Raw genomic sequence first — 65,946 nt, forward strand, 5'->3', positions numbered from 1 at the left:
ATAATTCACAATTAAGCATAATCTAGTGGAAAATAACGACATAATTAAATTTCATAGATTGAGCAACAGTTAAAGTAAATCGACATCATTAATAACCCATGACATTCCCATGGTTCACATGTTAACCGAATTTCACCAAATATACAAGTCATCGAGGTTCACCAATTTTAACTATTCACCGAGCACATAAGCAAAACATAACACATTTCACCATTTACCAAATGTATGACATTCCCCTAGACTCGACTCTATATGCATGTGGTACCAATTACCTCAAGGTCTTCACCTTAGATACAAATGAATCATAAACACATTCGTTGAATACAAAGTATTCTAATCACCTTCATTGGATATAAACATCCTAAATCACCTTCATTGGATACAAATATCCTAAGACTTATGATGCATGAACATATGACACACTATTGATACGTTCAACAACAAATTCACCATCATTTTCACCTTCATTTTTGCATACATGCATTCACCATTATTAGCATGTAATAATTCAACAACACAATTCATCATCATCAACAGCAACATTCAACTCAAAAATCAACAAGTAGAAAATCACATTTAACACCAAAGACGGACTATTATCCAAACCTTAATGCTCCATATATCATACACCCAATTGTTTTCAAATCATTCTCATTCTATCATATAAACATGAATTCAAAGTCTCCTGCAAGTTATTCGACCATAAAACATTAGTTTGACAAGGTTCGTCTAAGTTTATGAAAACTAGAATTTTCTGACAAATTCTCCACAGCCGAAGTAAAAAAAATCAAACGCCCCAACCGAGTGTACACACAAATCACATATAAGTGCAGTAGCGTATACATATAAGTTTCATAGGCCAATGCCAACTAATACAAAAATTTCCTAGGTTTGTATCGTTTCTTTCATTTCCTAAGCTATTCAACAAAACAAATCAAACAAGTTCAAATACCTCAACTGAGTATAAACACAAGTCACATATGAGTTCAAAAGCATATACATATACGTTTCATAGTCCAATTCACCTTAATCCCAAAGTTTCAAGAAGTTCGTATCGTTTTATTGTTTTTCAAAGAATTCAAGTTTTTAAAGCAAAACCAAGTTAAAGTTCATGATTCCCATCCAAACATTTTTATAAGTCATAACAACACTAAACCACCCTAGTCCTACCCTTTTTCCTTGAGAAAACGAGTTTTTGGAAATTTCATGTTCTTGAACCATTTTCAAAAAGTTTATGATACGATTCACAAAACCAAGTTCAATCTTACTCAATTATTGTTTCCAGAGGTATAGAAGGTTTAAATACCGTTAATTACATCAAAATAATCAGTTAAGATGGTCCAGATCGATCCCCCAAAGCCTGGAACACCCAAAACGGGGTGTGCTTTTATTAGGCAACTCTCCCTAGCGAGCTCCAACTCGCCAGGCGAGTTACCCCAGAACAGGTCACCAGGTTCTTGGGTTTTCCTCTCGGGAAACCCTACATTTTTATACCTAAACCCCAATTTTGATCCTCTTGATCCCAAATTCGACTCCAAAACTTATACACTTGATTACAAACATAAAAAGGCATTTAAATCAACATCAAACATCGGATTAAAACACCAATTCATCTCAAAATCATAATCTAGTTCATTCTTCACTAAAAACCACCATTTTCTCATTTTTCGTTCAATCTACAAAAATAACCACACCAATTCAAACCCCATCTACACAAAAACATAATCAAACATTGATGAAGTGAATTCAAACATGTTTCAACAACAATCACACACCAACTAATGATTTACTATCAAATAATCAAAATTCATCAAAACAACTCAATAACAACAACAACAACAACAACAACAACAACAACAACAACTATGAAGTTTAAGGTCTTAACACAACAATTTTATGAAGTTTATCATACCCACCATTTCACATGAAATAGCAGCATGAATTTTATCATTCAAAACCAGCAAAAGTCGCAATTATCACAAAAACATTTAAACCCATAAGTGAAATTAAGAGATTATTGTTTAATTAGTGAAAAGAAACTAGCCCATTTACCTCTAATCTTCGAGAATCAAATTCCTAGCTTCAATATAGCTCCTAGCAACCAATCCCAATCTTTCTCTCTCAAGCTCTTCCTTTCTCATCTAGATCCCCTTTCTGTCTCTATATCTATCTCAAAATGTTTTGTAAAAATGAGTGAATGAAGGTAATGACCTAATTTTCTCATAAGACTAGTGCTTATATAATCGCTACACAAATGGGCTTAATATCTAGTTGTCTCAATGGACTTAATATTCTCACCGACTAATTCACCAAGGTTACTACCCACTTAAACCGTCACATTAACGAATAATTACCGTCTCTTAATTAATTACCACAACTCACTGGTGACTTAGTAAAAATAATCATTCTCACTTAAAACACTAAAATAATCCTCGTAACAAAATGACTAATTTGCCCTTGCTCATTAAATGACCAAAATACCTATGAGGCTAAAATGACTAAAATACCCTTATTAAGTCAAAATCCACTAATCCCGAATAAATACACATAGAGACAAATAATCCTCTTTGCTTGGGCTTACTGACTTGCTCTCGGTTTTTCCTTCATTTCAACCAATTGCTTTCTCAAGGATTCAGTTATCAGCTTCTGTTCAAACAATTCTTCCTGAAGTTTCTCAACTTGCTTTACTTCTTTAGGGTCTTTCATCTTGACATCCTCAAGAACTGATTTTTCAGACTTGATCAAAATTTGAGTTATCCAAGAAGTGTCATGATCCTCTTTAACAGATTTAGAGATCATTGAAGAAAGATCTAGAAAGAATGGAGAGTCTGAGATGTACATCTTGTTTCTTCTGACTTCCACAGTCTCAATACTTCTAATAACTTCTCTAAACCAGTTATTCAAGGCTGGATTTTAGTCTTCGTACTCTATCCACTACTTCTCTGAATGCAATCCACTTGTCTTATTAATTATTAGTGTGAATAGGATCATTCCTTGAATTAACAAGCTGCATCAAATCCTTAAAGATGTTTTCACAGACCTCTCTCAGTATGGTAGATTGGAGAGGGTGGTTGTAACAACCCGATTTTCGTTAGATTTATTTTATTTTTATTGATGTGTGTTATATGTGCTTATATGTGATTATTTGCCTTTATGTATATTTTTGGTTGGGATTCGTAGAATTCGGTGTTACAGGGTTATTTTAGTCATTTTGGACTTAGGGGCATTTTGGTCATTTCGAGAGTAGGAGTAATTTTGTAATTTTGTTGAGGATTATTTCTAGTACTTAATGAGAGTTATTATTTTACTAAGTTACTAGAGAGTGTAGTAATTATTTTATTTACCGGTAAGTGACCGTTAGTGATATATTTTACCGTTAAGTGAGTAGTAACATTTTTGAGGTTATAATAGAAATGGGTTAGGCCCATTAAGACATTGTGAGATAAGCCCAATTAAGTGAAGCCTATATAAGCTAATGTTTGTAAAGAAATAGGGTTTTTCATCAACATTTTTCATTTGAGAAGAGAAGAGATAGAGATAGAGATAGAGAAGAGATAAGAAGTTGAAGAGGGAGGCTAGAGCTAGAAGAGGAATTCATCATCTAGGAGCTAAATTCAACCATAATTCATAACCTTTCATTTCTACCCATTTTGTGAAATTGATGAATTTAATCTAATTAATTGTAAATTCGTGGTTATGTTTTGATGCAATGTTTGGATAGGTAAATTGAATGTTAAGTGAGTTGTTGATGATGAAATTACATGCTCAAGCTATGTATATATGTATACTTGTGTTTTCGATCAAAATTGATGATATGAGATGTTGTTGTTGATGAATTGTTGATGAATTCATGATGGTTAGTTGTTGTTGTTGTTGTTAAGAGATGCTGTTGTTGATGATTAAAACCATGGGTAATCATAATTGTGAAGTTTGCTATGACTTTGTGTTGTTCTTGAGGTTTTAATGAAAAAATGGGTCAAATGGTGATTTTTGTTAGGAGAATGTTTTGGGGCAAATTTTATATGAAATTAAGTGTCTTTTCATGTTTGGAAATGTTTAAGCAAACCTTGGGATCAAATTTGGGCATTGGGAAGTCAAAATTGGGGTTTTGGGATGAAAATGAGGTTTTTCCCGAAACTGAACTGTCACAACTCGCCAACGCGCTCGCAAGGCGTGTTGGACGCGAGCAAGGAGGGCTCCCTGTGAGCTATTCCCCTCGCGAGTAAACTTACTCGCAACGGCGAGTAACTGATTACTCGCCTCGCGAGTGGATCTGCTCGCAGTGGCGAGCTGCACAGGTCAGTGCTCCCTGTTTCGCGTTTTTGTGTCTTTATCCCTCGTTTTTACTTTGAACTGGCTTTTTGTATGAACATGAAAATTGTAGATAATATTTTTAAATTTCCAGAGGCTTTGGTTTGACTTGGATATGATTTTTGGTTTTCAAGTTATGGGGAAAATACTCTTGAATAGTTTTATCGAAAAACCCGCATAACTAGTTCTAAGTCGACCCAAACCTTGTGGATTACTTATAACCTTCGGAACCTGAGTTTTATGAGTTCTACTAAGGTATCTAATGATGTTCAAATTATGATGTGGTGAATCTAACTTGTTTAATTTGAAAATAGAAATTTTTTAGAAAAGTGATAAAGTGAGACGAACCTTGGGTTTTTCATGATTTCGTCACACTTGGCCGGTGAAATGCCAAGGCATCCTCTAATGCACTCATATGTGGCCTAGGGGTATGTTTAGTTGAGGCATTGGAACTTGTTTACTTGGCTTTGGTTTAGATGCTCAATTATTTCTAAGTTGTGATTTAAGAGACAAACTTTGTTGAAATTGGTTTTAAGAACCCTTTGTCTTGTGAATTCTTTGTAGATAGTTGATATAAATTATGTGGTGATGATTGATGGTGTATATATGTGACTACTACATGTTAATTGATTTGTGGATGTTGTTGGTGATATATATATATATATATATATATATATATATATATATATATATATATATATATATATATATATGTTGTGTAGTGGTGAATTGTTGTTGATTGCATATATACCAAGAGTTGATGATGTTGAGGTGATTTATATGTGTGAACATATGCATTTGTAGTCGAGTCATATGTTCATGCATTCATGACTGATGGTGGTGGATTTTATATCCAATTGAGGTGATTACGATGTTTTTGTTACATCGGAGGTGACGACCTTGGAGGTGACTCGGTACCGCATGCATCTAGATGAGTCTAGAGCTATTGCATACATTGTTGGTGAAATGAAATGCATTTGAGTTGTGCATGATGATTGAAGTGCTAATTGTTAATTGACATGGTGGAAATTGCGATACGTGTATGATACACTTGTTGTTATGAACTTGGAATGATGATATTGAATGATATGAATGTTATGAATACTTGTGAGTATATGTAGGATTTGTTATTCATCGTTCTTGAATATATCTTTCATTTCCCTATGTTATTATTAATTCTTTTTGGATTATTATGATGTAATACTAACCCTCAATGGTTTACCACCTACCTTTCCGTATGGACGGGTAGATGGAGTGCAGGATGCTTAGATTGTATGCTTGATGTTGCCGAGGAGCGGAGTTCCTCTTTTTATGTGCAAGTGTCTAGATTAAGGCTCTGAACCTGGGTAGTACTTACATGTTGGATTTTGTTTGACTATGTAGTTTTGGAGTTGAGATATTATTTGTATTTGAAATTGTTCATGGATTATATATTTGTTCCGCTGCTATGTTACGTAACATGATAATTATGCATGTATGTTTTGATTCGATGATGTAGCATCTATTTCTAGAATATATTCGTGTGTTCGCGCGTTTTACCGCTTAATAGAAGTAGGGTGTTAGAAGTTGGTATCAGAGCCGTGGTCAGTTTTGTCCGGACTAATAGACTAACATCCGTTGGATTTTCCTGTTAGTATGCGAATGGTAATGAGTTACCTTCGGTACTTGTTCTTGTGTTGTTGTGCTGTTGTTCTTATCTGTTGGTTGGTTTGGTTTGTGTAGTCTTGAGATGGCTGGTGGTAGAGATGATGCGGCGATTGCGCAGGCTTTGGCTTCGATGGCTCAGGTGTTGGCTCAAGCTAATGAGCAGGCAGCGGTTGGTCATCGTGATCCTGGTGAGGCTGAGGAGCGAAGGTTGGATCATTTCTTGCGAAACAGTCCGCCGACGTTCAAGGGTAGGTATGACCCGGATGGAGCTCAGACTTGGATGCAGGCTATGGAGAGGATCTTTCGTGCTATGGTGACTTGTGAGGACCAGAAGGTCAGGTTGGCTACTCATATGCTTGCTGAAGAGGCTGAGTATTGGTGGACTAATGCTAAGGGAAGGCTTGAGGCCGGTGGAGAAGTTGTGACTTGGACTAGGTTCAAGACTGAGTTTTTGGGGAAGTACTTTCCTGAGAATTTGAGGACTAAGAAGGAAGTGGAGTTCTTGAACTTTAAGCAAGAGAACCATTCAATGGCTGAGTATGCTGCAAAGTTTGAAGAGCTTTCGAGGTTTTGTTCGTACATCAATGCGGAGGATGCTATGGTTTCTAAGTGTGTGAAGTTCGAGAACGGTTTGAGGCCCGATATCTATCAGTACATGTGTATTCAGGAGATCCGTGATTTTGATACTTTGGTGCAAAAGTGCCGAATGTTTGATGATGCTGGAAGGGCTAAGGTTAATCACTACAAGGCTCAGAATAAGAAGAAAGGAAAGGGTCATGGATTTGGGAAGCCGTATAGCAAGGACAAAGGAAAGAAGAAAGAATCTGGTGGAGGATCCAAGTTGAATGTTGCTGAGGTGAGGTGCTACAAGTATGGCACGATGGGTCATTTTTCTAATGATTGCAAGAGTGGTGATAAGTGCTACAAGTGTGGGGAGGCAGGTCACAAGGCGTTTGAGTGCAAGAAGGAGATCACTTGCTACAATTGTGGTGAGAAGGGCCATATCTGTACTAAGTGTACCAAACCGAAAAAGGCAGCAGGGAAGGTCTTTACATTGAATGCGGAAGAGGTGGAGCATCTGGATAATCTCATCCGAGGTATGTGTTTTATCAATAGTACTCCTTTAATTGCAATTATTGATACTGGTGCTACTCATTCTTTTATCGCAGCTAGTTGTGTTGAGTGTTTGGGTTTGGTTATAACTCCGTTGTCTCAAGGGATGGTTATCGATACCCCGACTAGTGGTTCGGTGACTACTGCTTTAGTGTGTGATAAGTGTCCCGTTAGTTTTGGTAATGTTGATTTTGAGTTGGATCTTGTGTGTCTTCCGTTGAAGCATATGGATGTGATTTTTTGTGTGGATTGGATGTTGACTTTTGGCGTAAACATTAATTGTTTGACCAAGAGTATAACGTTTTTGAAGTCGGTAGCTGAGGAAGGTGGGAAGTTCTTAACCGCGGAGCAAGTGAAGAAGTCTTTGGATGGTGAAGCTTGTGTGTTCATGATGTTTGCTTCATTGAAGGAAAGTAGTGAGAAAGGAGTTGGTGATTTGCCGGTAGTGCAAGAGTTTCCAAAAGTATTTCCGGACGACGTTACTGAGTTACCGCCGGAGAGGGAAGTTGAGTTTGCAATTGATTTGGTGCCAGGAACGAGTCCTATTTCGATTGCGTCGTATCGGATGTCTGCATCAGAGTTAGGTGAATTGAAGAAGCAGTTGGAAGAGTTGCTTGAGAAGCAGTTTATCAGACCGAGTGTTTCTCCGTGGGGAGCTCCTGTGTTGTTGGTTAAGAAGAAAGATGGAAGCATGAGGTTCTGTGTGGATTATCGGCACTTGAACAAGGTGACGATTAAGAATCGGTATCCGCTTCCGAGGATTGATGATTTGATGGATCAGTTGGTTGGTGCGGAAGTGTTTAGCAAGATTGATTTGAGATCAGGATATCATCATAATAGAGTGAAGGCGGAAGATATATCCAAAATTGCGTTCCGAACGAGGTATGGACACTATGAGTATTCTGTGATGCCATTTGGAGTACCTAATGCACTAAGTGTCTTCATGGAATATATGAATAGAATATTTCATCCTTTTCTGGACCGTTTTGTGGTGGTGTTTATCAATGATATTTTGGTGTATTCGAAGTCTGAGGAAGAGCATGCCAAGCATTTGAGGATTATGTTGGGAGTCTTGAAGGAGAATAACTTGTTTGCTAAGTTGTTGAAGTGTGAGTTTTGGTTGCGGGAAGTAAGTTTCCTTGGTCATGTGATTTCTAAAGGTGGTATTGCCGTGGATCCGTCGAAGGTTGATGCAGTGTTGCTGTGGGAAGCGCCTAAGTCTGTTTTTGAAGTTAGAAGCTTTCTTGGTCTAGCAGGTTATTATCGGAGGTTCATTGAGGGATTCTCTAAGTTGGCGTTGCGATTGATGCAGTTGACTCGGAAAGGACAAGCTTGTGTTTGGGATGCTAAGTGTGAGAAGAGTTTTCAAGAGTTGAAGAAGAGGTTGACTTCAGCTCCAGTGTTGATTTTGCCGAATCCAAAAGAATCGTTTGTTGTGTATTGGGATGCTTCTAAGATGGGTCTTGGTGGTGTGCGTATGCAGAATCGTCAGGTTGTAGCTTATGCTTCAAGGAAGTTGAAAGTGTATGAGAAGAATTATCCGACTCATGACTTGGAATTGGCAGCAGTTGTGTATGGGTTGAAGATTTAGAGGCACTATCTGTATGGTTCTAAGTTTGAGGTGTTCAGTGATCACAAAAGTTTGAAGTATTTGTTTGACCAGAAGGAGTTGAATATGAGGCAAAGAAGATGGTTGGAGTATCTTAAGGATTTTGATTTTCAGTTGAGCTATCACCCTGGAAAGGCTAATGTTGTTGCTGATGCTTTGAGTAGGAAGTGGTTGCATATGTCTGCTTTGATGTGAAAAAGTTGGATTTGATTGAGTAGTTTCGAGATTTGAGTTTGGTTAGTGAGTTGACACCGGATGGTGTGAGGTTGGGTATGTTGAAGCTAACAAGTAATATTTTGGAAGAGATTAAGAATGGTCAGAAGGAAGATTTGGAATTGGTTGATCGAGTAGTGTTGGTTAACCAAGGTAAAGGTGGAGACTTCAGGTTGGATGAGAACGATGCTTTGATGTTTCGTGATCGTGTTTGTGTACCAGATGTTCTTGAGCTTAAGAGACAGATTTTGGAAGAAGGTCACAGAAGTAGTTTGAGTATTCATCCAGGAGCGACTAAGATGTATCAAGATTTGAAGATGTTGTTTTGGTGGCCTGGAATGAAGAAGGAGATCGCAGAGTTTGTGTATGCTTGTTTGGTTTGTCAGAAGTCTAAGATTGAACATCAGAGACCGTCGGGTTTGATGCAACCGTTGTTTATGCCGGAGTGGAAGTGGGATAGTATATCAATGGACTTTGTTAGAGCGTTTCCAAAGACTGTTAAGGGGTTTGATTCAATTTGGGTGATTGTTGATCGGTTGACGAAGTCGGCACATTTTGTTCCTATCAAGACCGGTATGTCTGTAGCTAAGTTGGCTGAGATCTATATTGAGCAGATTGTTAGATTGCATGGTACTCCTTCTAGTATTGTGTCGGATCGGGATCTGAGGTTTACTTCTAAGTTTTGGGAGAGTTTGCAAGTTGCTTTGGTAACTATGTTGAGGTTGAGTTCTGCTTATCATCCCCAGACTGATGGTCAGACGGAGAGGACTATCCAGAATTTGGAAGATTTGTTAAGAGCTTGTGTGTTGGAGCAAGGTGTCAGTTGGGTCGAATGTTTACCGTTGATTGAGTTTACTTACAACAACAGTTTTCATTCTAGTATCGGAATGGCACCGTTTGAGGCTTTGTATGGTCGGAGGTGTAGGACTCCGTTGTGTTGGTATGAGTCAGGTGAAAGTGCTTTGTTAGGGCCGAAAGTGGTGCCAGAAACTACGAAAAAGGTTAAGATGATTCAAGAGAAGATGAAGGCGTCTCAGAGTAGGCAAAAGAGCTACCATGATAAGAGGAGGAAGGACATTGAGTTTCAGGTTGGTGATCATGTGTTTTTAAGAGTGAATCCTGTAACCGGTGTTGGACGTGCTTTGAAGTGTCGGAAGTTGACTCCTCGTTTTGTTGGACCCTTTGAGATTATTGAGAAGGTTGGGGTTGTAGCGTATCAGATTGCGTTACCACCATCTTTATCGAATTTTCATGATGTGTTTCATGTGTCTCAGTTGCGGAAGTATGTGTATGATGCGTCTCATGTGATTCAAGTGGATGATTAGGAGGTAAGGGATAATTTGACCATTGAGACTTAGCCAGTTAGGATTGAAGATCGTGAAGTGAAGTGTTTGCGTGGCAAGCAGATCGTTTTGGTTAAAGTGATTTGGGTTGGACCGACTGGTGAGAGTGCCACTTGGGAATCAGAGAGTAGGCTGAAGGTTTCGTACCCGGAGTTGTTTCCTTCAGGTAATTTTCGAGAGCGAAAATTCTTTTTAGTGGGGGAGAGTTGTAACAACCCGATTTTCGTTAGATTTATTTTATTTTTATTGATGTGTGTTATATGTGCTTATATGTGATTATTTGCCTTTGTGTATATTTTTGGTTGGGATTCGTAGAATTCAGTGTTAGAGGGGTATTTTAGTCATTTTGGACTTAGGGGCATTTTGGTCATTTCGTGAGTAGGAGTAATTTTGTAATTTTGTTGAGGATTATTTCTAGTACTTAATGAGAGTTATTATTTTACTAAGTTACTAGAGAGTGTAGTAATTATTTTATTTACCGGTAAGTGACCGTTAGTGATATATTTTACCGTTAAGTGAATAGTAACATTTTTAAGGTTAGAATAGAAATAGGTTAGGCCCATTAAGGCATTGTGAGATAAGCCCAATTAAGTGGAGCCTATATAAGCTAATGTTAGTAAAGAAATAGGGTTTTTCATCATTTTTCTTTTGAGAAGAGAAGAGACAGAGATAGAGATAGAGAAGAGATAAGAAGTTGAAGAGGGAGGCTAGAGCTATAAGAGGAATTCATCATCTAGGAGCTAAATTGAAGCTTGGGTTAGAGATTATTGGTGCTAGAGGTAAGAGGGTTAGAATTCAAACATAATTCATAACCGTTCATTTCTACCCATTTTGTGAAATTGATGAATTGAATCTAATTAATTGTAAATTCGTGCTTTTGTTTTAATGCAATGTTTGGGTAGGTAAATTGAATGTTAAGTGAGTTGTTGATGATGAAATTACATGCTCAAGCTATGTATATATGTATACTTGTGTTTTTGATCAAAATTGATGATATGAGATGTTGTTGTTGATGAATTGTTGATGAATTCATGATAGTTAGTTGTTGTAGTTGTTAAGAGATGTTGTTGTTGATGATTAAAACCTTGGGTAATCATAATTGTGGAGTTTGCTATGACTTTGTGTTGTTCTTGAGGTTTTAAAGAAAAAATGGGCCAAATGGTGATTTTTGTTAGGAGAATGATTTGGGGCAAATTTTATATGAAATTGAGTGTCTTTTCATGTTTGGAAATGTTTAAGCAAACCTTGGGATCAAATTTGGGCATTGGGAGGTCAAAATTGGGGTTTTGGGATGAAAATGAGGTTTTTCAAGAAACTAAACTGTCACAACTCGCCACCGCGCTCGCGAGGCGAGTTGGACGCGAGCAAGGAGGGCTCCATGTGAGCTACTCCCCTCGCGAGTAAACTTACTCGCAACGGCGAGTAACTGATTACACGCCTCGCGAGTGGATCTGCTTGCAGTGGCGAGCTGCACAGGTCAGTGCTCCCTGTTTCGCGTTTTTGTGTCTTTATCCCTCGTTTTTGCTTTGAACTGGCATTTGTTATGAACATGAAAATTGTAGATAATATTTTTAACTTTCCAGAGGCTTTGGTTTGACTTGGATATGATTTTTGGTTTTCAATTTATGGGGAAAATACTCTTGAAAAGTTTTATCGAAAAACCCGCATAACTAGTTCTAAGTCGACCCAAACCTTGTGGATTACTTATAACCTTCGGAACCTGAGTTTTATGAGTTCTACTAAGGTATCTAATGATGTTCAAATTATGATGTGGTGAATCTAACTTGTTTAATTTGAAAATATAAATTTTTGTGAAAAGTGATAAAGTGAGACGAACCTTGGGTTTTTCACGATTTCGTCACACTTGGCCGGTGAAACGCCAAGGCATCCTCTACTGCACTCATATGTGGCCTAGGGGTATGTTTAGTTGAGGCATTGGAACTTGTTTACTTGGCTTTGGTTTAGATGCTCAATTATTTCTAAGTTGTGATTTAAGAGACAAACTTTGTTGAAAATGGTTTTAAGAACCCTTTGTCTTGTGAATTCTTTGTGGATAGTTGATATAAATTATGTGGAGATGATTGATGGTGTATATATGTTACAACTACATGTTAATTGATTTGTGGATGTTGTTGCTGATTATATATATATATATATATATATATATATATATATGTCGTGTAGTGGTGAATTGTTGTTGATTGCATATATACCAAGAGTTGATGATGTTGAGGTGATTTATATGTGTGAACATATGCATTTGTAGTCGAGTCATATGTTCATGCAATCATGACTGATGGTGGTCGATTTTATATGCATCCAATTGAGGTGATTTTATATGCATCCAATTGAGGTGATTACGATGTTTTTGTTACATCGGAGGTGACGACCTTGGAGGTGACTCGGTACCGCATGCATCTAGATGTGTCTAGATCTATTGCATACATTGTTGGTGAAATGAAATGCATTTGAGTTGTGCATGATGATTGAAGTGCTAATTTTTAATTGACATGGTGGAAATTGTGATACGTAATGACGATATTGAATGATATGAATGTTGTGAATACTTGTGAGTATATGTAAGATTTGTTATTCATCGTTCTTGAATATATATTTCATTTCCCTAAGTTCTTATTAATTCTTTTTGGATTATGATGATGTAATGCTAACCCTCAGTGGTTTACCACCTACCTTTCCGTATGGACGGATAGATGGAGTGCAGGATGCTTAGATTGTATGCTTGATGTTGCCGAGGAGCGGAGTTCCTCTTTATATGTGCAAGTGTCTAGATTAAGGCTCTGATCTAGGGTAGTACTTGCATGTTGGATTTTGTTTGACTATGTAGTTTTAGAGTTGAGATATTATTTGTATTTGAGATCGGAGGATGTATTTTTCTTAGTTTGAGATTTGAAGTTGTTCATGGATTATATATTTGTTCCGCTGCTATGTTACGTAACATGATAATTATGCATGTATGTTTTGATTCGATGACGTAGCATCTATTTCTAGAATATATTCGTATTTTCGCGCGTTTTGCCGCTTAATAGAAGTAGGGTGTTACAGTGGTGGTGGTGAAACGTTGAAAGGTTAGGGGCAGGAGGATTGGGTAAGTCTTGGTTTGATTGTGATGTGGAGGTTGAGGGTGTGTCAGGGTTTCTGTCAACAAAGATGACTCTAACATCTTCATCCTCAGTGTCAGATGTTAGCATGTTGTCAGTTGCAGTACATGACAAAGACTGGTTTGACAACTTGTTCAAAGGCAGGCTCAAGGATAGATTATGTTTGTTTCTTGAGTAAAGTTGTAAAGGTATTTTTGTAAGGTATTCTCAGGGTTGGCAACATTTAAAGGTTAAGGTGCAATGGCTTGGTCTTTTGATACTTAAGAAGATGTATCAGAGACTGTAAGGTTATCAGATTCAATCATGTCAGAAGAGGTTGACTGAAAAAGTGATTCAAGGGGTGAGTCTGGCTTGAAGTTAGGATGGATAATTAGAGTAGTACAAACTTGAGAGGCCATTTATGGTTGAGTTTCTGTTTTTTGTTGATTTTCTGAAACAACAATGTTAGGAGCCGTCTCAGAAGCTATTTCTAGTTCAGATAGATATGAAGGTAGATAAGAACAACAACAACTCAAGTATCGAATGTAACTCAATACCATACAAATTGGAAAAATCATCGGTTTTGGTCCGTACTAGACCGACATGGCTCTGATACTAACTTCTGACACCCTTAAACCCCAAATACAATAAAACATGCAAATAATTGAATTATACCAAAGAGTTTAAGATGTCGCACCATCATTTTATCAAATCATGCTTAAATATGGTTTTCATTAAACTCACAATGGAAAATCATCATTCGTAATTATCCCAAGAGCAAGTAAACAACCTCATAGACATGAATAACAAAATCTAAACACCATGTTATAGGTCTCATATAAATAACCAAAGTCTCAACATAAATCCATCAACAGATAAAAGACATAAGAGAAACAAGGTCCCGACACTCCTAAATCAGAGCCTAATTAGACTCCAAGCAAAAACGATAAAGAGTTAGCTCCAAAGCTAGTCCTCAAGCACTCATAGGCAATAATAACTCAATTCTCCACACCGTCAACACCATTCAAACAAATGTGTTGGCGGTTAACTAAACGACCACTAGGGTTAGATAATATGCAACATAATAAAATATAACCAAGGCTATAACATTCAAGGATTTCAAGTATTACCCATATACATACTCATTGTTGGGTATTTATATTGGCTGCACTATTGCTAAAACAAATATCCATGATTGTAATGTTGGATACTATGTTCCATCATGTTTTAGGTTTTTCTGTAAGATGTTGGATATGATGTTCCAAAATCCTGGCACAGTTCAACGTGCCTTGTTTTATACCTAATTGTACGCGTGCTTTATCTTATTAAGGAATCCATGTCCTCATATCTTGCTGACCAAGATACGCACATATCTGCTTATAATCAGTTGTGGTTTTATCCCCAAAGTAGTAACAATATTTAGGGAATATTTGATTTTGTTTGGAAGTTCCTGAAGATGTTCCTACATATTAGGACTTTCCTTTTTTGTTACTGATTTGTGTTATGTAGATCAGCTGAACGATCTGCATTGTTCTGAAGCCCAACAAGGTTATTGAGCCCATATTGCTTCAGTATATAAGGAAGACTTCAAGACCTAATTAGGTATTAAAGCCGTCATTATAAAAGAAGAAATGGACCACTGTTGAAGATGAACTAGCTCTTGGAAATTCCAAAGCATTGAATACATTATTCAATGGGGTAGACAAGAACATGTTCAGATTAATCAAGCAATGTATTGTGGCTAAGGATGCTTGGGAGATTCTCGAAACTGCACATGAAGGTACTACTGAGGTAAAAAGTGCAAGACTTCAACTTCTTACTACAAAATTTGAGAATCTGAGAATGTTGGAGGATGAGAGCATACAGTATTATCACTTGAATATTCTTGATATTGCCTATGATTTTGACTCTCTTGGAGAGAAAATCTCTGATGAAAAACATGTTAGGAAAATTCTCAGATCTCTACCTAACAGGTTTGACATGAAGGTAACTGTCATTGAGGAAGCTCAAGATATCTCAAGTGTGAAGGTTGATGAACTGATAGGATCTCTGCAAAACTTTGAAATAACCATCAATAGCAAGACTGATAAGAAAGGCAAGGGCATTGCTTTTGTGTCCAATGTTGAAACTGATGAGACACAAGGAAATCATGAAGATGATGAAAAATTTTCAGAGTCTCTAGTGCTACTTGGGATACAGTTCAAAAAGATTTTCAAACAAGTTGACAGAAGATCCAGATTCAATGGTCATAACATCAAGTCCAACATTGACAATCAACTAAATAAAGAGAAGGTGGCAAGAACTGACGAGAAGAGTACTCAATAGAAGGGTGTTCAGTGTGATGAATGTGAAGGTTATGGCCACATCATAACAGAAATGTGTTACTTTTCTTAAAAGACAAAAGAAAAGTTTGGCTGTTTCATGGTCAGATGGAGATGACTCAGAAGATGAAGTGGAAAATGAATCTGTCAAACATAATTGAGTGGTAGAGTTATGTCAGATACAAAGTCATATGATGAAGAGCTAAGTTATGATGAGTAAGTTGTCTCTTACAATGAACTAATTGCCAACAATACAGATATGAGTCAGATGCTTGAGAAACAAGAAGACATCATCAGCAAGCTGCAGGATGAAAGGAGTGAGAATCTTACTAAAATTTCAAAACTCAATGATGAGGTTACACAACTGAATTCACAATAGGAGAATATAAAGAAGCAGATCATAATGATGACTACAAGAACAAATGTGCTAGAAGAAATTATTAAAGTCAAGAACAAAGAGAAGTCTGAAGGTGTTGGCTTTAACTTTAAAGCTCTAATCAAGAAATAACGCAACAGAAACTCTGCCTATGCTCTAGAAGATTATGGAATGGTGAGGAAACAACAGTATGACCATAAATCTGTAGCTGATGCATGATCTGACGAATCAATAGGGAGTAAGACGATGTTGAAACATTTTAAGGAACATCTGAGTTCAAGGACCAAGAAGAAAACTCGCTTTTAGATTTGTCATCATTGTAAGGGAAGGGTTCATAGTATACCATATTGTTTCAAGTTGCATGGGCAATCTAAGCAATCTCAACTGAAACCACCCAAGAAGAAGTGGATTCCCAAAGGTGTTACTACTGGATTAATTGCTCACACCTCTCTAAGAGCATCATCTAAGGAAGACTGGTACTTTGATAGTGGCTGTTTCAGACATATGACTGAGGTAGACAAATACTTTGAAGATGTGAGGCCTTTACTAGCAGCTATGTTACTTTTGGTGATCGAGATAAAGAAAATAATATGGGTATTGGTAACTTGATCAAGCATGGTATGCCAAGACTTGATAATTTGCTTCTAGTAAAAGGATTAACTGCCAACTTGATTAGCATAAGTCAACTGTGTGATCAAGGATTGGAAGTGAACTTCTGCAAGCCTGAATGTTAGATTATTGATAAGAAAGGTGAAATCCATCTGAGATGAACAAGGTCTGAAGACAACTGCTACTTTTGGGTATCTCAAGAAGAAGCACACCTTACCACTTGTCTTATGAGTAAAGAAGAAGAGGACAAGCTATGGCACCAAAAACTGGGACACTTACACCTGAAAGGGATGAAGAAAGCTATTTCCTCAGAAGCTATCAGAGGACTTCCTAATCTCAAAATTGTTGAAGACATCATATGTGGTGAATGCCAGTTTGGTAAACAAACTAGAATGTACCATCCAAGGTTGGAAAATCAGGTAACCTCTAAAGTTTTTGAACTTCTGCACATGGATTTGATGGGACCTATGCAAGTTGAAAGCATTGGTGGTAAAAGGTATGCTTTTGTAGTTGTTAATGATTTCTCAAGATTTACTTGGGAAAATTTTATTAGAGAAAAATCAGACACCTTTGATGTGTTTAAAGATCTGTGCACACAACTGCACAGATAAAAAGATAGTGCATTGTGAGGATCATAAATGATCATGGAACCGAGTTTCAGAATGCCAAGTTTATTGAATACTACTCTGGTGATGGAATCAAACATGAATTCTCATCTCCTATAACACCTCAGCAAAATGGTGTTGTGGAAAGGAAGAACAGAACCCGACAAGAGTCAACAAGAGTTGTGCTTCATGCAAGACATCTATCTTATCATTTATGGGCTGGGACCATGAACACAACATGTCACATACACAACAGGTTTACTCTAAGGATTGGCACCACTAAAACCCCATATGATATATGGAAAAGAAGAAATCCTATTGTCAAATATTTCCAAGCATTTGGAAGCAAGTGCAACATATTGGCAGATAGAGATCACAGAAGGAAAATGGATCCCAAGAGTGATGAAGGAATTTTTCTTGGATACTCTACAAACAAAAGTGCTTACAGAGTTTTCAGTTCCAGAACCAAGGTTGTCATGGAATCCATCAATGTGGTGATAGATGATGTGTTCGAAGAAAGAATTCCTGATGTTGAATTCGATGTTGGAACATTTGTTCAGGAAACAAATGTACCTATTCAAGTGAATGAGTATGAAATTGAGAAAGAAGTAACTGTGGAAGCTGAACAAATTCAAGAATCCATAAGTAAAGGTCTTTCCATAAGAGTTCAGAAGAATCATCCTCAATAACTCATTATTGGGAATCCTGATCAAGGGATCACAACCAGAAGATCAAATGGAGTCATTTAAAATTCTTGTTTTGTGTCCGAGGTTGAACCAAAGAATGTCAAAGAAGCTATCATTGATGAATTTTGGATTGAAGCAATTCAAGAAGAATTAAATCATTTCAAGAGAAAAGAAGTGTGGGATCTGGTTCCAAGACCTGAGGTATGAATGTTATTGGTACCACATGGATTTATAAAAACAAGTCAGATGAAAATGGAACTGTGATTAGAAAAAAGGCAAGGTTAGTTGCTCAACGCTATACTCAAGTAGAAGGCCTGGACTTTGATGAAACTTTGGCTCCTGTTGCTAGGTTGGAATCTATAAGATTACTGTTAGGAGTGTCTTGTATACTTAAATTCAAACTGTTCTAGCTGGATGTCAAGAGTGCCTTTTTAAATGGTTCCTTTAATGAAGAAGTTCATGTCGAGCAACCAAAGTGAATTATTGACCCAAGCTTTCCCAATCATGTCTATAGATAGAATAAATCTTTGTATGATTTAAAGCAGACACCTAGAGCTTGGTATGAGAGACTCACACAGTTTCTTGTAAATCAAGGGTATAGGAAAGGAGGAATAAACAAGACCTTGTTTGTAAAAGATGATAATGGAAGACTGATGATTGCACATATATATGTTGATGACATTGTTTTTGGTGGAATGTCGAACAACATGGTTCAACATTTCATTCAGCAAATGAAGTATGAGTTTGAAATGAGTCTAGTAGGTGAGCTGACTTATTTTCTTGGCCTTCAAGTCAAGAAATGGAGGACATTATCTTCATTTCTCAAAGTAAGTATGCCAAGAATATTGTGATGAAATTTATTATGGATAATGGTGGCCATAAAAAAACTCCAGGCTACCACTCATTTAAAGCTGTCAAAAGATGAAAATGGTGTTGTTGTTGATCAAAACATGTACAGAAGCATGATTGGAAGTTTATTGTATCTTACTTCAAGCAGACCTGATATCACTTTTGCAGTAGGAGTGTGCTAGGTATCAAGCGAAACCAAAAATGAGTCACCTCACTCAAGTAAAGAGGATAATGAAGCACATCAATAGCTCCAATGATTATGGTATTTTGTACTATCATAGTGAAAATTCTATGTTAATTGGTTAATGTGATGCTGATTGGGCAGGAAATGTAGATGATAGGAAAAACACCTTTGGAGGATGTTTTTTTCTGAGAAATAATCTGATCTCATGATTCAGTAAGAAACAAAATTATGTGTCTTTATCTACTACTGAAGGTGAATACATAGCAACTAGTAGTAGTTGTTCACAACTTGTATGGATGAAACAGATGCTGAAGGAGTATGATGTTGAACAAGATGTTCTAACATTGTACTATGACAACTTGAGTGCTATCAATATTTCCAAGAATCCTATTCAGCATAGCAGGACAAAGCACATTGACATACGACCTAATTTTATTATAGATCTTGTTGAGGAGAAGGTTGTGACACTTGAACATGTTGACATAGAGGAGCAACTGACAGACATCTTCACAAAGGCCTTAGATGCTAAGAAGTTTGCAAAACTAAGGGGCAAGTTGGGAATTTGCCTGCATGAGGATGTATAATAATCTGTGTTTGTAAGGCGTGCTCTCTTCTTTATTCGTTGCATGTCTTTGATTTGTGGTGTATACACAGTTATGGTATACTCTTGAAGGTTTTTAATTGGCATATTTTGTGGCTAAAAAGGGGGAGTAAATGAAATGCCTATTATTCTCCTATTTGTGTCCTATTTGTGCTATGACTATTTCTTCTTGTCTGTTATTGCATTCATTTTGCAATTATTGTGACATGATTGTTGATGTTGTCACTGATGTTGCAACATCTTGGTAGTCAAGGAAATAGTCTCTCATTACTTTTAGTTTGTGCATGTTCCATGCCTAATGTTCTGATGAATGTTGGAACTTATCTGTGTGATTGTATTGTCTGTTTTGTTGAATGTTCCCAGAGGTAATGGGTGACCCTGAAGTATTCTTTTAGTTATGCATTAGGAGTTTAGGGTTTCAAATTACCTTATTATGCATTTGTTCACGGGGAGTAGTGGAATGTTGTTGTTTAGTAGTCACTCATAAGTTGTTATATTGAGGGGGAGTGACACTATGTCTGTGTGCTTGTAAATGATCAAGCTGTTTGACAGGATGTGTTTTAGGATGTTTAAACATCTACATATCAGTACTCTGTAGGTATGGGAAATTTATTTTTTCCCTTGTTGATGTGTGATAGGTGTTCCTGTCTGATGTGGTAAAAGATGTTGGAACTTCCAATCTTGTGTGGGAATTTATTTTTCCTTTACTTGTATTGTTCTTGTGTGACATTGCTGCTATCTTATCCGCTGTTGCATGTCTCTAATGTAAGTAATACCCGTTTTTCTCTTAACTAAGATTGTGTTAAGAGTATGTTTCAACTCACTTCATGTATGTTTAGTTCAAGCTGTGACTGAAGACTTTGTGAGGTATTCCTTTGATCTTGTGCACATTTCTAAATCTCTTTAGTGGTACTGCCTTCTTCTTCATGGCTGTGTGTTTATGATGATTTGAAGAAGTGTATCCAAAGTATGTCTTTATACTATATGTGATGTCCATTTCTTCATAAGTGTGTGTTCATGCTATCTGAAGAAATGGAAGATTTATATCCCTCTGCTTTTTATAATTGGCCTCAATATGTTTTAGCCAAAAATTTGCCAAAGAGGAAAATTGTTGGGTATTTGTATTGGCTGCACTATTGCTAAAACAAATATCCATGATTGTAATGTTGGATACTATGTTCCAACATATTTTAGGCATTTCTGTAAGATGTTGGATATGATGTTCCAACATCGTGGCACTGTTTAGTGTGCCTGTTTTATGTCTGATTGTATGCGTGTTTTATCTTGCTAAGGAATCCACGTCCTCATATCTTGCTAACCAAGCAACACGCATATCTGCTCAGAATCAGATGTGGTTTTATTCCAAAAGGAATAACAATATTTTAGGGAATATGTTGTTTTGTTTGTAAGTTCCTAAAGATGTTCCTACATATTAGGACTTTCCTCTTTTGTTACTGATTTGTTTTATGTAGTTCAGCTGAACAATCTGCATTGTTCTGAAGCCCAACAAGGTTATTGAGCCCATATTGCTTCATTATATAAGGAATACTTCAAGACCTAATTAAGTATTCAAGCCGTCATTCTAAAAGAATAGTTTTTTGGGTTTTTAGTTGTGTTCTTTGTTGGAACAAAATGTGTTTAACAATAAACCTTTGAGAGTTTTGATGATAACAAGGTATTTAAAATTGTTAATTGGATAAGCTAACACAATTCAACCCCCCTTCTTGTGTTTTTCTCACCTTCAATTGGTATCTAGAGTTTTGGTCTATTGTCTTAACACTTAAGAGTGTAATAGAAAAAGATATGAGAAAAACATGTCTGGTGAAACCACCAGTTCTGAGACTAGGAACAACAATGTTGTTCCATATGACTATAGTGACAGCAATAAATCTAACTTTGGAAAAATTCCTAAGTTCAATGGAGATCCTGAAGAATTTTCTTGGTTGAAAACCAACTTCTACAACTATGTCATGAGTTTAGATGAAGAACTATGGGACATACTTGAAGATGGTGTTGGTGACTTGGTCCTTGATGAAGAAGGAGCTGTTGTTGACAGGAAGAAACATACTCCTTCTCTGAAGAAACTTTACAAGAAGCGCCATATTATCAGAGGAACACTTTTCACTGCTATACCTAAAGCAGAGTATATAAAGATGAGTGACAAATCCACTGCTAAAGCAATGTTTGCTTCTCTTTGTGCTAACTATGAAGGCAACAAGAAGGTCAGAGAAGCAAAAGCTCTTATGCTTGTTCATCAGTATGAGTTGTTCAAGATGAAGGATGATGAAACTATTGAGGAGATGTACTCAAGGTTTCAAACCCTAGTCTCTGGACTACAAATACTGAAGAAGAGTTATGTTGCTTCTGATCATGTTAGCAAGATACTGAGAAGCTTGCCTGCTAGATGGAGACCAAAGGTTACTGCTATTGTGGAAGCTAAAGATTTAAACAATTTAAGTGTTGAAGATCTTGTCAGCTCTCTCAAGATTCATGAGATAAGTCTTAATGAACATGAACCTGCAAAGAAGAGTAAATCTATTGCTTTACCATCTAAAGGGAAGTTATCAAAAGCTCTTAAAGTTATTGAATCTGAAGAAGAGTCACCTGATGGAGACTCTGATGAAGATCCTACTGAGAAGATGGCTATGCTTTCCAATAAGCTTGAGTATCTGGCAAGGAAGAACATGAAGTTTCTAAGCAAGAGAGGTGGCTACAAGAGATCCAAGAAAGAAGATTAGAAGAGATGTTTCAACTGTAAGAAGCATGGACACTTCATTACTGATTGCCCAGATCTTCAGAAGGAGAAATCAAAGGATAAGTCAAAGAAATCAAGTTTCAGGACAAGGAAATTCAGAACGCAGATTAAGAAGAGTTTAATGGCAAACTGGGAAGATTTGGATAGTGAATATGGGTCTGAAAAGGAAGTAGCTGGAGATGAAGAAAATGTAGCTATGGGGTTAGTGGCTAGTATGACTTCAGAAGCAGAACCTGATTCAGACTCTGAAGATGAAAATGAGGTATATTCTAAAATTCCCAGAGAAGAAATTATTGAGTCTCTTAAAGAACTTCTTACACACTTTGAACTAAGAACCAATGAGTTAAAAGATTTAAAAGAAAAATATGTTGATTTAATGAAACAACAAAAATCAACTCTATTGGATCTAAAAGCTTCTGAAGAAGGACTTAGAGGCTTTGACTTCATTTGTAAAACTTAAGAAGAGAAGCTGACGTATCTTTGTCAGAAGCTACAAGAAAAGTGTAATGGAAAGTCATTAAACAAACATGAAATTGCTCTTGAGGACTTTATTATATTTGGTATTGACAGAAGCAAAGTTGCTTCAATGATTTAAAGCATTTACAGAAACAATGGTAAAGGGATTGGATTTTCAGGAGGGAAACCTAATGATATCAGTCTCAAAGCATGTTGTGAATGAATGAAGGAAGGATTGAAAACCTTTTTGTACCTGAAGGTGCTAAGTTTGAAACCGTGGTTCAATCAGAACCTAAAGCTTCCAGCTCTATGGCTAAATAACTCTAAGACAAAGGTAATGATAAACTCTGATTCTAAGACTTCAAAGATCAAAATTCTGAAGAGATCAGAACCTGTTCCTCAGAGTCTGTTGAAACCTGAATCTAAGGTCCTGAAGTCTAAGTTTCAGAAGAACAAAGCAGTTATTGCTCCTGGGAATCAAAACCAAAGATTGTTAAACCTAAGGTAATGATTAACCAAAAGCTACCAAACTCACATCACAAGGTACAATAAGTGAACCTGAAAGGACCCATAAAATAATGGGTACCTAAATCTGAAATTGTCAATGCTACAAATATGTCTAAGAGCAAAGGAAAAGCAAAAATCATGGTACTTTCACAGCGGTTGCTCAAGGCATATGACAAGAGATAAGTCTATGTTCCTCACTCTCACAATGAAAGAAGGAGGAAGTGTGAAGTTTGGAGGCAACCAATTTGGCAAGATCATTGGTACAGGAACTACTGATAACTCCTCTATCTCAATTAATAATGTGTGGTTGGTAGATGGTCTTAAACATAACCTTTTGAGTATCAGTCAGTTTTGTGACAATGGTTATGATGTGATTGAAAAGAGCAACTGCACAATAATCAACAAAGATAATAAGTCCATAGTATTCAAGGGAAAGAGGATGGAGAATGTCAATAAAATTAACTTCTCTGAACTGGTTGGTCAGAAGGTAATTTGTCTTCTGTTAGTGAATGATAAGAAATGGATATGGCATAGAAGGTTGGGACATGCTAACTGGAGATTAATCTCTAAGCTTAGTAAGTTACAACTTGTCAAAGGCCTACCAGACATTGAATATCATTCAGATGCACTTTGTGGTTCATGCCAGAAGGGGAAGATTGTGAAATCATCTTTTAAAACAAAAGACATTGTTTCAACCTCCAGACCCTTAGAATTACTTCATATTGGCACTGCATCCTTATATGGAAGTAAATATGGATTAGTTATTGTGGATGATTACAGCAGATGGACTTGGGTAAAATTCCTAGAAAACAAGGATAATGCTTATGATGTATTCAGTAACTTCTGCACTCAAATACAGTATGAAAAAGAAATGAAAATTTTAAAAGTAAAAAGTGATCATGGTGGACAATTGGAAAATAAGCCATTTGAAAACTTTTGTGAAAAACTTGGAATTGTCCATAAATTTTCTTCTCCTAGAACTCCACAATAAAATGGGGTTGTAGAGAGAAAGAATAGAACTTTACAAGAAATGGCTAGAACCATGATTCATGAAAACAATTTGGCTAAACATTTCTGGGCAGAAGCAGTGAATACAACATGTTATGTCCAAAATAGAATCTATATCAGACCTATCTTGGAGAAAACAGCATATGAACTCTTTAAGGGAAGAAGAGTCGATATCTCTTACTTTCATCAATTTGGATGTACCTGTTACATTCTAAATAACAAGATGTACCTAAAGAAATGTGATGCCAAGACCCAAAGAGGAATCTTTTTAGGTTACTCTGAAAGGTCAAAGGCATACAAAGTGTATAATTCAGAAACACTTTGTGTTGAAGAATCAATGCACGTTAAATTTGATGACAAAGAGCTTGGAAGTAAAACTCCAGAGCAAGATGAAAGTTTTGCAGATATGCAGTTTTGCAGATATACAAGGAATCTTATGTGTGTTTCTTGGGTTTTAGGCATGATACTTGAAAAATTAGACGTTACTTGCTGAGAAAGAACAAAAGATTCAGTTTTGTTTTGGGAAATTTGGGATTACAAAGTTTTTCCCACTGTTTATCAAAAAAAATTCAACGACTATCCCATGTTTTTCATGTGTTGCAGTCTTGTATCTTTATCAATTAGACGGACCTTGTTGATAAACAACCAAAGAATCTGTTTTCGATTGAATTATTAAGGATTCCTCTGTCTTTTGCATAGTAATTTAATGGAAAAGAAATCAAGAAATCAAGAAAACCATAAAATATTATTTTTTTCAAAAATAAAAAATTAAGGAATCTTATGTGTGTTCCTCTGGTTTTAGGCATGATAATTGAAAAATTAGACGTTACTTGCTGAGAAAAAACAAAAGACTCGGCTTTTTTTTTTGTTTGGAAAATTGGGATTACAAATTTTTTCTCACTGTCCATCAGAAAAAATTCAACGACATATTTTTCATGTGTTGCAGTCTTATATCTTTATCAATTAGACGTACCTTTATGATAAAGAACCAAAGAATCTGTTTTTGAGTGAATTATTAAGGATTGCTCTGTCTTTTGCATAGTAATTTAATGGAAAAGAAATCAAGAAAACCAGAAAAACAGAAAATAATTTTTTTTCAAAAATAAAAAATTAATGAATCTTATGTGTGTTTCTTGGGTTTTAGGCATGATACTTGAAAAATTAGACGTTACTTGCTGAGAAAGAACAAAAGATTCAGTTTTGTTTTGGGAAATTTGGGATTACAAAGTTTTTCCCACTGTTTATCAGAAAAAATTCAACGACTATCCCATGTTTTTCATGTGTTGCAGTCTTGTATCTTTATCAATTAGACGGACCTTGTTGATAAACAACCAAAGAATCTGTTTTCGATTGAATTATTAAGGATTCCTCTGTCTTTTGCATAGTAATTTAATGGAAAAGAAATCAAGAAATCAAGAAAACCATAAAATATTATTTTTTTCAAAAATAAAAAATTAAGGAATCTTATGTGTGTTCCTCTGGTTTTAGGCATGATAATTGAAAAATTAGACGTTACTTGCTGAGAAAGAACAAAAGACTCGGCTTTTTTTTTGTTTGGAAAATTGGGATTACAAATTTTTTCTCACTGTCCATCAGAAAAAATTCAACGACATATTTTTCATGTGTTGCAGTCTTATATCTTTATCAATTAGACGTACCTTTATGATAAAGAACCAAAGAATCTGTTTTTGAGTGAATTATTAAGGATTGCTCTGTCTTTTGCATAGTAATTTAATGGAAAAGAAATCAAGAAAACCAGAAAAACAGAAAATAATTTTTTTTCAAAAATAAAAAATTAATGAATCTTATGTGTGTTTCTTGGGTTTTAGGCATGATACTTGAAAAATTAGACGTTACTTGCTGAGAAAGAACAAAAGATATATATATATATATATATATATATATATATATATATATATATATATATATATATATATGGGTTTGCTAGGATACACCCACTAGTTTTTATTAAGTTGTGTTTTAGCAAAAAAGTTGTTAAATGCACCTTAAGGTGAATGTTGCTAAACCACACCATCTAAAAAAAATAAGTGGGTATATGTTAACAACTCCTATAGGCATTTGCAAGAATACACCCACTTATTTTTTAGAATGTGTGTTTTAGTAGGTTAGAACTGAAAAGTTGTTAAATACACCTTAAGGTGTAGCTTGCTAAAACACTCCCACATAAAAACTTGTGGGTGTGTTCTAGCAAATCCCTGAGGGCTGCTAACTTACACCTACCTAAAAACACTAAGGTGCAAGTTAGCAACCTACACCTACTTGATTATTTACACTCATTTTTTATAAGTTTTATTAAGGTGCAAGTTAGCAACCTTCACTAATTTACACCCACTTTCATCATTCCAAATATTGTTTCCTTAAAAGTTTGTCTTTATTGCATGTTTTGTACCTTAAACATGTCATTTTTTTTTCTTTTTTTAAGGATCTTTTTTAATCTCGTTACAAAATTGCCCTTCTATTCAAAATTAATTAGAATATAAACACAAGGGTGTTTTCGTAAATTATAAGTGGGTGCAGCTTGCTAACTTGCACCTTAGTGTTTTTAGGTGGGTGTAAATTAGCAGTCCATATATATATATATATATAATATGGGTCCGTTTGATAGTCAGGATAGGATATAGGCAGGATATGATATAATGCTGGATAGAGATAGGATATCATAAGGACATGATAAACATTAATCATATCATGTGTTTGATGCACACATGATAACAAACATGATATCATTATAATTAAATGAAAAAATTGCTCTCATAATTAATTAAATATTGTAAAAATGGCATGTTATTAATTATAATAGAAAATACATGTCATCATTATTTTTAAAAATGACAATATTTTAAAAATGGCAGAATATTAATATAATAAATAAGGAATGATCTTCTAATCCCATCAGGATAATTTCTAACCCAGCCTATACTCGGGATAGAAATTGCAAAGGAAAGTCAGGATAGGATAGGAAAATGGTTTATTTTATCCAATCCCTTTGGTGTATCAAACATGAGATTTAAGCATGATATGATTAAATATATCATATCCTGTCTCCCTATCCTGACCATCAAACGGACCCTATATGTCGTGATATAAACTAGTTGATGTTATAAGTGGGTGCAGCTTGCTAACTTGCACCTTAGTGTTTTTAGGTGGATGTAAGTTAGCAGTATATATATATATATATATATGTCGTGATATAAACTAGTTGATGTTAATCTAGTGATATAAACTAATTGTTTTTTGCCTATTGCCCATTTTGAAAGTCTTGCTTTCTAATCGTTAGGCATGTACCTTAGAATTGACGTTACAAAATGGTCGGTCCAGCTATCACATTGAAACAAATATATAGAGGGAGTATATTTGAAATGACAACAATATGGGAATGCATCAAACTATGCTGTCCACCATTCTAGTTGTAAATGATGGGAAACATTGGGACCATATTTAATATTGAACAATAAATTATTGTTGTTGTTGTAGTCGAATTCCAATTTATATTTTGAATCTCCTTTTTCTAGTCAAGAAAATATGCACCGTCAATTTTACTTTCTTCTCTTTTTTTTTAAGGAATTTTACTTTCTTCTCTATTGCGTGTTTGTAGTGTTTTCACTCCTTTTCTGTAAAAAAAATAATAATATTTTCACATCACACACTTGTCAATCTATTTTCATTGCACTGTTGAAGAATCCAATCAATTGAAGATTGATTTCAATAATTTAATAGAGGGTCAATTAAATGATCAAAAGAATAGGAAATATTTAAATTAGAATATACTTATTAATTTGTTTTGCAAGTAATCAAAGTAGAAACCCTCCATTTTATGTAAATACGAAATATTTATAGTCCTTAGACTAGTTAAGCTGCTATTACCAATTTTCCATCAATTTTGTAGTGTTTGATGTTGAATTGCAAAAAAACAAATATTATGAGTTCAAGGCATTTTGATAGTTGAGCAAAGTGAGCTAAGTCATAGAGTTCTAACTGTTTATGGGATATAAGATTCGTTGGGTGAAGCGGAAGCAAGCTGAAAGCGAATCTGAACATAATGTCAAAATTTCCAGGATTGGGTGGTTCACTAGGCAACCCCAAGCCAGGTCAACGCGAGGAGTTCAAGCAAGTTTCCAGGGAGATTTAAGAGAAAGTTCACTATGCGAGAAATAATTTTACTCATCTAGCGAGTCATGATAGTTCAGTGACCTATTTGAATGAGCTCTCATTTTCCTCCATTTGAATAGTTGTAAACAAAATTCAAACAGGATTCTTACACTCTTAGACTCGAAATAGAGAGATAAACACGGAGAGAGAGTTGTTTTCAACATATGAGGTTATTGGAAGCTTGGATGATCTTTTTCTTCTTCATCTTTGTGTTAGTTTTGCTCACTGTAACACCCTAAACCCCACATATCATGTTCTAATAAAAATATAATAATTATTAAAGTACGAAAGGGTGTCACACATCTTGAAAAATTCGAAAGTACTTTATTTAGATTAAAAAAATTGTCGCAGCGGAATAGTTTTCAAAAACTTTAAAGTATACATCTAATCATAGTTTCAACAAAAACCGATTTCAATAGAATTCTAAAATATAGTCTAAAATAAAAAGAATCCCTAATCCCTAGTGTTACTGATCGGAGCTTCGACTCAATAAAGGCTCCCAAAAGCGATAAACAAAAAGGAGAAGGCTCCAACGCCATCCTCTGAGACTCACTGCTATTAAGATCCTCTTCCTGCAAATCTGCACCACAAGGGTGCAGGAGCCCAACCTGCCACTAGAGGGTGAGAATATATTCAACATACGAAATGCATAAACACATGTATAGATTCAGAACAAAGAATACATCATTTACATTTAGGCATGTATACCTCACAGACGGATAATATTCACATTTAAATATAAACCTTCGTTTAATAAAAATCAATAGGCATCAATCAATATCTTATATAACATACAAGTATCGACACCAATTAAGTATATCAAGTACACATTTAGAAAAAAAATACAAACCATTCACACATAATCATATAGAAGCAAATTATTGAATATCACATCTTTAAATAGTTACACATTTTTAATAGCACATCTTTTAATTACACATCTTCAAAATAGACTTGCAGTTATGTATGCAATGTCCCTAACTCGACTCTATATGCATGTGGTACCAAACTTATCACCATCGTCAAATATTTTGGACATCAAATGTATGTTACTGATTTTGTCCACACCATCGTCAAATACAACATCATTAAATAGGACTGACTATGAATGCATGAACATCAAGTAATGACTCGACAATGCACATCTTTAAATGACTCAACAAATACATATCTTTAAATAGCACAATCGTCAAATATCACATCTTTATATAACACATCTTTAAATCACACATCTTTAAATAGCACATCTTCAATATATATCATTTCAAATCAAATTCAAAAGATAAAATAAAACAAGATATCTTGTAAAAATACAAATAAGAAATTAGGATTTTTGGATTTATTAACAAACATTGAATCCTCGAATATTTTAATCGAAAATCTATTTTGTTTTATAATGGAAAGTTATATAGGCCGTAGAAGGCCACTAAACAAAATCAAATTTGTTAATTACGTTAGCCACCGAAAGATATTGATGTTGGGCAAATCATATCTTACCAATTCATCAATTATTTAATAATAAATAAGCATAGATAATTATTTCATGTATCCTAAAATCAAAACATGTACATATAATTGAAATTGGAACCAATTAGTTGATATGACATGCATCACAGTACAATATTCATATTCATATGCATCTCTTGTATGCAAAACCGAAGGGATAATATAAGAAGTTAGAATTGAATTATATTTAAAATTAATGAACCATGCACTTTCGATTTCGTAAACTCAATTAATAATATGAATTTAGCATGTGCAAATAATGAATTTAAGGACAAGGGTATACCAAAAATCACAGCAGCAAATTAGAGCATAAATTTAACACGAATTTATTAAAAGATCATGAAAACAAGGAAGAAAAACACAACCCTTCACTACCCATATGTTCATACAACCCTTGTGATGAATAGATACTCCCCCCTTACCTCTAGTTTGCCAAATTGATGATTTCCTACGGCAAAATCTCTCTCTAGGTTCTTCTCGCTATTCCTCCTTTCCTCTTCTCTCCACAACCCTAGTTTTTTTTTTGCCGCTTTGTTTCTCTCTTTCTTGGTAACCCTTCTTCTCTAATTTTCATCTCTATTTATAAGCTATAATTGAGTTTGTTACCAATCTTTTTAGATTACTATATGCCCTCTAGGTTTGTTACTAATGTTTTCAAATTACTATATGCACCTCTAGGTTTGTTACACCGTCTTACTATTCACACTCCCCTTTACTTAAATCATTAATGCAATACTCATCTCACTAACTACATCTATTTTCTACCCAATATTACTAATCCCCCCATTCGCACTCTATTTTCTTATTCTCTCTAAAAAAAACTCTATTTTCTTTCTAAATATTATTTTCTCTAACTCTTTAATCGAGTAACCAACCCATCTACTTTCTCCTTACCTATTCTTCCAATAAATATGAATAATTAAATTAATAATATCAAACAAAGAAATACTGTTAATAATATTAATATTAATATCGTCTAATAATAATACTAATAAACTAATATTAAAAATCGGGGTGTTACACTCACCATGGATAACCAACTATTTCTTTGGGTTTAGATTAAGATTAGTTAGTAAGGACTTCAATGTAAAACTATATATTGGTCTGATTGATTATATACAAACTGTCTTTCAATAAGTTGATGATTTGTTTTCGTTCTTGACTCTTTTTCTGAAGTGCAATCCAGAAATGATTTATTGATTCAGAAAATGCAAGACATCGACTTTTTATTTAAAAGAAATGAAATATACTCTTCTATGGCTACTAGTTGCTAGACATAGGACTACATTTACAACCACGTACATTGTATAAGTTTAATGTCATTCAATCAATTAACTGTGCGAGACACATGAAGGTAATGTTGGTGTAAGCCCTAGAGGCCAATTAATTATAAGAACATGATACTTGTATCAGATAGTTATTTATTAAAATAACGACATTTCATTGTTATGTTTTTTTTATGATAAAATAATTAAGTCCCCATAATAGTTAGTTCGTTTAAATGGAATATTAAGTGTGACTTAATCGTGAGACACCATTAAACACAAGGACAATATTCTTAAAACATCTGCAATCATGCTGTGAAGTGGGATATCATTAAACCATATAGATTATTATGTGAGTAGACTAATGATCACATCTCACGGATCATTGATAATGAGTTATCAAGTCTTCACAGAGATATAAATATTAAGGGTAATATTCATATTGGATTGACCGACCATGAGAATGTTACATAGAACGTTATGTAAAAGTGACGTGAAACCACTGTGTACCATAGATGTAGGTGTAATGCCCAAATTGAAAGTGTCTAGAATTTTCAACAAGTGAGTTACAACTGATATTGGATACATTAATTTTACAATACTGAAACGACAATAGTCGGGAGTTCAGATACAAAAGCCAATTTGAGTCTTATGTTACATTATTTTTACACAAGATAGTCGAATGAAACTTGATAACAAAGTTCATTACAACACATATTATAATATAACATATGCATCAACTAGACAAACACAAAGTTGGTTGCACGAAAGCAATATCAATCCAAAGCTTTCTCCTTACCCTTGCCACGAGAAACCAGTGAACCTGAACAAAAAGGATTGGCAAGAGACATAATGTCTCAGTGAGTTCTACCTAATCCTAGGATATAGGTAACCTCGGGGAAACCTACGGCTAGCATGTGTCTACAACACAACCTGGCGGTTGATTATACGTGTGTGGACATGCTTACCTAGACGGTAGTGCATGGTAGAACAGTCCTAGGTTCATCATATTTGTCATAGAATTAGCTTACATCTTACGTGTCATGGCGATCAAGGGAACCTAAGAACGCTATAATGAGATACGATAAACGAATCAAGGCCCAAACTTAACATATTCATGACACGATCCTAAACTAGACGATTAAGAAAACCTAAAATCGTCGTCGGTATATCTTCATAGCTTGCTCATGTCTATCGTCATCCTAATCATATTCATATCATATCATACGCAGTCATATTCATTTATTAAGTTAGATGTTAACGTTGACCAACAACATTATCTAAATTCATTTTACGGGGAGCCCCGGGTGGAGTAATCCCGAGCACAATCCCATACATAACCGATGAAGACCTATCTAAGGTAGTATCAGACTTACTCAATATTGTGCGGGCCCCCCTTGCGAAGCTTATCCCGTTTCCCCTAGCAGAAAAACCCGTTGAGATCCCAACCTAACGTGGATCACAAGAGACACGACACCTACGTCTTTCTTATACATTCTTAGTGAATAGATTAAACTAATCGCTTCACATATTAACATACATTTGTTCATGCTTAACATTCTAGTTCTCGGCAAGCTAGGTCGAGGCTCTATGTTCATTCCCTTTCTTAATTCATTTCTACCCCATCATGTTTCGTGTAAATCACTCATAAGCCATTCTTGCCAATTAAGCTAAGATTCCCATGATTTTAATTTCATGAATCATTTGATGTTATGTGCCTTGTCTATATGTTGTTTCGAGGTTATAAAGTTATAAATCGATTAAAGAAAGGCTTCAGACTGCACCACTGGCCCTAAAATGAGCAAACAAGCCAAAAGCATGTTGGCAAGGTCAGAGAGTTTCGCCATTGGAGAAATGTTTCTGGGCAAGGTTCTGTGAATTTCGCTATTAGCGAAATATTTCGCTAATAACGGGTTTCTTCAGGTCTGTGGTGCAGAATTTGCAATTTTTGACCCAAAACTCATCCAAATGGATCCTGCAATGCACCAAAAAATCAAGCAACATATAGAAAAAAATAGTAAACCTATTCCATGGCAATTTTAATAAATAATTGCAAAAATCATATCATACTAACTTAACAAAATTTCATAGTTTTCTATCTAGAACTACTCATTCCAAAGGAAGGTTTAACTATCTAAGAACTCACCTAGCACAACTGAATTGAAACTCAAGTATTCCAAGCCTTACACCAAAACCCTAGCTAAGTCGAATCAAGTGGAGGAAGCTTGATTCAAGTATTCTAAGTTGTTTCAATCAAAAGCTAATCATTCCTTACATAGTTGCTTGCTTGAAGGAGAAAATATTAAGTGATGATGAATTTGGGAGGGATGGTTATCGATTTTCTAGAGAGGGAAGAGAGCAAATGTTTCCACAAAAACCTAGAGATAGAAAGTTTGAAAACCAAATGAATATTTTGGGACTTAAGGTCCTTAAATACTCTTCATGCTCAAATGCCAAAACTGCCCTTAACCCTAAACGCGCTCATTGTATCGTTAACAGGTATTATTTCGCGACATGAAAAAGCGGGTTGTTAAACTCTACTCCCCTTAAAAAAAATTCGTCCTCGAAATTTTAGAACGTACCTGAAAACAAATGCGGGTATTGGTTCATCATTTCCGATTCAAGTTCCCACATAGCTTCACCATTTTGCGAACCTTTCCATACTACCTTCACTGTGGGAATCTCTTTGATCCTGAGGGATTTGACGTCATGGTCCACTATCCTTTCAGGTTCCGACTGAAATGTCAAGTCCAAATTCAACTCTATAGAGTCTAGCTCAATTGGCTGGAAAGGATCCGAAATATACTTCTTCAATTGAGATACATGGAACACATCGTGTAACCCTGACATGGCTGGAGGTAAAGCTAAATGATAAGCCACTGGTCTGATACATTTGAGTATTAAAAATGGTCCCACATACCTGGGACATAATTTCTTGGTTCTGAAGACACCTTTCAAACACAATTAAGGCGTAACCTTTAGGAATACATCATCACCTTCGCTAATCTCTAAAGGTCTCTGACTCTTGTCTGTGCAACTCTTCTGATGACTCTGAGCTATTCTCATCTTTTCTTGAATTGATTTAATTTTCAGAGTTGTTTCTTGAATGATTTCTGGTCCAATAATGCTCTTATCTCCAACTTCGGCCCAACATGAGGGAGTTCTTCACTTCCTACCATACAATGCTTCATAAGGTGCCATACCTATACTTGAGTGATAACTATTGTTGTAGGAAAATTCTATCAAAGGCAAATGATTTTTCCAACTCCCACCATCTTCTAGAATACAGGCACACAACGTATCTTCTAAGCATTTGAATAGTTCTCTCTGACTGACCGTCAGTCTGTGGATGATGAGACGTGCTCAACTTCAAGCGGGTCCCTAAAGCTCTTTGAAAAGCTTTCCAAAAGTGTGAAGTGAAAATTGGATCTCTCCGACACTATAATCACTGGAACACCGTGTAGCTTGACTATCTCTGAGATGAACAATTCTACGTACTGCGATGTTCTGTAGGTAGATTTAACCGGTAAGAAATGAGCTGACTTGGTTAATCTATCCACGATCACTGAAATTGAGTCATGTCATTTCTGAGTACGGGGTAAGCCTCCCACAAAGTCCATAGATATATGCTTTCACTTCCACAGTGGAATCTCTAATGGTTGAAGCAATCCCGATGGTCTTTGATGTTGAATCTTGATTTGTTGACAAACAATGCAACTTGCTACAAACTCTGCAATATTGTATTTCATACCAGGCCACCAATACTCTCTCTTTAGGTCTTGATACATCTCGGTAGCACCAGGGTGAATTGAGAAACTACTCTTGTGAACATATATCCTTCCTTCGAACAAAATTGCTCCATCCAATGCCATAGAAAATTCTGGATGACCAATTCTTTTCCATAATTCATCATCTGCATCCTGTGCTTGTACAATTTTTGACCGCAAATCACAGGAGACTTCTAGTTTGTGAAACCAAATACCGTCATCATTTTTCGAGGCTTCGAGGTTAAGGTCTCGGACCTTCTCATACAACTTACAAGTATGCATCATGACCTCAACTTGAGCTAAGGTATTGCGACTCAAAGCATCCGCTACAACATTGGCCTTTCCTGGATGATATTTCAAATCAAAGTCAAAATCCTTTAGATACTCCATCCAAAGTCTTTGCCTCAAATTCAGATCCCTTTGATCGAACAAGTATTTTAAACTCTTGTGATCACTAAATAGTTCAAATTGCGCTCTATATAAGTGATGTCTCCATATCTTCAAAGCAAAAACTATAGCCGCCAATTCCAAATCATGGGTGGGATAGTTCTCTTCATGCTTCTAGAGCTGTCTGGATGCCTAAGCTATTACACTGTTTTCTTGCATAAGTACACAACCGAGTCCTTTAGACGATGCATCACAAAACACAATGTATTTCTTCTCAGGGTCTCGAATAGTTAAAACTGGTGCTTGCGTTAACTTCTTCTTAAGAGTCCTGAAGCTCTTTTCACATTCTTCATCCCATTCAAACGACACGTCCTTCCTCGTAAGCCGCGTTAATGGTAAAGAGATCTGGGAAAAATTCATAATGAATCGTCGGTAGTAACCAGCTAATCCCTAAAAGCTTCGAACCTCTAAAACGTTCTTTGGTCTAGTCCAATTCTGAAAAGCCTCTAGTTTCGACTGATCGACTGCCACACCTCCCTGAGAAATAACATGACCCAAAAACTTGACTTCTGACAGCCAAAACTCACACTTACTGAATTCTGCATACAGTTGCTTCTCCCGAAGAATATCCAACACTATCCTCAAATGTTGAGCATGTTCTTGTGGGTTCTTCGAATAAACCAAAATGTCATCAATGAAGATAATGACAAATTGATCTTGATACGGCTGAAAAATCCGGTTCATATAGTCCATGAAAACTGCTGGGGCATTAGTCACACCAAATGGCATAACTAAAAATTCATAGTGTCTGTAATGTGTTCTGAAAGCCGTCTTGGACACATCAGAATATTTGATACGAATCTGATGATAACCCGATCTGAGATCAATTTTTGAAAACACTGTCGATCCCTTAAGTTGATCTAGTAGGTCATCAATTCTCGGCAGAGGATACTTGTTCTTAATAGTCACCTTATTCAGCTGGCGATTGTAAAGCCCTATTTCTATCAAAGCGATAAAACACGCGAATATAACGAATATTCAAGAAATAGACGCTACGTCTCATCTAAACAACAACCAGCATGCATATATAATAATGTCTCAACAGTAGCAGCGGATACAAACATATATCTCCATCAATACATATGCCATGGTCAAATAATATCAACATAAAATTCTCCAAAACTCAACAATGAGTACATCTCAAAATAAAATAATCCAAATAGACTAGGACACCGACTCAACCTAATCAGAGCCCTAGACTACGATGCCAAAATGAAAGCGGAGATAGCTCCCGATATCCAAACATCCACAAGCAACTCACCAAGTGACTAATCCTACACAGCGTCTACCAATCCATACAGACAGGTAGGCGGTCAAAACCACTGGAGGTTAACATTACATTAATCATAATTAACATAGACAACTAGGCATGATATAAATCAATTCAATTCAAATTAATTAACATAAGCAGTTAACCTCCACATAATCAATCACATCACAATCACAAACAAATATTGCAAGTATATGAATTCATCATATAATTATCACCAACATACTTCATACAACGGAAATGGGCAAGATTCATGATAACATGGCATGCACCTAGACTCAACACATATATGCATGTGGTACCAAACTCCTCCAAGGTCGTCACCTTATGATGCCAACAAAACATCATTATCAACGGCTATAATCAATGGGAATATGCAACATCCAACACAACGTATGATGCATGAACATATGACTTAATCCATTATGCATATGTTCACAACAATTCAACGGCTATATTCAACGGCTATAAACAACGGCTATTTCAACATTTAACTTTATCATAAAGTTAATCAACTTCATTCAGTACAACATATGATAACAAACATCATATTCATCACATAGCAATCATCCATACATCTTCTTACAATCATATCAAACTATCCATAAAGGATTTATAAGGAAATCGGCTCTTAAAATCATTTTCATCAAAGTTCGTCTCTGAAACTCACAACTTAGAAATAATTGAGCATTTATGTCAATAACAAGTAAATAAACTCAATTGCCTATGCCATGTATTCTCACAAGTCACATATGCGTGCAGTAGAGGTTACATACGCATTTCACCTGCCAAATACGACTAATTCACAAAAATCACGAAGTTCGTCTCCTTTTTTCACTTTTCACAAAAGTTCACATTTTTAAAGCAAAATAAGCTCAAACTTGATGAAACCAATCACAACCATTTTTGGAAATCATATAAACAATATACAACTTTAATCCCACTTCAATTTCCAGAGAAAAACGAGTTTTCGGAAAAATCGACGTTTGGACCGTTTTTCCAAAGTTAAGAGAAAAATACACAAATCAAGTCCAAATCAATTCAAACCATGTTCCAGTAGGATTAAATGCATAAACAGAAGTTTAACAAGTTAAAAGAAACATTTTAGAAAGCTCGGATTGGTCCCCACGTGCACAAAACGAAGATTTAAAAATGGTAGAACTGGAAGATGCACGCTTAAGTGTCCTCTGCACGCTTAAGCGTCCAACTTCCAGTAGCCTCTGGAAGTTGCTCGCTTGGAGCACGCTTTCTGCACGCTGGTGAGCACGCTTAAGCGTCCTCTGCACGTTTAAGCGTCCTACCCAGAATTTCAAAAATTCAGTTTCGGGTTCCAACACATTTTCATCCAAAACCCCCATTTTGATCCTCTCAAACCCCAAAACTTATCCCAAAACGTGTTTACAGGTCATATACACTATAAAACACTTAAACATCAACAAGTTTTGAGATTACAACATAAATTCATCAATAATTCACCAATTTATCAAACATTCTCATTTTTCACCAACAACAACAAGTTCATCACCAATTCACCATTTCAATGATACCCAATGTATCTATTCAACAACAACACATATCAAAACAACAACAACATTTGAACATGATTTCATCAACAATTCAACAACCACAACATCATTCATCATCAAAATTTACCCAAAACCCATCATGTTCATACGTACCCATTTTGACATACAAATTCAACAATAACAACACAATTATCATCCAATTCATATACATAATCATGTCAACAACATTAAGCACGAATTTCTACAATCAAAATCAAATTAAGCACTTAACCACAATTATGTAAAGAATTAGGGTAGAAATTAAACTAAAGGATTATGATTAAAGCCTAACCCCCTTACCTCAATTCTTCAAAATCAACACTAGGGCTTCACTTTAGCTCCAATCATAGCTCCAATCCTTGAAGCTTGACCTCCCTCTAGCTCTCTCTCTCTCTAGCTCTCCTCTTGAAACCCTTGTCTTCTCTCTACTCTTTCTCTCTCTACCTCTTCTTTCTAATGAAAATGAAATGTTGGTAAAACCTTATTTTCTCTACCAATTAGAGTTTATATAGGTTCTATTCAATTGGGCTCAACTCACAATGCCTTAATGGGCTTAACCCATTTCTATTCTAACCCAAAATGTTACTACTCACTTAACGGTAAAATGTAATAACAATGGTCAACTAACGGTAATAAAATAATTACTACACTCTCTCTAGCAACTTAGTAAAATAACCACTCTCACTAAGCACTAAAGATAATCCCCATTAAAATTACAAAATTACCCTTGTTCACAAAATGACCAAAATACCCCTAAGGCCAAAATGACTAAAATACCCTTCTAACACCGAATTCTACAATTCCCGACCAAAAATACACACAGAAGCAAATAATCACATAAGGGCACATACAACACACATAAAAACAATTAAATAAATAATAAAATAAATCTAACGAAAAATCGGGCTGTTACAACTCTCCCCCACTAAAAAGAATTTTCGCCCTCGAAAATTACCTGAAGGAAACAACTCCGGGTACGAAACCCTCATCTTACTCTCCGACTCCCAAGTGGCATTCTCACCAGTTGGTCCAACCCAAATCACTTTAACCAAAACGATCTCATTGCCACACAACCGCTTCACTTCACGATCCTCAATCCTAATTGGCCAAGTCTCAACCGTCAAATTATCTCTTACTTCCAAATCATCCACTTGAATCACATGAGACGCATCATACACATACTTCCGCAACTGAGACACATGAAACACATCATGAAGATTCGACAATGATGGTGGTAACGCAATCCGATATGCTACAACCCCAACCTTCTCAACAATCTCAAATGGTCCAACAAAATGAGGAGTCAACTTCCGACACTTCAAAGCACGACCAACACCGGTTACAGGATTCACTCTCAAAAACACATGATCTCCAACCCGAAACTCAATGTCCTTTCTCCTCTTATCATGATAACTCTTCTGCCTACACTGAGACGCTCTCATCTTCTCATGAATCATCTTAACCGTTTTTGTAGTCTCTTGCACAACTTCCGGTCCTAACAAAGCACTTTCACCTGACTCATACCAACACAATGGAGTCCTACACCTCCGACCATACAAAGCCACAAACGGTGCCATTCCGATACTAGAATGAAAAATGTTGTTGTAGGTAAACTCAATCAACGGTCAACATTCAACCTAACTGACACCTTGCTCTAAAACACAAGCTCTTAACAAATCTTCCAAACTCTGAATAGTCCTCTCCGTCTGACCATCAGTCTGGGGATGATAAGCAGAACTCAACCTCAACTTAGTTCCCAAAGCAACTTGCAAGCTCTCCCAAAACTTAGAAGTAAACCTCGGATCCCGATCTGACACAATACTAGAAGGAATACCATGCAATCTAACAATCTGCTTAATGTAGATCTCAGCCAACTTCGCCACCAACATACCGGTCTTGATAGGAACAAAATGTGTGGACTTCATCAACCGATCAACAATCACCCAAATCGAATCAAAACCCTTCACAGTCTTCGGCAACGCTCCAAAAAAGTCCATAGAGATACTATCGCACTTCCACTCTGGCACAAACAATGGTTGCATCAAACCCGATGGTTTCTGATGTTCAATCTTAGACTTCTGACAAACCAAACAAGCATATACAAACTCTGCAATCTCCTTCTTCATTCCAGGCCACCAAAACAACCTCTTCAAATCCTAATACATCTTAGTCGCTCCTGGATGAATACTCAAACTACTCCTATTACCTTCATCTAAAATTCGTCTCTTAAGCTCAAGAACACTTGGTACACAAACACGATCACGAAACATCAAAACACCGTTCTCATCCAATCTGAAATCTCCACCCTTGCCTTGGTTAACCAGCACCACTCGATCTACAAGTTCCAAATCTTCCTTCTGACCATTCTTAATCTCTTCTAAAATATTACTCGTCCACTTCAACATTCCCAACCTCACAGCATTCGGCGTCAACTCACTAACCAAACTCAAATCTCGAAACTGCTCAATCAACTCCAACTCTTTAACCATCAAAGTAGACATATGCAACGACTTCCTACTCAAAGCATCAGCAACAACATTCGCCTTTCCAGGATGATAACTCAACTGAAAATCGAAATCCTTAAGATATTCCAACCATCTTCTTTGCCTCATATTCAACTCCTTCTAGTCAAACAAATACTTCAAACTCTTGTGGTCACTGAATACTTCAAACTTAGAACCATACAGATAGTGCCTCCAAATCTTCAACACATACACAACGGCCGCTAATTCCAAGTCATGAGTCGGGTAATTCTTCTCATGCACTTTCAACTGCCTCGAAACATAAGCCACAACCTAACGATTCTGCATAAGCACACCACCAAGACCCATCTTAGAAGCATCACAATACACAACAAACGATTCCTTCGGATTCGGCAAAATCAACACTGGGGCTGAAGTCAACCTCTTCTTCAACTCTTGGAAACTCTTCTCACACTTAGCATCCCAAACATAAGCTTGCCCTTTCCGAGTCAACTGCGTCAATGACAATGCCAACTTAGAGAATCCATCAATGAACCTCCGATAATATCCTACTAAACCAAGAAAGCTTCTTACTTCAAAAACAGACTTAGGTGATTCCCACTGCAACACTGCATCAACCTTCGACGGATCCACCACAATACCACCTTAGAAATTACATGACCAAGGAAACTCACTTCCCGCAAACAAAACTCACACTTCGACAACTTAGCAAACAACTTCTTCTCCTTCACCCAACACAATCCTCAGATGTTCATCATGATCTTCCTCCGACCTCGAATACTCCAAAATATCAGCGATAAACACCACCACAAAATGGTCCAGAAAAGGATGAAATATTCTATTCATATAATCCATGAAAACACCTGGCGCATTAGATACTCCAAATGGCATCACAGAATACTCATAGTGTCCATACCTCGTTCAGAACGCAGTTTTGGATATATCTGCTGCCTTTTCTCTAATCATATGATATCCTGATATCAAATCAATCTTGCTAAACACTTCCGCACCAACCAACTGATCCATCAAATCATCAATCCTCGGAAGCGGATACCGATTCTTAATCGTCACCTTGTTCAACTGCCGATAATCCACACACAACCTCATGGAGCACAGGAGCACCCCACGGAGAAACACTCGGCCTGATAAAATGCTTCTCGAGCAACTCTTCCAACTGCTTCTTCAACTCACCCAACTCTAATGCAGACATCCGATCAGGTGCAATCGAAATAGGACTCGTTCCTGGTACCAAATCAATTGCAAACTCAACTTCCCTCTCCAGTGGTAACTCGGTAATGTCATCTGGAAAAAACTTCTGGGAACTCTTGCACTACCGGCAAATCACCAACTCCTTTCTCGCTACTCTCCTTCAAGGAAGCAAACATCATGAACACACAAGCTTCACCATCCAAAAACTTCTTCACTTGCTCCGCGGTCAAGAACTTTCCACCTTCCTCAGCTACCAGCATAGAAAACGTTACATTCTTGGTTAAACAATTAATGTTAACACCAAAATTCAACATCCAATCCATACCGATAATTACGTCCATATGCTTCAACGGAAGACACACAAGATCCAGCTCAAAATCAATGTTACCAAAACTAACAGGACACTTAGCACACACTAAGGAAGTAGTCACCGAACCACTAGCCGGGGTGTCGATTGATGACAGTCAATTATGCGCTATTTTTAGTGTCATTTTCATCACATTTTGGAGTTCACAAGGCAACTTAAGCAGCAAGAAAAGCAAGAAAAGCATGAAAAGATGATAAAGTGCTAAAAAGAGGAAAAATTGAAGATGCTGGAAAAACGCCAAAAACGTGTCACGATTTGCCAAAACGTGACACGATTTTACCAGACCAGAAAAACATGCTTTCGACATTGGGACAAAACGTGTCACGATTGCAAAAACGTGACACGATTTCTTCAGCTGTTTTTAAAAACGTGTCACGATTTACTTAAAACGTGACACGATTTTAGGCGAATTTCTGTGCCTATTTAAGCTGAAGTCTATTCCAAAAACAGGGGTTACGAATTCTGGAGAGAGAAAGTGCGATTTGCAGACCTGGAGACTGAAGAACGGGGCGATTTCCTCCATTCTTTACCAGTTTATGTATGTTTTAATTCTTCCATTGATTATGCTATTTGTAAACTCAATTATGAGTAGCTAAATCTCTTAGAGATTAGGTCTGAGATGATTCTTTGTAACCCTAATTGATACATGATGCTGTGAAACTCTATTTATTGTGAATGACAATCTAGTTTTTATTCAATTCAATTGTTCTTAATGCTTTTTATATATTGACACCATATAAACATGATTTAGTGAGAACGAATGACTACTGACCATAGCTTTCGACTTAGACTTAATTGAATTGTTCTAATAAACATGGTTAGTCTAGGAATGGATAATCGTTTGTTAGTGATGTTAGGTTAACGTGCTTAAACCTTCAAATATTATTAGACCACCTAAGGAATTAAGGGCTGTAGTTTGAGAAGAGGGTCCTAACTCAAGGGATTGATTAGGACTATTTTGTTAACTATCGTGGAACTAGAAAATCATTCATAAGAATAAGTGCAGTATACCAATTAGGGGAACATAGATGATTCGAAAGACCTGATCTCATCTCTCTATTATTTTCTAACCAAATCTTTATTTTATGTTATTTAATTTTATGCAATCAAATCTACTGCCTAGTGGCAAACCAAAAATAACTTTTACGCATCCTAAATATTTTACCTAATTGCTGAATTGAGATTAACACAGTCCTCGTGGGATCGATATTTTACTACTTCGATAGTATTTGGTGCACTTGCCAAACGTCTATCAAGTTTTTGGCGCCGTTGCCGGGGACTGTTAAGTCATTTTAGTTTGGCAATTTTGTTTTTATTTAGGATTTCTGTCATTTATATTTTTGTATATATATATAAAAAAAAAAAAAATTTACTCTTGTTGCTTTTAATTTATCTTGTGCGGTGCTATGATGGTATGTTTTTCTTTTTGTTGTTTCTGCAAGGTCAAGCAAAATACTATTTGATTTAAGATGGGAGATAATCCATCTAGACGCACCTTAGGGGACTATGGTATAGGAACACACCGATGTCTTATCACTCATGGGTTTCAACCGGCGAACCCAGTTGCCTTCAACATAAAAAATTCAGTTCTTGCGGGTCTTCGAGAAAATCAGTATGATGGAGGATCACTTCAAGACCCATACGAACACTTGAGTTTATTTTATGAATCTTGTTTGTTCTGCTGCCCTGATGGAGTGACTGAAGATCAAAAGAAGTTGCAATTGTTCGCTTTAACATTAACTGGAAGAGCAAAAGATTGGTTGCATGCCCTGCCTAATGGTACAATTCAAAAATGGGATGAGTTAGAGGAGAAGTTTTTGAAGCGATTCTTTCCATTATCGAAGTTGTTGAAGAAGAGGGCAGAAATTAGTGGTTTCAAACAAGGTGATACAGAATCTCTCTATGATGCTTGGGAGAGGTTCAGACTGTTATTGAAGAGGTGTCCACCACATGGTTTTGATTTACTGGAACAGATGCAAATATTTACAAATGGGATGAATGTTCAAACTAGGATGCTCCTTGATGCTTCAGCTGGGGGTAGTATAAGAGAAAAAACAGACCTGGAGGTTCAAACTCTAATTGAGATCATGGCTCAGAATGAGTGTTGTGTTGAGATTGAGCAAAGTGAGATAGGAGTGCTTGGAGTGAATGAGAATAGTATTATCTTAGCTAGTCAGGCCTTGATGAGTAAACAAATAGAAGCACTTTCCAAACAGGTACAAGACATAAGTATAAGACAAGTTCAACAGACTCAACAAGCGCAAGTTTTGAGGTGCGAATTTTGTGGTGAAGGACATGCTAATGGTGAGTGTGTACCCGAGGGAGTGAGTGAGGAAGCCATCGATATGAGAATTTATCAAGAAGAGAACCCTTACTCAAACACATATAATATGGGGTGGACACAAAATATTGACCTCAAATATTCAAACAACAACACCTTAAACCCAATTACCTACCCATCCCAACAACAACCACAAACAAAACCAACCGCACTTGAAGAAGCCTTGACTAGTTTCATCAAATTAACCCAAACCAACTTCCAAGAGATAAAGTCATATCAAGAAAGAATGAAAAAAGGGACAAAACATTGAAAATTCGAGTAACTTTAACCTCGATTGTCCCAATAGTTACAAGTGTTCTCTAGTACCTTTGCAAGAATTGTTGTTCCATAAGGTGAATGAATGATGGATTGAATTTTGTGCTTAACTTCCGTAGGAATGCCTAACTCAAATTTTGTGTAGCCTACTTATCCAAATATTATCCCACCTTCACCTAAGCCCCGTTATAACCCTTAAAGACCTCAAAGTGTGCATTGACATGGATTTTGATTGACGTTTAGAAACTTTTCAAGCGTATGGTAATATGTAGATTGCATGTCGACTGTGTGTGAACCCTTTCATATTTTTGCGTGGAGTTGTGAATTGGTGGATGCGTACAAGTCAAACTAGCTCATCTTTAGCTAGTAAGGTGTTGAACTTTTAGGTACTATCGCTTGATCAGGTAATTGTTATTTTACTGTCGATTGTCAATATTGCAAGTAGATTCCTTGAGGACAAGGAATGGTTCAAGTTTGGGGCTGTGATGACAGTCAATTATGCGCTATTTTTAGTGTCATTTTCATCACATTTTGGAGTTCACAAGGCAACTTAAGCAGCAAGAAAAGCAAGAAAAGCATGAAAAGATGATAAAGTGCTAAAAAGAGGAAAAATTGAAGATGCTGGAAAAACGCCAAAAACGTGTCACGATTTGCCAAAACGTGACACGATTTTACCAGACCAGAAAAACATGCTTTCGACATTGGGACAAAACGTGTCACGATTGCAAAAACGTGACACGATTTCTTCAGCTGTTTTTAAAAACGTGTCACGATTTACTTAAAACGTGACACGATTTTAGGCGAATTTCTGTGCCTATTTAAGCTGAAGTCTATTCCAAAAACAGGGGTTACGAATTCTGGAGAGAGAAAGTGCGATTTGCAGACCTGGAGACTGAAGAACGGGGCGATTTCCTCCATTCTTTACCAGTTTATGTATGTTTTAATTCTTCCATTGATTATGCTATTTGTAAACTCAATTATGAGTAGCTAAATCTCTTAGAGATTAGGTCTGAGATGATTCTTTGTAACCCTAATTGATACATGATGCTGTGAAACTCTATTTATTGTGAATGACAATCTAGTTTTTATTCAATTCAATTGTTCTTAATGCTTTTTATATATTGACACCATATAAACATGATTTAGTGAGAACGAATGACTACTGACCATAGCTTTCGACTTAGACTTAATTGAATTGTTCTAATAAACATGGTTAGTCTAGGAATGGATAATCGTTTGATAGTGATGTTAGGTTAACGTGCTTAAACCTTCAAATATTATTAGACCACCTAAGGAATTAAGGGCTGTAGTTTGAGAAGAGGGTCCTAACTCAAGGGATTGATTAGGACTATTTTGTTAACTATCGTGGAACTAGAAAATCATTCATAAGAATAAGTGCAGTATACCAATTAGGGGAACATAGATGATTCGAAAGACCTGATCTCATCTCTCTATTATTTTCTAACCAAATCTTTATTTTATGTTATTTAATTTTATGCAATCAAATCTACTGCCTAGTGGCAAACCAAAAATAACTTTTACGCATCCTAAATATTTTACCTAATTGCTGAATTGAGATTAACACAGTCCTCGTGGGATCGATATTTTACTACTTCGATAGTATTTGGTGCACTTGCCAAACGTCTATCATCGATAACCATCCCTCGAGACAACGAAGTCAAAACCGAACCCAAACGCTCAACACAACTAGCCGCAATAAAAGAATGAGTAGCACCAATATCAATAATTGCAATCAAAGGAGTACTATTGATAAAACACATACCTCAGATGATATTATCCGGATGCTCCACCTCTTCCGTATTCAGTGCAAACACCTTCACCGCCGCCTTCTTCGGCTTGGTACACTTAGTACTAAGATGACCCTCTTCACCACAGTTGAAACAAGTAATATCCTTCTTGTACTCAAACGGATTGTGACCCTTCTGCCCACACTTGTAGCAACTATCACCCTTCTTGCAATCATTAGCAAAATGACCCAAGATTCCACACTTGTAACACCTCACTTCAGCAACATTCACCTTAGAGCCTCCACCACTTTCTTTCTTCTTTCCCTTGTCCTTGTTATACGGTTTCCCAAATCCATGACTCTTCCCTTTCTTATCATGCTGAGCCTTGTAATGATTAGCCCTAACCTTTTCGGCATCATCAAACATACGACACTTATGCACCAAGGTATCAAAGTCTCGGATCTCCTGAATACATATATACTGGTAGATATCAGGCCTCAAACCGCTCTAACTTCATACACTTGGAAACCATAGTATCCTCCGCATTGATGTACGGACAAAACCTCGAAAGCTCTTCAAACTTTGCCGCATACTCAGCCACTGAACGATTCTCTTGCTTCAAGTTCAAGAACTCCACTTCCTTCTTAGTCCTCAAATCCTCAGGAAAGTACTTGCTCAAAAACTCAGTCTTGAACCTAGCCCAAGTCACAGCTCCACTAGCCTCAAGCCTTCCCTTAGCATTGGTCCACCAATACTCAGCCTCCTCCCCAAGCATATGAGTAGCCAACCTGACCTTTAGATCCTCACTAGTCACCATATCCTAAAAGATCCTCTCCATGGCCTGCACCCATGTCTGAGCTCCATCCGGGTCATACCTACCCTTGAACGTCGGCGGACTGTTTCTTAAGAAACGATCAAGCCTCCGCTCCTCAGCCTCTCCAGGATCACGATGACCAACTGCCGCTTGCTCATTAGCCTGATACCAACTTGTAATGCCCTATTTCTATCAAAGCGATAAAACACGCGAATATAACGAATATTCAAGAAATAGACGCTACGTCTCATCTAAACAACAACCAGCATGCATATATAATAATGTCTCAACAGTAGCAGCGGATACAAACATATATCTCCATCAATACATATGTCATGGTCAAATAACATCAACATAAAATTCTCCAAAACTCAACAATGAGTAAATCTCAAAATAAAATAATCCAAATAGACTTTGACACCGACTCAACCTAATCAGAACCATAGACTACGACGCCAAAATGATAGCGGAGATAGCTCCCACTATCCAAACATCCACAAGCAACTCACCAAGCGACTAATCCTGCACAACGTTTACCCATCCATATAGACAGGTAGGCGGTCAAAAGCATTGGAGGTTAACATTACATTAATCATAATCAACATAGACAACTAGGCATGATGTAAATCAATTCAATTCCAATTAATTAACATAAGCAGTTAACCTCCACATAATCAATCACATCACAATCACAAATATTGCAAATATATGAATTCATCATATAATTATCACCAACATACTTCATACAACGGCAATGGGCAAGATTCATGATAACATGTCATGCACCTAGACTCGAAACATATATGCATGTGGTACCAAACTCCTCCAAGGTCGTCACCTTATGATGCCAACAAAACATCATTATCAACGGCTATAATCATCGGCAATATGGATATAATATCCGACACGACGTATGATGCATGAACATATGACTCAATCCACTATGCATATGTTCACAACAATTCAACGGCTATATTCAACGGCTATAAACAACGGCTATATCAACATTTAACTTTATCATAAAGTTCATCAACTTCATTCAATACAACATATGATAACAAACATCATATTCATCACTTAGCAATCATCCATACATCTTCTTACAATCATATCAAACTATCCATAAAGGATTTATAAGGCAATCGACTCTTTAAATCATTTTCATCGAAGTTTGTCTCTCAAAATCACAACTTAGAAATAATTGAGCATTTAAGTCAATACCAAGTAAACAAACTCAATTTCCTATGCCATGTATTCTCACAAGTCACATATGCGTGCAGTAGAGGTTACATAAGCTTTTCATCGGTTAAATACGACAAATTCACAAAAATCACGAAGTTCGTCTCCTTTTTTCACTTTTCACAAAAGTTCTAATTTTTAAAGCAAAATAAGCTCAAACTTGATGAAACCAATCACAACCATTTTTGGAAATCATATAAACAATATACAACTTTAATCCCACTTCAATTTCCGGAGAAAAACGAGTTTTCGAAAAAATCGACGTTTGGACCGTTTTTCCAAAGTTAAGAGAAAAATTCACAAATCAAGTCCAAATCAATTCAAACCATGTTCTAGTAGGATTAAATGCATAAACAGAGGTTTAACAAGTTAAAAGAAACATTTTAGAAAGCTCGGATTGGTCCCCACGTGCACAAAACGGAGATTTAAAAATGGCACAACTGGAAGCTGCACGCTTAAGTGTCCTCTGCACGCATAAGATTCCAACTTCCAGTAGCCTCTGGAAGTTGCTCGCTTGGAGCACGCTTTCTGCACGCTGGTGAGCACGCTTAAGCGTCCTCTGCACGCTTAAGCGTCCTACCCAGAATTTCAAAAATTCAGTTTCAGGTTCCAACCCATTTTCATCCAAAACCCCCATTTTGATCCTCCCAAACCCCAAAACTTATCCCAAAATGTGTTTACAGGTCATATACACTATAAAACACTTAAACATCAACAAGTTTTGAGATTCCAACATCAATTCATCAATAATTCACCAATTTATCAAACATTCTCATTTTGCAACAACAACAACAAGTTCATCACCAATTCACCATTTCAATGATACCCAATGTATCTTTTCAACAACAACACATATCAAAGCAACAACAACAACATTTGAACATGATTTCATCAACAATTCAACAACCACAACATCATTCATCATCGAAATTTACCCAAAACCCATCATGTTCATACATACCCATTTTGACATACAAATTCAACAATAACAACACAATTATCATTCAATTCATATACATAATCATGTCAACAACATGAAGCACAAATTTCTACAATCAAAGTCAAATTAAGCACTTAACCACAATTATGTAAAGAATTAGGGTAGAAATTAAACTAAAGGATTATAATTAAAGTCTAACCCCCTTACCTCAATTCTTCAAAATCAACACCAGGTCTTCACTTTAGCTCCAATCATAGCTTCAATCCTTGAACCTTGACCTCCCTCTAGCTCTCTCTCTCTAGCCTCCTCTTGAAACCCTTGTCTTCTCTCTACTCTTTCTCTCTACCTCTTCTTTCTAATGAAAATGAAATGTTGGTAAAACCCTATTTTCTCTACCAACTAGAGTTTATATAGGTTCTATTCAATTGGGCTCAACTCACAATGCCTTAATGGGCTTAACCCATTTCTATTCTAACCCAAAATGTTACTACTCACTTAACGGTAAAATGTAATAACAATGGTCAATTAACGGTAATAAAATAATTACTACACTCTCTCTAGCAACTTAGTAAAATAACAACTCTCACTAAGCACTAAGGATAATCCCCATCAAAATGACTAAAATACCCTTCTAACACCGAATTCTACAATTCCCGACCAAAAATACACACAAAAGCAAATAATCACATAAGGGCACATACAACACACATAAAAACAATTAAATAAATAATAAAATAAATCAAACGAAAAATCGGGTTGTTACAGCGATAATCAATACACAACCTCATACTACCATCTTTCTTCTTAACGAACAACACCGGTGCGCCCCAAGGAGACACGCTGGGCCTGATAAAATGCTTCTGAATAAGTTCTTCCAGTTAATATTTCAATTCTTTGAGTTCTAAGGGTGACATCATATAAGGTGCTACAGACACTGGCTCCGCTCCCGGAACAAATCAATTGAAAACTCAATTTCTCTTTATGGGGGGTAAACTCGTGATATCGGTCGGAAAAACATCCAGATACTCACTAAAAATTGGAATATCACTGGGACTTACATCTGACTCTGAAGTCACAGTGAGCATGACGTAGAAACCCTTATCCTGAGCACAAATAAATTGAACCATCTGATAGGTATGCTTAAGCAGTTCTGACAAGGCCACTCCTTCAACCGTGTTACTAGTAGGCATGTAAATACTCTTCTCCACACACCCTATATACACAAGATTTGCTGAAATCCAGTCCATGGCTAATATAACATCAAGTTGTTTCATAGGTAGACATATTAAGTCTATATAATATGTCTTGCTAAATACGGTGATAGGATAATTCTCACAAACATAGTCCGCTACAATTCCTCCATCGGTTGTCGTAGTCACCATCATAGGGGGATTTAGTAATGAGATAGATAACTGAAGAGCTTCAGCACATTGGAAAGAAATGAAAGAACATGTTGCACCACAATCCAATAAAACTCTAATAGCATTCTGACCGAGAAAACACATACCGCCAATCAAATCCTCATTAGCTTGAGCTTTCTTCCCATCCAGTGAATACACCTTTCCTTCTATATGGACAATTTGCTACATAGTGTCCTGCCTGACCACACGCAAAACAAGAGTCGGTACCTATCTTGCATTCCCCCGTATGAGCCTTTCCACATTTCTTGCTAGTTGGGAAAGGTTTGAATGAACATGTCTGCTTCCCTTTCTGAGGAGAACCATTTGGCTTTAGTTTCTCGTGTTGCTTGTCAACAAAGTTGCCTTTCTTCCTATCAAAAGTTGTGGAACCCTCTCTAACCGCTTTGTCAAAACCCCTTTCTGGTTCTAGACTGTTGTGCACCATTTCATCAAAGCTTGTCGACCTCTGCTGACTAGCCACCACATAAATTTCACCCCTTAGAGAATACTTATACTAATTAACCTTCCACATTTCATTACCTGCATACTCGTTGTGAGTAGAGTAATGGGACAACTCTTCAAACTTTCTGGTGAATTCTGACACTGACATATTGCCCTGCTTCAACTGAAGAAATTCTTGCTCCTTTTTGACTTTGTATGTCACGGAGAGGTACTTCTCTATCATCATTTGTTTGAAATTATTCCAGTTCATCTCCATGCCACTTGTTATCATACGACGTTAAGCAGTCTCCAAAGTCTTCCGCTGCACCACAGAATTGATTGGATGCATAGACCACCTTTTCTTCCTCAGTACAATCAGCCAAACAAAAAATCTTCTCCATGTGTTTAATCCACCTCTTAGCTTCTTGTGCTTCACCACGACCATTTAATTCTAAGGGATGATTCTGATTGTACTCTCGGAAAGCTGGATTCCCAACGACTGGAGGTGGTGGATGCTGTTGATGAACTCCTTGACCTTGTTGTATAGTTGCAGCCCACTGTTGTTGAGACTAAGCATTTTGCTGAATCAGTTGTTGCATCAACTGCATAATTTGTTGATTTTGCTGCATCATATGTGCGCACATGTTAGCTTCAGGATTGACATTCTCCTCAACGTTCCGATTACCTCTTAGCCGGCCACGTCATCTTCATTCTCCGGACATTTTGCTCTAACACTCATATTCAAATCAAAGTGATCAATTTCAACCAAATATAACAATGAGAATAAACATCTTAGACTCAAAGAGAACAACTACTTGGATTGTAATATTAATGACCCAAGGCACGATCTGAAACTACCTGCCCTGGTACCAAATTGTAACGCCCAAATTGAAAGTGTCTAGAATTTTCAACAAGTGCATTATAACTGATATTGGATACATTAATTTTACAATACTAAAACGACAACAGTCGGGAGTTCAGATACAAAAGCCAACTTGAGTCTTATGTTACATTATTTTTACACAAGATAGTTGAACGAAACTTGATTACAAAGTTCATTACAACACATCTTATAATATAACATATACATCAACTAGACAAACACAAAGTTGGTTCCACGAAAGCACGATCAATCCAAAGCTTTCTCCTTACCCTTGCCACGAGAAACCTGTGAACCTGAACAAAAAAGGAAAGGGATGAGACATAATGTCTCAGTGAGTTCTACATAATCATAGGCTATAGGTAACCTCGGGGAAACCTATGGTAGCCATGTGTCTACAACACAACCTGGCGGTTGATTATACGTGTGTGGACATGCTTACCTACACGGTAGTGCATGCTAGAACCGTCGTAGGTTAATCATATTTGTCAGAGGTTTAGCTTAAATCTTACGTTTCATGGCGATCAAGGGAACCTAAGACCGCTATAACGAGATACGCTAAACGCATCAAGGCCTAAACTTAACATATTCATGACACAATCCTAAACCAGACGATTAGGAAAACCTAAAATCATCGTCGGTATATATTCATAGCTTGCTCATGTCTATCGTCATCCTAATCATATTCATATCGTATCATACGCAATCACATTCATTTATTAAGTTAGAAGTTAGCTTTGAAAAACAACGTTATCTAAATTCATTTTAGGAGAGACCCGGGTGTAGTAATCCCGAACACAATCAATATCCCGTTCCCCTAGCGAAAACCCCCTTGAGATCCGAACCTAACGTGGATCACAAGAGACACAACACCTACATCTTTCTTATACATTCTTAGTGAATAGATTTAACTAATCGCTTCACGTCTTAACATACATAAGTTAATGCTTAAAATTCTAGTTCTCGGCAAGCTAGGTTGAGGCTCTATGTTTATTCCCTTTCTTAATTCATTTCTACCCCATCATATTTAGTGTAAATCTCTCATAAGCCATTTTTGCCAATTAAGCTAAGATTGCCATGATTTTCCTTTCATGAATCATTTGATGTTATGTGCATTGTCTAGATGTTGTTTTGGGGTTATAAAGTTATAAATTGATGAAAGAAAGGCTTCAGAGTGCACCACCGGCCCTAAAATGAGCCAACAAGCCAAAAGCATGTTGGCAGGGTCAGAGAGTTTCGCCATTGGCAAAATGTTTCTGGACAAGGTTCTGTAAATTTCGCTATTAGCGAAATATTTCGCTAATAGCGAGTTTCTTCAGGCCTGTGGTGCAGAATTTGCAATTTTTGACCCAAAACTCATCCAAATTGATCCTGCAATGCACCAAAACATCCAACAACATATAAAAACAATAATAAACCTATTCCATGACAATTTTAGCAAATAATCATCAAGAATTGCTTTAGGGTACTAAAATCATATCATACCAACTTAACAAAATATCATAGTTTTCTCTCTAGAACTACTCATTCCAAAGGAAGGTTTAACTATCAAAGACCTCACCTTTCGCAACTGAAGTGAAACTCAAGTATTCTAAGCCTTACACCAAAACCCTAGCTAAGTAGAATCAAGTGGAGGAAGCTTGGTTCAAGTATTCTAAGTTGTTTCTATCAAAAGCTACTCATTCCTTACCTAGTTGCTTGCTTGAAGGAGAAAACATTAAGTGATGATGAATTTGGGAGGATGGTGATCGATTTTCTAGAGAGGGAAAAGAGCAAATGTTTCCACAAAAACCTAGAGATAGAAAGTTTGAAACCAAATGAATATTTTGGGACTTAAGGTCCTTAAATACTCCTCATGCTCAAATGCCAAAATTGCCCTTAACCCTAAACGCGCGCATTGCATCGTTAACAGGTATTATGTCGCGACATGAAAAAGCGGGATGTTACAAGAAAAGTTGAACTTACTTTAGACTTTCTACACACAGAAAAAAGTCTAACTTACTTTAGAGTTTCTACACACAAAACTGATTTCTCTTCGAAAAATATAAGTTTTTTAGGCTCTCATTAAAAAATAATTATTCGCAACCAATATACCTCTATGAAATGCACTTAATTAATTCCGTTTTATCGCATAAATTTTAACATCCATAATTAAACTATTAATTTAATTCATGTACTCATATTTTATTTTAGGGTTAATTGTTCAAATTGAACCGGTAATTTACACTTTGTTTGAAAAATGACCTTGTAAAATAAAAAGCATATATTATTGTAACACCCATACTAGACGTATCTAGAAAGTCTAGCATGTGCGTTAGCTTTGTAATGGATACATTAAATATTTACAACAATAAAACTTTCAAATGAATGTCTTTACAACAATATGCGTTCGTACAGTAAAATCACGACTCAACTTTTCTAAAGTATAGTAAATGCATCCTTGAATATCAACATCTTCTTGCAGCAGGTACGAACGAACTCTTGCTGAATCATCCATTTGGCTACTAGCTTGCTAATCCATCCTGATATCTGAAATAAATAAGGATTGGGATGAGACATAATGTCTCAGTGAGTTCCACCTACTCTTAGGCTAAAGGTAACCTCGGGGGAAACCTACGGTCACCACGTGTCTACAATACAACCTGCCGGTTGATTATACGTGTGTGGGGACTTGCTTTCTTAGACGGTAGTGCATACTAGGCAGTCATAATATTCTTAATTTGTTATAGGCTTCTCTTCTTATACGTGTCATGGCGGTCAAGGGGAAACTAAAACCGCAATGCCAAGATACTCTCTACGTATCGAGGCCTAAGCATAATCTAATCATGACACGGTTTTAACCGAACGATTAGGGGAGACCTAAGATCGTCATCGGCATATCTTTCTTTACTTGCTTCTACTTGTTTGAATATGTTGTATCTAATCAACATATCATAACTTATCACTAAAATTGATTCTTGCTAACTTACTAACTTTTGACGATCTACGTCAATGCTCTTCTAATTCTTGACGATCTACGTCAAGGCTCTATGACATAACATAAACATGTATAATAATTATGCATGGTCAAATTCATTGATTATGTTAGCGTTGAACAAACAATCATTATCTGAGTTCAATTTTACGGACTAGTCTCGGATGGAGTAAACCCGGAAGTTAATCCCTTACTACCGGTGAATGGCCTAGCTAGGGCGCACCGAACTCCCTTAGTGACGTGTGGGTCCCTTACGGCTTACCCCATTCCCCTTGGAGAACCTTTTATATCCAACCTTGGAAGGAATACAAAAGACACGACACCTTAACTTATTGACATACGGCTCCCTTTCGGATTAACCATTCCCCTTTTGGGGAACCCCTTGAATCCAACCTTGGAAGGATTACAAGAGACATGACACTCTTATTAAAATCTTGGTCTTATGCATGTATGAAGGTTAAACCTAAACATACTATCTCTTTTACCTCGGATCCTTAAACGATCTCACTAGAGGTAAACTATATGCTTGCTTATCTTACTTCGTGAATAGATATATAATCGACTCATGTCTTGCCATACTAGTATGGCACTTTAGCTTCTATGCGAAGATAGTGCTCTATATCACTTCGCGTCTTACCAAGCTTATTACTAATGTATAGCATTCTATTCTTTACTAACTATTCTAGTTCTCAACAAACTATGTCGAGGCTCTATGTTCTTTCCCTTTCTTAAGGATCAACTTGCTACCCGATTCATAACATAATTCTCTCGTTTACCATGCTTTACCATACTTTCCAAACACTTGATTCATTTTTAAGGAAGTTTCCTTTCAAAAATTAACAATTAGGAACTTGGTTTGAGGGGTTTAATTTTCTTAAAAAGACTGCACAAGAAAAACCGCTCGCGAATCGCCGGAACGAGAAAAGGCGAACAAAACAATGGGTTTCCCCACTGTGTTTCTCGCCTAGGAGAGTACACTTACTCACCGTGGCGAGTGGTTGCTTGCTTAGGCGAGTTAGGAGGCGAGCAGACCTCCAGAACTGCCATTTGCTCGCCTAGTGAGCTATTTGCTCGCCTAGGCGAGTTGTGACAGTCCAGCAACATATATTTGACTTAAAAACCTCAAACCAAGAATCTCCAAGTGCTATATGACCCATAGGATCATTAGAAACCTGTAAAACATGTACTTTACAAGTATTCACAAGTATAGCAAGCATGGTAAGAAAAGGGCAACTAATCTTATACTTTAAAACCCTAGAATGCATATTATTCTTACAAGATAATATCATAATCCCAAGGGGTGGGAAACTATCTAAGGAACTCACCTAATCAAGTTCTTGAAGCATCATCAAGTCCCAAGCTCAAACAAGTCCAAATCCTAGCTTTTGTCCCACTTGCTTCCTTTGCTCCATCCATTTCTATTTTCATAATTCTCCTTTGATCAAGATGAAACCATGACCTATGCAAACTCTAGCTCCCACTTTACCAAATAACAAACCCTAGTTCTTGATCTTGCCTTCAAGTTAACATCAAAGCTTCAAAACAAACCCAAGGCCATAACTTCTTGATTCACAACTCATAAAGGCTAGAACAACTTTATGTTTCAAGTTCCAACTTTTGCCAAACCAAAACCCTAGCCTCTTGATTCTTTACTTGAGATGATATGGTTGGAAAAGAAGCTCAATAGAAGCTTCTTCTTGTTCCAAATTCTTGAAAGCACCAAAACTTAAGCTTATTCCATGATTGAGATAAGTTTTGGAAGATTGGTGGAGAGAAGAAGGAAGAGGGCGATGGAGAGTAGAGAGAAGGAGGGGATAATCTTTTCCAACCAAGAGAGAGAAAGGATGAGATAAAATGAGATATTTTGGGACAATTATCAAATAAATATCCTTTTGTGTGAAATTACCAAAATACCGTTGCCTTAAGCGTGCTATATCCGACTCTGATACTTATTACGTAATAAGCTGACATCACATAATAAATATTTTCTATTACACTTATTGAGCATAAGCTTTAATCCTCTGACACGATCGACTGGTAATATACCGATACTGACAGGCGGGATATTACAATTATAGCCTTATAATTTGATATTCTTTTTATTTTTGACCCTATAATATATGCTTAGTCCAAAAAAGTGACCAAGAGATTGAATTTTTTCATGATTCTTTCCAGGCATGTTTAGGATAATAAAATATGGCTTGACACAAAAAATTATATTTTTTCGACAAAGGACAAATTAATTATGAGTTTTTATCCTCCATAATTATGAATTTCTTAAACAATTTATAATTAATTTGTCTCTCGTTTAAAAATTGAAAAATTTCATTGTGAAAGTTCTTATTAAGTTATAACCATGCCTACAAAATTTTAGAACAAAATTTGACCTGGGAGTATATGCTTACTAGGAACAAAATTTTAATTTTGCACGTTTTGGTTGAAAAATAAAAATAAATTGAAATGCCTTCGAAATGCTTTGAAACATTGCTGATAAAGGTTGGTCAAATTTTGGTCAACAAAGGTTCCTCCTTTGGAGATGTTACTTGCTGAGAAAGAACAAAAGACTCAGTTTTTTTTTTTGGGAAATTTGGGATTACAAAATTTTTCCCACTGTCCACTAGAAAAATAACGACTATCCCATGTTTTTCATGTGTTGCAGTCTTGAATCTTTAACAATTAGACGTACCTTGTTGATAAAGAACCAAAGAATCTGTTTTTTATTGAATTATTAAGGATTGCTCTGTCTTTTGCATAGTAATTTAATGGAAAAGAAATCAAGAAAACGAAAAAATATTTTTTTTTCAAAAATAAAAAATTAAGGAATCTTATGTGTGTTTCTCTGGTTTTAGGACTGATACTTTAAAAATGAGACGTTACTTGGTAAGAAAGAACAAAAGACTCGGTTTTTTTTTTTTGGGAAAATTGGGATTTCCAAATTTTTCCCACTTTTCATCAGAAAAAATTCAACGACATATTTTTCATGTGTTGCAGTCTTGTATCTTTATCAATTTGACGTACCTTTTTGATAAAGAACCAATGAATCTGTTTTTGAGTGAATTATTAAGGATTGCTCTGTCTTTTGCATAGTAATTTAATGGAAAAGAAATCAAGAAAACCAGAAAAATAGAAAATATTTTTTTTCAAAAATAAAAAATTATGGAATCTTATGTGTGTTTCTTGGGTTTTAGGCATGATACTTGAAAAATTAGACGTTATTTGCTGATAAAGAACAAAAGAGATATATATATATATATATATATATATATATATATATATATATATATATATATATATATATATATATATATATATATAATATAAGGGTTTGTTAGGATACACCCACTAGTTTTTATTAAAGTGTGTTTTAGCAAAGATATAACTAAAGAGTTGTTAAATGAACGTTAAGGTGAATGTTGCTAAAACACACCTTCTAAAAAAATAAGTGGGTGTAGGTTAGCAACTCCTATAGGCATTTGCTAGAAAACACCCACTTATTTTTTAGAAGGTGTGTTTTAGCAGGTTAGAACTGAAAAGTAGTTAAATACACCTTAAGGTGTAGCTTGCTAAAACACTCCCACATAAAAAATGGTGGGTGTGTTCTAGAAAATCCCATATATATATATATATATATATATATATATATATATATATATATATATATATATAGGGTGTTTCAAATGAGAGCACTCTTATAATGAGAGGATGAGAGGAATTAATATTAACCATTGGATAAAATCGTACGGTGCAGATTCAAAAGCTCATGGAAAAAGTAATTGCACATGATTCTATTTTCTACCCTTTCTCCTTCCCCTATCTCGCCGAAACACTGTCTTGAACGAAACCCTTTAATGGAGATTGGAGCTACACTTAATTTGGTGGACATACCTTCATATCTTAGTTGCGTCTATATAGGTACAAGAGATGAAAGGAAAATGATATTCTTATTTTTCTACATTATTTGATGTTCATGAAATCATTAAAATTTCACAGAAGTTATGGTTCAGATTGTTCGATGTTTAGCATAATAATAATAATAATAATAATAACCCCTTTTTTTTAATTTTCAGGTTAATTGATTTTTTAGGACAATTACATGATTTTGTTTTGCAAAATTGAATTGAACATGAAAAGCATACTCCTGCTATTGATCTAGATTCAGAAGGTAGAAAAATGTAAAACGAAAAATGTCATATGAACAAAGAGATGAAGAGATGGGGAAGTGTAGAGATACACATCAGTAAAGAGATGAAGATGCTGTACTGTAAGCGAGATAGGGGAAGGAGAAAGGGTAGGAAATAGAATCATGTGCAATTACTTTTTCCATGAGCTTTTGAATCTGCACCGTACGATTTTATCCAATGGTTAATATTAATTCCTCTCATCCTCTCATTATAAGAGTGCTCTCATTTGAAACACCCTCTATATATATATATATATATATATATATATATATATATATATATATATATATATATATATATATAGGGGCTGCTAACTTACACCTACCGAAAAACACTAAGGTAAAAGTTAGCAAGCTACACCCACCTAAAATTATTAAGGTAGAAATTAGCAACCTACACCCACTTGATTATTTACACTCATTTTTATAAGTATTATTAAGGTGCAAGTTAGCAACCTTCACTAATTTACACTCACTTTCATCATTCCAAATATTGTTTCAAGTTTGTCTTTATTACATGTTTTGTACATTAAGCATGTTATTTTTTTTATTTTTTTAAGGATCTTTTTTAAACTAGTTACAAAATTGCCCTTCTATTCAAAATTAATTATAATATAAACACAAGGGTGTTTTCGTAAATTATAAGTGGGTGCAGCTTGCTAACTTGCACCTTAGTGTTTTTAGGTGGGTGTAAGTTAGCAGTCATATATGGTGTTTGCTAGAACACACCCACTAGTTTTTATGTGGGAGAGTTTTAGCAAGCTACACCTTAAGGTGTATTTGACTACTTTTCAGTTATAACTTGCTAAAACACACCTTCTAAAAAATAAGTGGGTGTATTCTAGCAAATGTCTATATATATATATATATATATATATATATATATATATATATAGGGTTTTGATAGAAGACACCTTTTATGAAGGTGTCTTTTATCAAGTTATTCTATGAGCATTTGTTAAAAGACACCAGCTACTTTTTATGAAGGTGTCTTTTAGCAAAGTTATAACTAAAAAGTGGAAATCACACCTGGAGGTGTGACTTGATAAAAGACACCTTCAAAGGGTGGCTTATAACAAAACCCATTTATATATATATATATATATATATATACATATATACATATAGGGGTTTGCTAGGATACACCCACTACTTTTTATCAAGGTGTGTTTTAGCAAATATATAACTAAAAAGTTGTTAAATACACCTTAAGGTGAATGTTGCTAAAACACACCTTTTTAAAAAATAAGTGGGTGTATGTTAGCAACTCCTATAGGCATTTGCTAGAATGCACCCACTTATTTTTTAGAAGGTGTGTTTTAGCAAGTTGTAACTAAAAAGTAGTCAAATACACCTTAAGGTGTAGCTTGCTAAAACACTCCCACATAAAAACTAGTGGGTGTGTTCTAGCAAATCCCATATATATATATATATATATATATATATATATATATATATATATATATATATATATATGGACTGCTAACTTACACCCACATAAAAACATTAAGGTGCAAGTTAGCAAGCTGCACCCACTTTTAATTTACGAAAACACCCTTGTGTTTATATTCTAATTAATTTTGAATAGAAGGGTAATTTTGTAACTAGTTTGAAAAAGATCCTTAAAAAAAGAAAAAAAAAATGGCATGCTTAAGGTACAAAACATGTAATAAAGACAAACTTTTAAGCAGTGACGGATCCAGAAATTTTAATAAGTGGGGTCAAATTATATCATAAAAAATTTATAAACACGTAAGCATGCGAAAATTATACAAGTTATATTTATAATTGCCCTAAAATGTTGATTTTTTTAAAATATTTGTCCATTTCAAGCAGGGTATAAATAATATAATCATAATTAATTATTTTTTCACCTCCAACGTACAGTCAGTCGCAACCTTTTTCAACAAATATAAGAATAGTTTATATTATAATAATAGTTGTATGATCTTGCTAACGATATGTTCTGAGATAATTGGTTAAAGATTTCATAAAAGAAAATGTTATCTTAAAAATAAGCATTATTTGTATTGATATCATAATTATAACAACTTTTTATCAAAAAAACTACTTATTCTGATTTATTAACTAGTGCTCTTAGAACACTCGTTAGGATCCTTCTTAGTTTTGTAATATTTTATATGTAATAAATAGAGTATATAAAGACAATAATATTATATAAAGAGGGGTCAAACTAGGTATATATTTAAATTTGGGTTAAAAATACAATACACGTGTGGAGGCAAGTGGGGTCGCTTGACCCCGTTGCCCCCATACTAGATTTGTGCCTGCTTTTAAGGAAACAATATTTGGAATGATGAAAGTGGGTGTAAATTAGTGAAGGTTGCTAACTTGCACCTAAATACTACTTATAAAAATGATGGTAGATAATCAAGTGGGTGTAGGTTGCTAACTTCCACCTTAATAATTTTAGGTGGGTGTAGCTTGCTAACTTTCGCCTTAGTGTTTTTCGGTAGGTGTAAGTTAGCAACCCCTATATATATATATATATATATATATATATATATATATATATATATATATATATATATATATATATATATATATATATATATGGGATTTGCTAGAACACACCCACCATTTTTTATGTGGGAGTGTTTTAGCAAGCTACACCTTAAGGTGTATTTAACTACTTTTCAGTTCTAACCTGCTAAAACACACCTTCAAAAAATAAGTGGGTGTATTCTAGCAAATGCCTATAGGAGTTGCTAACCTACACCCACTTATTTTTTAGAAGGTGTGTTTTAGCAACATTCACCTTAAGGTGCATTTAACAACTTTTTAGTTATATCTGTGCTAAAACACACCTTAATAAAAACTAGTGGGTGTATCCTAGCAAACCCTTATATTATATATATATATATATATATATATATATATATATATATATATATATATATATATATCTTTTGTTCTTTATCATCAAATAACGTCTAATTTTTCAAGTATCATGCCTAAAACCCAAGAAACACACATAAGATTCCTTAATTTTTTATTTTTGAAAAAAAATATTTTCTGTTTTTCTGGTTTTCTTGATTTCTTTTCCATTAATTTACTATGCAAAAGACAGAGCAATCCTTAATAATTCACTCAAAAACAGATTCTTTGGTTCTTTATCAAAAAGGTATGTCTAATTGATAAAGATATAAGACTGCAACACATGAAAAACATGTCGTTGAAATTTTTCTGATGAAAAGTGGGAAAATTTTGGTAATCCCAATTTTCCCAAAAAAAAAAATCGAGCAACGTCTAATTTTTCAAGTATCAGTCCTAAAACCAGAGAAACACACATAAGATTCCTTAATTTTTTATTTTTGAAAAAAATATTTTTTCGTTTTCTTGATTTCTATTCCATTAAGTTACTATGCAAAAGACTGAACAATCCTTAATAATTCAATCGAAAACTGATTCTTTGGTTGTTTATCAACAAGGTACGTCTAATTGATAAAGATAGAAGACTGCAACACATGAAAAACATGGGATAGTCGTTGATTTTTTTTTCTGATGGACAATGGGAAAAACTTTGTAATCCCAAATTTCCCAAAAAAAAAAAAACTGATTCTTTTGTTCTTTCTCAGCAAGTAACATGTAATATTTCAAGTATCATGCCTAAAACCAAATAAACACACTTAAGATACCTTAATTTTTTATTTTTGAAAAAAAATATTTTCTGGTTTTGTTGATTTCTTTTCAATTAGATTACTATGCAAAAGACAGAGCAATCCTTAATAATTCAATCGAAAACAGATTCTTTGGTTCTTTATCGACAAGGTACGTCTAATTGTTAAAGATACAAGACTGCAACACATGAAAAACATGGGATAGTCGTTATTTTTCTAGTGGACAGTGGGAAAAAATTTGTAATCCCAAATTTCCCAAAAAAAAAAACAGAGTCTTTTGTTCTTTCTCAGCAAGTAACATCTCCAAAGGAGGAACCTTTGTTGACCAAAATTTGACCAACCTTTATCAGCAATGTTTCAAAGCATTTCGAAGGCATTTCAATTTATTTTTATTTTTCAACCAAAACGTGCAAAATTAAAATTTTGTTCCTAGTAAGCGTATACTCCCAGGTCAAATTTCGTTCTGAAATTTTGTAGGCATGGTTATAACATAATAAGAACTTTCATAATGAAATTTTTCAATTTTTAAACGAGAGACAAATTAATTATAAATTGTTTAAGAAATTCATAATTATGGAGGATAAAAACTCATAATTAATTTGTCCTTTGTCGAAAAAATATAATTTTTTGTGTCAAGCCATATTTTATTATCCTAAACATGCCTGGAAAGAATAATGAAAAAATTCAATCTCTTGGTCACTTTTTTGGACTAAGCATATATTATAGGGTCAAAAATAAAAAGAATATCAAATTATAAGGCTATAATATATGCTTTTTATTTTACAAGGTCATTTTTCAAACAAAGTGTATATTACAGGTTCAATTTGAACAATTAACCCTAAAATAAAATATGAGTACATGAATTAAATTAATAGTTTAATTATGAATGTTAAAATTTATGCGATTCAACGGAATTAATTAAGTGCATTTCAGAGAGGTATATTGGTTGCGAATAATTATTTTTTAATGAGAGCCTAAAAAACTTATATTTTTCGAAGAGAAATCAGTTTTGTGTGTAGAAACTCTAAAGTAAGTTAGACTTTTTTCTGTGTGTAGAAAGTCTAAAGTAAGTTCGACTTTTCTTGTAACATCCCGCTTTTTCATGTCGCGACATAATACCTGTTAACGATGCAATGCGCGAGTTTAGGGTTAAGGGCAGTTTTGGCATTTTAGCATGAGGAGTATTTAAGGACCTTAAGTCCCAAAATATTCATTTGGTTTCAAACTTTCTCTCTCTAGGTTTTTGTGGAAACATTTGCTCTCTTCCCTCTCTAGAAAATTGATCACCATCCCTCCCAAATTCATCATCACTTAATGTTTTCTCCTTCAAGCAAGCAACTAGGTAAGGAATGAGTAGCTTTTGATAGAAACAACTTAGAATACTTGAACCAAGCTTCCTCCACTTGATTCTACTTAGCTAGGGTTTTGGTGTAAGGCTTAGAATACTTGAGTTTCACTTCAGTTGTGCAAGGTGAGTTCTTTGATAGTTAAACCTTCCTTTGGAATGAGTAGTTCTAGAGAGAAAACTATGAAATTTTGTTAAGTTGGTATGATATGATTTTAGTACCCTAAAGCAATTCTTGATGATTATTTGCTAAAATTGCCATGGAATAGGTTTGTTATTGTTTCTATATGTTGCTGAATGTTTTGGTCCATTGCAGGATCAATTTGGATGAGTTTTGGGTCAAAAATTGCAAATTCTACACCACAGACCTGAATAAACTCGCTATTAGCGAAATATTTCGCTAATAGCGAAATTCGCGGAACCTTGCCCAGAAACATTTTGCCAATGGCAAAACCCTCTGACCCTGCCAACATGCTTTTGGCTTGTTGGCTCATTTTAGGGCCGGTGGTGCACTCTGAAGCCTTTCTTTCATCGATTTATAACTTTATAACCCCAAAACAACATCTAGACAATGCACATAACATCAAATGATTCATGAAAGGAAAATCATGGCAATCTTAGCTTAATTGGCAAAAATGGCTTATGAGAGATTTACACTAAACATGATGGGGTAGAAATGAATTAAGAAAGGGAATAAACATAGAGCCTCATCCTAGCTTGCCGAGAACTAGAATTTTAAGCATGAACTTATGTATGTTAAGACGTGAAGCGATTAGTTTAATCTATTCACTAAGAATGTACAAGAAAGATGTAGGTGTCGTGTCTCTTGTGATCCACGTTAGGTTCGGATCTCAAGGGGTTTTCCGCTAGGGGAACGGGATATTGATTGTGCTCGAGATTACTCCACCCAGGTCTCTCCGTAAAATGAATTTAGATAATGTTATTGTTCAACGCTAAGTTTTAACTTAATAAATGAATATGATTGCGTATGATACGATATGAATATGATTAGGATGACGATAGACATGAGCAAGCTATGAATATATACCGACGACGATTTTAGGTTTTCCTAATCGTCCGGTTTAGGATCATGTCATGAATATGTTAAGTTTAGGCCTTGATGCGTTTAGCGTATCTCGGTATAGCGGTCTTAGGTTCCCTTGATCGCCATGACACGTAAGATGTAAGCTAAACCTCTGACAAAAATGATGAACCTACGACGGTTCTAGTATGCACTACCGTGTCGGTAAGCATGTCCACACACGTATAATCAACCGCCAGGTTGTGTTGTAGACACATGGTTACCGTAGGTTTCCCCGAGGTTACCTATAGCCTAGGATTATGTAGAACTCACTGAGACATATGTCTCATCCCTTTCCTTTTTTGTTCAAGTTCACAGGTTTCTCGT

General features: G+C 35.7%; 1 protein-coding gene across 1 annotated transcript; it reads right to left on the bottom strand.

Moving 5' to 3' along the window:
* Positions 1–50,645: 50,645 nt before the first annotated feature.
* LOC146898865 (uncharacterized) lies at positions 50,646–51,522 on the bottom strand. Its single transcript, XM_085736631.1, has 2 exons — positions 51,306–51,522; positions 50,646–51,244 (listed from the first exon to the last, which is right to left on the bottom strand). Exons 1-2 carry the CDS (start codon positions 51,520–51,522, stop codon positions 50,646–50,648), a joined length of 816 nt encoding a protein of 271 aa, XP_085592757.1.
* Between the last annotated feature and the right edge of the window lie 14,424 nt (positions 51,523–65,946).

The sequence above is a fragment of the Medicago sativa genome, chromosome 8 (genome assembly GCF_051527215.1).
Source record: "Medicago sativa cultivar Bolivia chromosome 8, Bolivia_mono, whole genome shotgun sequence".
NCBI classification, from domain to species: Eukaryota; Viridiplantae; Streptophyta; class Magnoliopsida; order Fabales; family Fabaceae; genus Medicago; species Medicago sativa.

What these genes read in the sequence shown, in the direction of transcription:
- LOC146898865 (XM_085736631.1), bottom strand. Translation starts at nt 51,522, where the DNA reads ATGGTGCACAACAGTCTAGAACCAGAAAGGGGTTTTGACAAAGCGGTT. An exon ending in TACGGGGGAATGCAAGATAG is followed by an intron (nt 51,245 to 51,305) that starts GTACCGACTCTT and finishes TTGTCCATATAG; the next exon opens with AAGGAAAGGTGTATTCACTG.